The following is a 60,948-nucleotide window of genomic DNA, read 5'->3' on the forward strand; positions in this document are numbered from 1 at the left end:
GCTCTTTTCTCCTTCCACTCCTGTCAATTTTTAAACGATTGTTTTCTCCACGCTGTCTCGCTCTCCACCTCCTCCCTTGTTGCCTCCTAAGCACCCACAGAGCATGAAGGAAGAACAACACTGCACAGAAGCCCAATTTGAAGCACATGGTTTTTATTCACAGATCAGAGGAGCAGAAGACTTCCCCTGCTCCCCCCCAAGTAATGCGCAAAAGTAATGCTGGAAACATTACAATTACTCCTCAAAAGTAATGAAGTTACTATTCATTCTATAACCAGCAAAATGTAATGAAGTTACCCACTTGTTACTCAAAAAAGTAATAAATTACAAGTAATTCGTTACTTGTAACTAGTTACTTCCAAGCTCTGATCTACTCAGAGGTAAGTCCTGTTGAGTTCTATGGGGGCTTAGTACGTGTGTTTAGAATTGCAGCCTTCAGGGGCATCCATCTTTACTCCCAAATGCTCCCATCTAACATCTCCACAACACTAGGCTCCTTTCTTCCTTCTGGTGACTGGCCTGGCCTGAAGACATTTAAACCCTTCTTGCCGAAAGCAAGTAGGCTAGATTAAATGTTCCCTACCCTGGCTCCATCTTTTAGCTAAGATGTCTAGCTTAATTTCCAGTCAGATTTTTTTTTTAACTGTACGCTCCAAGCAACTGTGATTGATGCTTAATGTATCATGCTTAATGACATCACTCAGGCCCGCCCCATGGCATCACTTGGGCCTTCCCCATGACATCGCTTGGACCCGCCCCATGACATCACTTGGGCCTGCCCCTAAAATCTCAGGTTTTGGGATGCTTCTGACCTGGCAACCCTAGCAACCACGCAGAAAATCAGACAGGGGGCAAATACTTTTTCATGGCACTGTATGTAACCCTACAGTAGGGACCCGCTTATATGGTGGGTTAGGGACCAGGCCCCTCCCATAAAGCAGAAATCGCCGTAAAGCAGAACCCATTGACTATAATGGGCTGTGTCGCGCGAAAATGTCGCAAAATGCCGTAAAATCGCAAAATCGGCTTTAAAACGGGGAATATCCCTGAATTGAAAGCCGCCGCATCAGCAGAACACTGTAAAGCGGGGCCCTACTGTACTGTCATTTACCCACTTCCACCAGTCCAAACCAGTTAAAATTTTGCTATGTTTCAGCTGTACAGTCATTTATCCTAAATATTAAAAGAAAAGAAAGAATATGATAAACTGCTTTGGAAAACGTTTAGCCTGAAGACCAGACTAGAAATGCTTTAAATAAATAAACACTAGTACTGAGTTCTAGCACTGAGTATAGTCTTTTTTTGATCCCCACAGACAGCCCAACTGTTCTGCATTCTGATTTGTCCTTTTCTCTCGCCTCCGTTTTTCTTATTAAGTAATGATTCACTTCAGTATTGGTAAATGGCAGGTCACAGGACAAACACCTGCCGGAAGAGTTTTCCATCTTTTTAGGGGCTGGCATGATCCTAAGACTTGTCAGGTGTCAAAGAGACTCACAAAGGTCACCCAACACTGCTAGTTGCACGGAGTAACAGATCTTTGATTTTCACACCGGCATTTCCTACAGGCACCTCTTATGTCGGAGAGGTGTACTGAGAAGCGAAGCGCCAGTTTCCCACCAGTGTGAAGGTAACTATTATGCCTCTCTCTTGTGCAGAGGTTTTGATGAGTATCTAAGGTAGCATCTAGGCCTGAAGCTCTTTTTGCTCAGCATTTTATGATTTCTCCCCTTTAAGGATCCCTTGAGAGGAACGTAAGAGCCTGCTAGATTAGGTCAGTGGCCAGGATGAACCAATAATGGCAATCTGATTAAAGCTGTTTCCTCTTGTGAATTCTTGATGCAAAATACGGAAGGTACGCTAAATTAAACTTTTTCCACAATCTGCAATTATATACTTTCCCTCTAGCGTTTTCTTCCTTTTTTATGGTGGGTGCGACCTGGACTGAAGCTCTTTCCACAGTCTAGATATTTCTAAGGATTCTCCCCTGCAGGGCTGCAAAGAAACAGGTGCTGGGGAGGCAGAAGTGCGGAGCCCCAGACTGCTTTCATTTTTAAGAAAGAGTGGCTTTTAATAGCCACCACAGAAAGAACATGATGAAACAAAATGCGAGCTCCCCTCACCCCTGTGATTTCTGTGAGATGAGCCAGCCAGCCTGCTCCTGCCTCTCTGTCTTGTCACCCAATGAGTGAAGTCACAGCTGTGATTGATGAGTGAATTGTTCAAACACCAGGAATCTTGGAGGCCCTGAAGAGCTTCAGTTTTCTTCTACCCAGAATGCTTCTTTCTGGCTTATATCACCTTGTCATCTGTTTGAGCTCAGGTACTCAATATACATTATTTTCTGAAGATTCACAGTAAGTGTGGTTGGATGTTAAAGAATCCCACAGTACACTCATCTACTCAGAAATAGGTCTCTTTCCATTTCACGGGGCTTAAGTGGGTACAGGCTAGGGCCAGTGTGTTGTAGTGGTTAGATTATTGGACTACAACCTAGGAGACCAGGGTTCAATTCCTCACACAGCCATGAAGTTCACTGGGTTACCTAATTGGGGGGGAGAGCACAACATGTCCCTTTGTCATGGTAACCTCTTTAGACTCTTGAACCCCCAAAGTGTGTTATAGTTCCTAAGAATCTAATGTTCTCTTTGTGAATTAACAAGGTCTGCTGAATCAGTCTCCAACACTCTCTTGTGTTATAGGAGAGACAATTATTATAAAGAAGAGCCAACTCAACAACAAATTAATACAACTCTATTTTATTCATCTATCCCTACATCTTTCCCTAAACTTGATCAGGTCTTAAAATGATAAAAATTATACGTTACCAAGCCTGGGTCTCGAACTCAAAGTTCTGAGAGTGAGCACCATCTCAACATAATAACTTGTCACTACATCAGGCAAAAGGATTCATGATGTTACTGAGATATTATATGAACTCAGTGGCTCTCAAGGATCCAACAGAGAAGGACTTGATTGAAAGAGTCGCTTTTCCTTAACCTCTCGGCCATTAAGCTCCTTCCCTGTTCTCCGGTAATTTTTCCCAAGCATAAGATACGTGACGAAAGTCAAGGTTATAAAAACAAGATAGCTGTCAGGGCAATATTTATATTAATAGCACTAATGATATTCTTATAAGAAGTGGTTAATAGAACGTTGGTTTCTTTACCAAGTAAGTTACAAAACCAGGAAGATTAAAAAACTTCAGCAGGCAATTGCTGTCATTTAAAGTTCATCTTGGGGTTCCTGCATGAAGCTGAAGCCAACTTTTTCCTGCTTTACTAAAAAGTTGCTACCTCAGGCCAGAGTACATTATTTCCTGTTAGATTTGGAATTTCTGACGCTGTTTTTTATATTTTTTAACACATCAACCCTTCGGGTGGGGGGAGGAACCTACTGATTTGGTTAGAGGTCATGCCAGGTGCTGATATCCTCCTGCTACATATCTTCTGAACATTCCAAACACAATAGTTCTGGGAGAGGGGTCTGATTAATCCATGTCTGCATCTCTGATCTTTTAACTGGCTTCCCTGTTACAGCAGGACAAGTTCGAGACAATCCATCAATTGATTGATTGATTGATTGATTGCATTTGTATACCGCCCCATAGCCAAAGCTCTCTGGTGGTTTACAACAATTAACATTAAAAAACAAATATACAAATTTAAAAACATTTTTAAAAAGCAATTTAAAAACACATACTAAAATGCCTGGGAGAAGAGGAAAGTCTTGACCTGGCACCAAAAAGATAACAGTGTTGGCACCAGGCGCACCTCGTCAGACAGATTATTCCACTGAGAAGGCCCTCTCCCTTGTTGCCAGACTCCCAACTTCCCTCGGAGGAGGCACCTGGAGGAAGGCCTTGGATGTTGAGCGTAGTGTATGGGTGGGTTCATCTCAGGAGAGGCGTCCCATCAGGTATTGTGGTCCCAAGTCGTGTAAGGCTTTATAGATTAAAACCAGCACCTTGAATCGAGCTTGGAAACATACAGGCAGCCAATGCAAGTGGGCCAGAATCGGTTTTATATGTTCGAACCATCTGGTCCCTGTTACCAATCTGGCTGCTGCATTTTACACAAGCTGCAGTTTCCAAACCGTCTTCGAAGGCAGCCCCATGTAGAGCGCATTGCAGTAATCTAACTTGGAGGTTACCAGAGCATGGACAACTGAAGCCAGGTTATTCCTGTCCAGATAGCTGGGCCACCAACCGAAGTTGGTAGAAGGCTCTCCATGCCACCGAGGCTACCTGAGCCTCAAGTGACAGAGATGGTTCAAGGAGAACCCCCAAGCTACGAACCTGCTCCTTCAGGGGGAATGCAACTCCATCCAGGACAGGTTGGACATCCACCATCCGGTCAGAAGAACCACCCACTAGCAGCATCTCGGTCTGGATTGAGCCCCAGTTTATTAGCCCTCATCCAGTCCATTGTCGCAGCCAAGCACTGGTTCAGCACATTGACAGCCTCACCTGAAGAAGATGAAAAGAATAAATCGAGCTGCATGTCATCAGCATACTGATGGCAACGCACTCCAAAACCATGGATGACAGCACCCAACGGTTTCATGTAGATGTTGAACAGCACAGGGGACAGAACTGACCCCTGTGGAACCCCATACTGTAGAGTCCAGGGTGCCGAGCAATGTCCTGCAAGCATCACCTTCTAGAGCCGACCCGCCAAGTAGGAGTGGAACCACCACCATGCAGTACCTCCCACTCCCAACTCAGCCAGTATTCCCAGAAAGATACCGAGGTCGATGGTATCGAAGGCCGCTGAGAGATCAAGGGGAATCAACAGAGTCACACTCCCCCTGTCTCTTGCCCGGCAGAGGTCATCATACAGGGCAACCAAGGCTGTTTCCATGCCAATACCAGGCCTGAAACGGATCCAGATAATCAGTCTCATCCAAGACTGTTTGGAGCTGACCCGCAACCACTTGTTCAAGGACCTTGCCCAGGAATGGAACATTTGCCACCGGCCTATAGTTATTAAGATTTTCTGGGTCCAGGGAGGGTCTCTTTAGGAGTAGTCTCACTGCAGCCTCTTTCAGGCAGCCAGGGACCACCCCCTCTCGCAGAGAGGCATTAATCACTTCCCTGGCCCAGCCGGTTGTTCCATCCCTGCTAGCTTTCATTAGCCAAGAAGGGCAAGGATCCAGCACAGAAGTGGTTGCACAAATCTGTCCCAGCACCTTGTCAACATCCTCAAGATGTACCAACTGCAACTCATCCAAGAAATCGGGACAAGGCTGTGCTCTGGATACCTCGCTTGTTTCACCTGCTATAACACTGGAGTCTAAGTCCTGGCGGATGCTAAATATTTTATCCTGGAAGTACCTAGCAAATTCATTACAGTGGGCCTCAGATGGTTCTACCATGTCCCTGGGGCCAGAGTGTAATAGCCCCCAGACAATTCTGAAGAGCTTCGCTGGGCAGCAGATTGATATTTGATAGTGGCAGCAAAATATTGGTTTTTTGCTGCCCTCACTGCCCCTAAATGCAGCTTACCATTGGCACTTACCAGTGTGTAATTGCATCTACCCAGAGTTCGTCTCCATCTGCATTCAAGCCGTCTCCTATATTGTTTCATCGCTGTCAGCTCTGGGGTATACCATGGAGCCGTACGAGCTCTACACAGGAGAGGGCGCTCAGGAGCAATCATGTCAATCGCCTGGGTCATTTCTGTATGCCACAATTCAACCAGGGTTTCGACAGGAGCGCCAGCCCTATCAGCCAGAAAACTCCCCAGAGCCCTTTGGAAACCATCCGGATCCATTACTCTCTGGGGGCAGACCAACTTAATAGGTCCCCCACCCTTGCAGAGGGGAAAAGCCACTGTAAGTCTAAACTTCAGCAAGCAGTGATGTGTCCATGACAGAGAGACTGATGTAAGCCCCCCCTTCAGATCACCATCTCCATGTCCAGTTACAAAAAACAAGTCTAGAGTATGCCCTGCTACATGTGTTGGGTCAATGGCATATTGGGACAGTCCCATGGTTGTCATGGAGACCATGAAATCCTGAGCCACCCTGGATAAGGTGGCCTTGGCATGGATGTTGACATCCCCCAGAACCAACAGTTTGGGGGATCTCAACAGTACCCCCGAGACCACCTCTGTCAGCTCAGCTAGGGAGTCTGTTGGGCAGTACACCAACAGAATCCCGCCTGTCCCACTGACCCGACACAAGGTGCAAACACTCCAGACCAGTAGTCACATGGACAGGGTGGTTGCAGAGGGAGATGGATGTCCTATAGACCACAGCAAACCCCCCTCCCCGACCCTCAGGTCTACCCTGATGCTGAACCAGGTACCCTGGTGGACATAGCTGGGAGAGACTGACTCCTCCCTGCTCATTCACCCAAGTCTCAGTTATACATGCCAGATCGGCTACTTCATCCACAATTAAATCATGAATGAGGGAGATCTTATTATGTACCGATATGGCACTTAGGAGCAGCATCCAGAGGTCTGAGAGTGTCGGGAGGATGAGCTGGGCTCCTGGGGGGTTGGAAGGAGAGGATTCAGATGGCTGGCAGAGGGAGGAGGGAGGAACTTACCCTCTGTGGAGTGAAGCCGAAATAGAGGACATGCCAGAGATAGGGTCGCCTAGCAACGGGGAGCCTGAGAGCCTTGAAGTTTTAGAATCCCCCCCAGACATTCCCAGGCCCTCCCTTCTCCGCAGCTCAGAGCAAGAGGGAAGGCTGATCACAGCAGAAAGGCGGAGAGATGGTTTACCCTCAGTCCCTTCTTTATCACCCATAGTGGAATCGGACACTTCAGAAGAGGAGGAGGTGATGCCTCCCCCCTCACCACGCACACGCAGACGGTTGAAAAGACAGGAGAGAAGGGGGGAAGGCGGGCAGTACCTGAGGGGGAGTTAAGGAGGAGCGAAAGGTTGCACGCCCGTTTAGCCCCTTCTTAAAGAACAGGCAGGAAGCAGCCCCTTGCTCTGTCAACTTTCTCCCAATGTCGCAGGACCTGTATCCCTGTATTGCTTCATGAGAAAGCGCAGTCTTTGTTTGGACATTACCCTAATAAAACACGAATTAACTACAACCTCTGGTCTGTTTCCTGAGCCGCATCCTGGGCCTGACAGCTTGACAGAGCCACCTAAATCACCCTCAACGCTCTCTTCACTTGACTGGGACAAGATGTCAAAGGGAGCAGCGGGGGGGACGAACCCCACTTCTGAGACGGAAGAAGTGAAACTCTTGAGGACTAAGGTAGCTGAATTGCAGATGGATGTCCAAGCCCTGCTAGCAGCAGTCAAGGCGCTGAAGACGGATAATCAAACCTTGAAGGCCACGATAGACCAGATGCAAACAGCCCCTCCAGCTGCCGCAGTAAAGGTTCCCATTGGATTGCCCCCAAAATACGCGGGACAAAGTGATCAGTTGGCAACTTTCGTGGCTCAATGTGAGTCATATCTGGATGTCAGGCACATGGAGTTTCCAGACAATGGGGCTAAAGTGGCCTTCGTGATTAGCCTCCTGGAGGGAGAAGCTGCAAAATGGGTGACTCCGTATCTCGTGAGAAAAGATACTGTCTTAAGAAGGTACAGAGGATTTATACAGGAGATGACCGAGATGTTCCAAGACCCACAAAGAGCTGAAACAGTAGCGCGGCAACTAGGCGCTCTGAAGCAAGCTAAAGGGACCGTTTCTGAGTACACTAACGCTTTTAAAATTCTGTCCCAGGAAACTGGTTACAATGACGCCACCCTGATGTTTATGTACCGGAGTGGATTAAATGCTGAAATCCTGGATGAGTTGGCCAGGACCTCCCCCCCCCGCTGACCTACCAGGGCTCATCCAGCTATGCCTACAGATAGATCACCGGATGGAAGGAAGGCGCCTGGAAAGGAAGCAGGAGGTCCCGAGATACTCAGCCTCGGCATCTCGCAGCAAGACCCTTCCCTCTGCAGGAATGGCAGGTAATGCAGCTGAGGGACAGGGAGGGGCTAGGCCAAGACTGTCGGAAGAAGAAAAGGAAAGACGCCGCCGAGAACGTTTATGCTTTTATTGTTCAAAGCCGGGCCACGTGGCCAGAGACTGTGGACTAAAAGGGGGGAAAGCTGAGCCGTCGGGAAACTAGAACACCCAGTCCACGTGCAGGCCGGTGGACTGGGGGCAGCGTTGTATAAAGGCCCCCCAACGATCCAACCTCCCTCAAAGGGGGTGTTGGTCTTGCCTATTCAGATTACAACTTCCAGAGGAGTGGTGTTTAATTCCACTGCCTTAATTGACAGTGGAGCCTCCACAAATTTTATTGATGCAAAGTTAGTCAAGCATCATGGAATTTCCCGGTGGAAACTGAACACTCCCCTAGCTGTGGAGACTATCGATGGGAGACCCCTGAAGTCAGAAGGGGTGACACAAGCCACGGAGGAAGTGAAACTTCAAATCCCTGGGCACGAAGAGTTCATTTCGCTATACGTGTCAGATCTCTCGAACTTTGAGGTGATTCTGGGAATGCCCTGGCTAGCAAAGCATGAACCCAAAATAAGTTGGAAGGAGGCGGTGGTGTGGTTCACCTCACAGTATTGCCAGGAGAACTGTCAACCTGAAGGAATCAAGAACACCTTAGCGGGGGCAGTGCAAGAGATTGAGCAAGTGACCCTGCCGCCAAAGTATGAAGAATTCAAAGATGTGTTTGATGAAAAGGAGGCAGAGACTTTACCCCCCCACCGCCCTTACGACTGTGCGATTGATCTAGTGCCAGGAGCCAGCATTCCATCAGGGAGAATCTACTCTCTCAAAGAGATTGAGAGGGAGGCCCTGAAGGAATTCCTGGATAAAAACCTGAGACGAGGATTCGTACGCCCCTCACAATCCCCTGCTGGAGCGCCACTATTGTTTGTGAAAAAGAAGGGGGGAACTCAGACCCTGTAACGACTATCGCGCATTGAACCAGATCACCATCCCCAACAGCTACCCGCTGCCCCTGATCTCAGAGTTGTTGGACCGACTGCGCTCTGCAAAAATCTTCACAAAGTTGGATTTGAGAGGAGCGTACAATCTGGTCAGGATGAAGCAGGGAGATGAATGGAAAACAGGGTTCTTGACCGCTTACGGACAGTATGAATACCTGGTCATGCCGTTCGGACTTTGTGGAAGTCCAGGAATTTTTCAAAAATTCATGAACGACGTGTTTAGAGACTTGTTGGACACATATGTAATCTGTTACTTAGATGATATCCTGGTGTTCTCAAAGAACCAGGAAGACCACGACCAGCATGTGAAGACGGTGTTGCAGAGACTGAGAGAAAATCACCTGTATGCTAAATTAGAGAAATGTGGATTTGACCTAAAGTCTCTAGACTTCCTTGGATATCGAATCTCAGCAGAAGGCGTGGAGATGGACCCAGGGAAAGTAAGCTGTATATTGGACTGGGGCCAACCTGTCACCAAAAAGGATGTACAACGGTTTTTGGGGTTTGCCAATTATTACAGAAAGTTCATTCCAGGGTTTTCCAAATTGACAGCTCCTCTGACTGACTGCTTAAGGGGAAAGAAGAAGTTTCAATGGACAGAGGATGCCACCCAGGCCTTTGAGGAGCTGAAGAGAAGGTTCGCTTCCGAGCCCATTCTGCACTTTGCTGACCCGACCCGCCCTTTCATCGTGGAAGCAGATGCTTCAGATTTTGCTATCGGGGGGGTCCTTCTGCAATTAGACCAAGAAGGAAAGGAGCTGCACCCCTGTGCGTACTTCTCTCGGAAGTTAAAGCCTGCAGAGAAGAATTACACAGTTTGGGAGAAGGAGCTGCTGGCCATCAAGGACTCTTTTGAAAACTGGAGACAATACCTAGAGGGGGCCCCTCATCAGATCGAAGTGCGCTCCGACCACAAGAACCTGGAAAGCCTCCAAACTGCCAGAAAGCTGAACCAGAGACAAATAAGATGGTCCCAGTTCTTCACCAGGTTTAACTTCAAGATCACTTACCAAGCCCAAGCCAAAAACCAGAGAGCTGATGCCTTATCCAGACAGCCACAGTACAAAGAAAGTGAATCCGAGGACCAGCCTCAGTACGTGATCCCGCCAGAGAAATTAATGTTGGGATCATGCCAGTCTTCGTGGGAAGAGGAACTCAAAAAGGCACAACAAGAAGATGCAGACGTACTAAAATATGGGCAGGAGACGGGACAAAGTCAAGACTCAGAAGTAACCTTTCACTGGAGGAATGGACTATTATGGTTCAAAACAGCCAGATATGTGCCAGAAGGAGAATTAAGGCTCAGAATCCTACGCCAGTGTCATGATTCCATCACAGCGGGACACTTTGGGATTTACAAGACCATTCAGAACGTGCCCAAGGACTTCTGGTGGCCTAAAATGCGTAGGGATATTGAAAGCTATGTAAAGTCCTGCTCTGTCTGTCTGCGGACAAAAACACAAACAGGAAAACCAGCAGGACTGTTACAACCGCTACCTGTCCCCCATGAACCCTGGAAGGATCTCTCCATGGATTTTATAACTGATCTACCCAAATCCCAAGGAATGACAGCCGTTTTAGTCGTGGTAGATCTACTCACCAAAATGGCGCATTTCCTCCCTTGTGCAGGGGCCTTAGAGGCTAAAGAAACGGCCAAGTTATTCATCAAAGAAGTCTACCGACTGCATGGGTTGCCAAACAGTGTAGTCTCAGACCGAGGAACTCAGTTCACAGCCAAATTTTGGAGAACAATGTGGAAACAGTTGCAGACGGAATTAAAACTCTCCTCCGCCCATCACCCCCAGACAGATGGGCAAACGGAACGCTTGAACGCCGTTTTGGAAAGATATTTAAGAAGTTATGTGTCCTATCAACAGACTGACTGGGTATCATATTTGCATTTTGCAGAGTTCGCCTACAACAATTCTCTACACTCCAGCACTCAACAAACCCCATTCTTCGCGAATTATGGATTCCATCCTAAAGTCTTTCCAAGCAGCTCAGAAGGAATGCTGGTACCGGCAGCTGAGGACTTCCTAAAAGAATTGCAAGCGGCGCAACAAACACTGAAACAGCAGTTAAACAAAGCCAAAACAGAGTACAAGCGAGTTGCTGACCTGCACAGGAAGGAGGGCCCCCCCCTTCAACCAGGAGACCAGGTATGGCTGTCCACCCGTTTCCTCCAGATGCCGGGCAAATGTAGAAAATTACAAGACAAAAGGGTGGGTCCTTTTGAAATAGAAACTCAAATTAATCCTGTGGCGTACCGGCTGAAGCTACCTGACACGTTTAAAATACATCCTGTGTTTCATCGATCACTCTTGACGAAAGCTGCCCCTCCCAGTGAGCTGCGGCCGGAGGAGCCTCCCGGAGCTCCACTCCTGATAAATGAGCAGCTTGAGTTTGAAGTTGAGGAGATCTTAGATTCCAGGATCAGACGCCACAAGCTGCAGTATTTGATTCACTGGAAGGGCTATGGAGTGGCTGACAGATCATGGGAAAATGCAGATGATGTGCATGCTCCAGAGTTAGTAAAACTTTTCCATCAATGTTTTCCTCACCACCCCAAGCCAGACAGGGGGAGGGGGGCACAGCTTGGGAGGGGGGATGGTGTCGGGAGGATGAGCTGGGCTCCTGGGGGGTTGGAAGGAGAGGATTCAGATGGCTGGTAGAGGGAGGAGGGAGGAACTTACCCTCTGTGGAGCGAAGCCAAAACAGAGGACATGCCAGAGATAGGGTCGCCTAGCAACGGGGAGCCTGAGAGCCTTGAAGTTTCAGAATCCCCCCCAGACATTCCCAGGCCCTCCCTTCTCCACAGCTCAGAGCAAGAGGGAGGGCTGATCACAGCAGAAAGGTGGAGAGATGGTTTACCCTCAGTTCCTTCTTTATCACCCATAGTGGAATCAGACACTTCAGAAGAGGAGGAGGTGATGCCTCCCCCCTCACCACGCACACGCAGATGGTTGAAAAGACAGGAGAGAAGGGGGGAAGGCGGGCAGTACCTGAGGGGGAGTTAAGGAGGAGCGAAAGGTTGCACGCCCGTTTAGCCCCTTCTTAAAGAACAGGCGGGAAGCAGCCCCTTGCTCTGTCAACTTTCTCCCAATGTCGCAGGACCTGTATCCCTGTATTGCTTCATGAGAAAGCGCAGTCTTTGTTCGGACATTACCCTAATAAAACACGAATTAACTACAACCTCTGGTCTGTTTCCTGAGTCGCATCCTGGGCCTGACAGAGAGCTGGCTGATAGGGCAATCAACAAACCTGCAGGTGTGGGGAGGACCGGAACAAGGCACAGTCGTTCAGTGTCTGTGTTGTGTTCCCCTTACCTGGCAAGTCCTCCTTACAACTCCATATCTACCCATCACTACACTGATTGGGGCCCCCTGAAGTCCCCCACTTAACTCTGAGTCCTCTTTCCCAGGTACATGACTCAAGACCCACAAGTCCCACAAAAAGCCAGGCAGTGTGCAGAACAGCAGCCATCTCAGCCAGTTGGCTTATGTATCCCCTCCAGGGAAGGGACAGGTGGATGTTATCAGCAACAGCTGGCTGAGTGCCTGGGGGCCTGGGCCTGCAAGGCATGACACCTGCAGAGCAGAAGTCCAACAGGGAGAGGGTGGTGGTAGTAGCCGAGCAACAGCAGCAAGCAAGCAAGCAAGCAAGCAAGCAGGCAAGCAGGCAGCAGCGGCGGCAGCAGCGGCGGCAGTGGAAGCGGCGGCAGTGGAAGCAGCAGCGGCGGCGGCGGCAGCGGCAGGCAGGCAGGAGCAGCAGCAAACGGCTCTCCTCCTTCCCTGGGCAGTGGTGGTCCCCTTCTTCCTGCAGGCACTAGGTCTCCCAAGCGACCTCAGCCAGCCAGCTTATGTATCCCTTCCAGGGAAGGGACAGGTAGATGAAATCAGCAACAGCTGCCTGAGTGCCTGGGGGCCTGGTCCTGCAAGGCGTGACCCCTGCAAAGCAGAAGTCCAACAGGGAGAGGGTGGTAGTAGTAGCAGAGCAGCAGCGAGCAAGCAGGCAAGCAGACAGCAGCAGCAAATGGCTCTCCTCCTTCCCTGGGTGATGGTGGTCCCCTTCCTCCTGCAGGTACTGGGTCTATTTTCACCATTGTCCCATGACACCTTTACGAAGAATCTTCACTTTAAAGAAAGCAAGATCTGATGCCTGTGATACAAGCACTAAATCCCCTTTTGCAATTGTTTTATACCTCCTTCTGTATCTTTCTTTACTAGAGGGCCAGCGTAGTGTAGTGGTTAAGGTGCTGGACTGTGACCTGGGAGACCAGGGTTCGAATCCGCACACAGCCATGAAGCTCACTGGGTGACCTTGGGCCAGTCACTGCCTCTCAACCTCAGAGGAAGACAATGGAAAACCTCCTCTGAATACCACTTATGAAAACCCTATTCATAGGGTCACCATAAGGCAGGGTTGACTTGAAGGCAGTCCATTTTTCCATATCTTCACAACAGCCATCTGAAGTAGGTTCAGATGATGGTTGGTAACTGGCTTAAGGCAGGAAGTGAGCAAAGCAATGATGAGTTAAGTGAGTTTAAAATGTGAAGATGTACATGTTCAGAGTACTGTTCTGTTTGCTGTAAAAAAATCAGGAGCAGAAATTAGCAGTCAAAGCATGGAGAGTGGGGGGTGATGGCTGTTTCCCAGCTTTGTGTATTTATTTCTAGTGTCTCCTCACCTTTTTTGGTCTGTGCCGTATTACAAATTATGAAGTTACACATGCTAATTTTTATATATATATACCAAGTTGCCCAAATGTTTTGTTGCTCTTGTTTTACAGCATGGACATTGCAGCGTTGGAGTGGATGGAAATATTTACTGTGTGCTTCGTAACTGGAGTGCTGTTATCAGATTTCTTGGTTTGCTTATGTTTTTTCAGGGAAAGGCAGCAGTGAGATGGGGGGGGTTGGTTCAGTTGACTGTAGCAGCAATATGTGGGGAGGGGGGAATATGGGAGTTCTTGGGTGGGTTGGTGTGCTGGTATAAACACTTAAATTTTTGTTGTTGTTATTCAAAGCTGTCAAGGTGATGTACAGAGCTCTGCCCATTTCCATTTTATCCTCACAACAAGCCTGCAAGGTAGGTAAGAGATAACGATTGGCCCAGGGGCACCTACTGAGCTTAAAGGCCAAGTGGACATTTCAGTTTTTTTCCCTCAGAAATGAAAAAGAAAAAAAAAGTTATATTTTTATGAAATATTCAAATATAGCACAACAAATGAATAAAGGGTTTGCTTTTTAACTATTTAAATCTTGACTGTATCCCAGGATGAGCATCTGGACAGAACTGCTGTAAATCTTAAATCAATTTTGTTGTATATAATTTTTTATTAACTTTTTGGATACAAAATTATACATCAATTACAGCCTCCAAACACGAGTACTGTTTGACATAAAAAGAAAATTATATAATGAGGACAAATGAAATCCCCCCTCCCACTCTGCTGCAGAATATTGCATATACCAATAATCTACTGTAGCTCCTTGTAATGTTTTCTAATGCGTAGCTATGGTGATTCTGGCAGCCATCAATAAGGGACCTAACAGAGTTTTGTAGATTATACCTTTGTTTGCTCCTTCAAATAGATTCAGCACCACCAATTATGGTGTTTTGTCTATTGTTTGGAGATGATTATTTCAATTTCATTAAATATTAATAAAATCCAACATTTTTGTACTGAAGCACACTCCCACCACATGTGGTGGTAAGTTCCGGCCATTGCACATCCTCTCCAACATCTGCGGGAGTGTATCCGATTAATTCGAGATAGATGTATTGGTGTTAAATACCATCTGTGAGCTTTTTTATCATGGTTTCTCTTATTTGGTCACCAGAGGTTTGTTCCGAAACTTTTCTCATTCTTCCTCGGCTTCTACTTCCCAATCACCTTCTCATACTCTCGTTAATCCAGATAAGATCTCTCCTTCTTTATCTAATAAAAGTTGATAAAATTTTGAAACAATACCCCTATCCCTGTCTCTTGCTGCCAATATATTTTCAAAGGGGGATAAACTTGCTCTTCCTCCTTCTTTAATGTTAGGATAGTGGATAAAGTCTGCTAACTGTCTCCAGTGTAACCACTGAAGTTTTTGTCCCTCCAGTGCTGTTGTAAAGGCCTGCTTTGTTATTGGAGAAGCATTCACATAAAAAGCACGAAGACGATAAAACCCCTTCTCTCTCCATTGCTGCCAAGGTAAGTACCTATTGTTATAAAATTCTGGGTGAAAAAAGAGTGGTGTCATAGATGATGTCTTAGATGAAAGATGTTTTCCCCATCTTTGTAGTAAAGTATTGGTGAAGGGATTTTCTTTTCGTTGTTGTGTGGGTTTTCTAAAGAGTATTACCCCTAATGGAATACCTTTCATTAAAATATTTTCTAGTTTAACCCATCTTTTTATTTTACTATGCAATATTATAAAAATAAGATGATATAACTGATTGGCATCAAAACAGTGTTTTCAATGTGGAATTCTCCATCCCCGCTTTTAGGACTGTCTGTATAATCATGTTTTTTAATTCTGGTTAATTTTTTATTAAAAATATTGTTCAATTTCTTTTTGCCAAATCTTTAATTGTTTTTCTGGGATGTGAACTAAAAATAAAATGAAATAAAAAGGTTAACTTAGGTAACAATGTAATTCTAATTGCGGAGATCCTTGCTGATAGTGAAAGTTGCAACTTAGCCCACTTATTCATATCACCTTTTAATGCATACCAAATTGGTCTGTAGTTAACCATAAATAGTTTATTAAGGTTTCTAAGTATTTGCACTCCCAGGTATCACAGCTGCTTTGGACATAAACGAATACCTAGAGCAGCTGAGAATTGGCATTGTGTCTCTGGAGGTAAGTGGAAGCACATTGCTTCCGATTTTGTTAGATTAACTTGTAGGCCGGAAACCCCTGCAAATTGCTCTAATTCTGTCTGTAATGGGAGTGCTGCTTCCAAAGAATTGGTCATTGTCAATGCCATGTCATCAGCATACATACAGAGATGTGTGTCCTGATTTATTCATATTCCTTTAATATTTTGGTTTTGTCTCAGACGTTGTGCTAAAGGTTCCATCACCATCAAGAACAGGAGAGGAGAGAGAGGTCATCCTTGTTTCGTTCCTCTATGGATTGTAAATAGTGGAGAATCTCTACCATTTATCTTAATCACTGCTGTAGAAGGTGAGTAAATTTGGTTTAAAATGGTTAAAAATTGCTTTCCAAAATTCACTCTTTTTGCTACCTCAGTTAAAAGGGGCCAGTGTACACAGTCAAATGCTTTGTATATATCTAGAGATAAAAAGTCCATGGGGATACTATTAGATATCTTAAATCAATTTTGATTCCCTCCAACAGAAATAGAACACCTGATCTTGCCTAAGATCAGCACATGAAAAACTTACAGTAATACAATTCACTTACAACTCATGAAACATGAGTTCTTTGCATGGTTTAGGGTTGGTATTGCAAGAAAGCAGGGCTGTCATGCCTTGAATAGCTATAATGTGGCAGAAAGATTAACGTCTGCCTTTTAATAGTATAGTATTATAGTGAAAGCTTCACCTCTTGATATTCTTTCTGTTGGATAGCTTATTATTTGAGTGTGACCCCTGGATTATTTTTGGTGCTCCACTCTCATCTGCAAAAGAGGCTACAAATTTGCATTTGACATAAAGTGTATGCACATTTTATGCAAATTTGTGTCTTTGGGGAGTGCAGTAGAGGTCCCAATATACATACAGTATACCGAGCCCAGAAAATCCTGTTGGTAGCCCTGCTTCCCTGTATGGATCCTTTGATGCACAGAAAAAGTGGAAAATTGCGTAAAGCTTCTTCCACATTCCAAGCATTTTATGGATCCTTTGATGTGCCTGAAGATGGCCATTCTGACAAAAGCTCTTTTGACCCTACAAGCATGTATAAGGTTTGTCCCGTGTGAGTTCTTTGATGCGAAGTCATGTGGCTACTGTGACTGAAGCTCTTTCCACAGTCCAAGCATTTATAAGGTTTGTCCCTGCGACGTCCTTCCCCAGCACCACCTGTGAAGCTCTCACTTGTGGCTACCAGCAGACAGGAACGTCAGGTTTTCTCCTTACCCTTTGCAGCTCTAGCACAGATCTCAACAGATCCCCATAGGCCACACTACCCGACACTCTGTAACCCAATACGCTGTGCCTAGTTTCTGCCTGGCTATTCCGATACCTTGTGTCACTGGGTATAGGTAATTTCTAACACCCCCTGCAGCCCCTTGACTTTGAAGCTTAAAGCCCTGGGTTTCCTCTGTGGTAATGGATACAATTTCCTCTGCTCCGCCACTGCCACCATTTGATACAACTGTTCAGCTTTGGTTACTTGCTATCCCCCCTGGTTTGTGTTTCCCAGCTGCAGGAATCAGGCTTTTGTTTAACCAAGAAATATTTATTTAGTATTAGAAATAACAAGATTACTTAAGACTTTGTTTACAAGCGTATGGTTTCATCTATATTCTGACATGTACTTTACTTCTCATTAATTGCCTCAGAACTCCGACTCACTCTCAACAACAACGACCTCCAAACACCACCAAAACCTCTTTCACCTCTCTAAACCTCTAACATCCACTTCCCAGATTCAACTGTCATTCTTCCATTTATACTGCCAGCCATTCAAATGCTCAGCCAATCATCCAGCATTCTACTGCTCATGTACTCCCCCTCCTCTTTCACTCCACTTACCCTATATCTTCTATATAAGCAGCACTTACCATATTTACAATATAAGCAGGAACATCACAGTCCCCTGTATGAGTTCTGTGATGCAAACTAAGGCTGCTACTCCGATTGAAGGTCTTTCCACACTCGAAGCATTTATAAGGTTTGTCCCCTGTATGAGTTCTGTGATGCAAAGTAAGGGTGTCACTCCGACTGAAGCTCTTTCCACACTCCAAGCACTTATAAGGTTTGTCCCCTGTATGAGTTCTTCTATGTTTACTAAGGGTGCTACTCGCACTGAAGCTCTTTCCACACTCCAAGCATTTATAAGGTTTGTCCCCTTGTATAAGTTTTTCGATGCCTAGTCATGTGGCTACTGTGACTGAAGCTCTTTCCACACTCCAAGCATTTATAAGGTTTGTCCCCTTGTATGAGTTTTTCGATGCCTAGTCATGTGGCTACTGTTACTGAAGCTCTTTCCACACTCCAAGCATTTATAAGGTTTGTCCCCGTATGAGTTCTGTGATGCACAGTAAGGCTGCTACTCTGACTGAAGCTCTTTCCACACTCAAAGCATTTATAAGGTTTGTCCCCTGTATGAGTTCTGTGATGCAAACTAAGGCTGCTACTCTGACTGAAGCTCTTTCCACACTCCAAGCATTTATAAGGTTTGTCCCCTTGTATGAGTTTTTCGATGCCTAGTCATGTGGCTACTGTTACTGAAGCTCTTTCCACACTCCAAGCATTTATAAGGTTTGTCCCCGTATGAGTTCTGTGATGCACAGTAAGGCTGCTACTCTGACTGAAGCTCTTTCCACACTCAAAGCATTTATAAGGTTTGTCCCCTGTATGAATTGTGTGATGCAAACTAAGGCTGCTACTCTGATTGAAGCCCTTTCCACGCTCCAAGCATTTATAAGGTTTGTCACCTATATGAGTTTTTTCATGTCTACTAAGGTTGCTACTCTGACTGTAGGTCTTTCCACACTCCAAGCATTTATAAGGTTTGTCCCCTGTATGAGTTCTGTGATGCACAGTAAGGTGGCCACTGCAACTGAAGCTCTTTCCACACTCGAAGCATTTATAAGGTTTGTCCCCTGTATGAGTTCTGTGATGCAAAGTAAGGGTGTCACTCCGACTGAAGCTCTTTCCACACTCCAAACATTTATAAGTTTTGTCCCCTGTATGAGTTCTTCTATGTTTACTAAGGGTGCTATTCTCACTGAAGCTCTTTCCACACTCCAAGCATTTATAAGGTTTGTCCCCTGTATGAGTTCTGTGATGTGCAGTAAGGTGGCCACTGCAACTGAAGCTCTTTCCACACTCCAGGCATTTATATGGTTTCCCTCCTGTATGCATTCTTTCATGTGAAGTAAGATCTGAGCTGTACTGAAAACTCTTTTCACATTCCAAGCATTCATACTTCAATTCAGTTTCCTGTTGAATTTTATATTCACCACCCTGAGAAGTTCCAAATTCATCTCCTGGCGTCTGCGTTGGTCTCCCCTCTTGTCTCTTTGCTCCATCTTGACTCCTCAGTTTCTGTTCCTGCACCTGCTCCTCAGCTTTGTCCAGTGATACTCCTGATGGTTCTCCCTCAGCCTTCACCCCCCAGATGTATCCTGATGGAATGAAAAGGAAAGGTGATAAAATGCTGTGGAGAAATTATTATTTATTATTATTTATTATTTATTGGATTTTTATACCGCCCAACTAGCAACAGCTCTCTGGGCGGTGAACAACAAATGCTGTGAATATATTATGATCTGTACTTTGAAAACATATTTCTGGGATCTCTGTTGATATCAGAGTTCCCAGAGTATCAGAGTATTTTAGCAGTAGGTTCTTGGTAACAGGTTGTGAAATGAGATGCAGAGAGAGATGAGTGTGACACATATTTGCTCTCTTGTTTCTCCATTTCAGGTGGGCTGCCCAGTGCTTATTCACAGCTGGAATTTACAAACCTAGGATGGATCCTGTCTGACAGGGAGATGGCCCTTTCCTCTGCCCAGAGGACATCTCACATCTCCTCCCAAAATGTTAGTTCCCTGTTACCTGCACTTAGTGAGTTGAGCTTTAATAGTCCAAGGGAGCCCAGTGCCCCTCAAAGCTATGTGGGAGGAAATATCCTTAAAAGGTGGGCTGTGATAACCAGCCTTTCTCCCTCATCTACCATCAGGAAAAAGCCTGCAGTTGAGTAGCCAAACAGCTTTACACCTGAGAGGACCAATATCCTGGAGGTAAATAGTGATATGGAAAGCAGGTGTGCCAGGAAGGGAGTAAGAAGGCTATCCTGAACTTCACCTTCTGTCAAAACCGTCACTTTTCATATTGGTAGACGGGGCCTGGATCATGGAAATTCATTTTGATTGGACTGGGATACAATAGGCTCCAATGGGCTGGTTGCTCTAGAAAGTGAAGGATGGGCAGTTAAATGGGAAAGGCAGTTTGGAAAGGCAATTGATGAGGGAGTTATGAGGTAGAGGTCAGAGAAAGCTGACACAAAAGTGGAGCAGAAGCCCGAACATTAAGCTATTTGCCCCAATGTGCTAACAATATTTGGTTGATGAAGATCAGAAGAAGGAATCCATGGCTGTGTGAGGCTGAGAGGCTTACCAGAGGAAGGCTACATGGGTGGGTTTTTAAGATCAGCTGAGGCATCCAAGCAACCAGAAGTTCTACTAGGGGAGATCTGGGGTTGGAGGAAGATTGTTCCCACTAGCTGGACCAGGTTGTGTGTGAATTTGGCTGGGGTGGAGATTGAGGGAATTCATCCCTAAGGGAAAAGCCGCTGAGAAGCAGGTGTCAGCCACAGTATCTCTTGAGTCTTTAGGAACTGCCGTCAAGCCCCTTTAAGGCCCCAATGAAAATATCACTATTCCCTTATTGCAGTGGCGTACCTAGCGTATTTGACACCCGGAGCAGATCATTTTTAACACCCCCCTCCTCTATACAACAAAATTATTTTCAGTAATTATCAGCAATAATAATAACCACAGATGGGGTGGACTCACATGATTGAGTGATCCTCCATACAAACAACAACAAAATTTAAAAATCCCTGTGCACATCAGGGAGAAAGTTAGGCTTCGAACCTGTAAGCACCCATCTGAAGTCAGAAGTAGTACTGCTCCCCATATAAAAATTTACCACAAGCTAGGGGGATCTGTGGTCCTCCAGAGGTTGTTTGACTCCAACTCCCATCAACCCAAGCTAGCATGGCCAATAGTCAAGGGTGATGAGAGTTGTAGTCCAGCCATATCTGGAGGGCCACAAATTAGCCATCCCTGGTTTACCACCTTAATTTGAGATTGGCCTATGTTGTCCTTGTTTCTTTCCAACTCATTCCCCACCTTAAACCACTTTATCTCCTGTCAGTCTTTGACATAAACCATAGTTCCAGTTGTCTTGTATTCTCTCTGTCACAAGTAAAGTTTCTCCCCTGGTAAAGAAGCCACCATTCCCCAGCAGCCAATGTGGGAGAGGGCATACCCACCCTCATGCTTAGTCCAGAAATTCTTACTGGTGGATGGATTGTCACTGGGTGAACTTGGACCAGTCGTTCACAGCCTGACCTACCTCACAGGGATATTGTGAGGATAAATTGTGGAGGAGGAAAAAACTATGTTCACCACCTTGAACATCTTGAAGAAAAGGCAGACTTAATGATGTGCAAGGTTACATCTTAGGGATACGAGGTGAAAGCTATATGGGTGTTAACCTCACAGCTTTTGTGAGGTACTATATTCACTCTGAGATTCTTTTGTTTGACCAGAAGTGATAGAAGAAAATACGCAATATATAGTGATCTTGCTGAACCTCAGAGACATACCCTCATCCTGCATCCATTGCTCAATAGAACTCCAAACAAAGTAAGAGAGTGAATGCTCATTTTATTATATGATCTTAGAAGGTTGTATAATCTTAGAAGAGGGAGTGGCACGATTGTCATGAAGGGACCCTGCACTTCTGAATTTGCCACTACACTGCTGCCCAATTCCCTTGAAACAAAGACTTTTGTGACACTTGAAAAGAAGGATTGCTAACCTTTGGCCCTCTAGAGCATTGGTTGGAGGCGCTAATGGGAGCTGGAGTTCCACAACATCTGGAAGGTACCAGGTTCACACAAACACACACACACACACACTGCCTTAAAGACAAACTCTCACTAGCCAGTCATCCCCCCTCCCATCCAGCTCAGTTGGCACTTTGTCTCTGACTGTGTGAAATGTGCACAGGATTGCACAGTTAGGCTATAATTTTGTGTCCAGCCTTACCAGGGAGTAAGTCCCATCAAACACAGCTGTACTTACTATTGGATTCAGTTTAGCAGAGTTACCACCCACACAGCTTGGAAGGGGGCTGCGTACTGGATGCTGTATGAGCAGACTTCCATTTTGGTTCCCGTCACACAGTGATGCCTCTCACGGAAAATAAGAAAGCTTAGTTTATTATAGAAACACATACTTGGATAGCAAAGAGTTCCTACTTCTAACTAAAATACAGAGCTTGGAAAAGTTACTTTTTTGAACTACAACTCCCATCAGCCCCAGCCAGCATGGCCACTGGATTGGGCTAATGGGAGTTGTAGTTCAAAAAAGTAACTTTTCCAAGCTCTGCTAAAATAGCTGGAGATGCAAGGAGCCATGCTTGTCCCTGTGATCTCTGCAGGAAAGACAGGGAGGAAGAAGGGAGGAGCAGGAAATGAGGTGAGCAACCCTGAAGAGCATCGGTTTACACACCTGAAGGAAGGTCAAAGGACAGCGAGACAGTTGAGGAAGCTTGGAGGTTCCTCTCTATCCCCACACAAACCCCCAGCAAGCTGAGTTGCATCTCAACACTTCCTTCCAAGTGGACATGCCTAGGATTGTGCTTGTGATTGTGGCATTTATGGCTCAAAAGGAACCGAGGAAGCTGCCTTATTCTAAATCAGACCATGGGTCCATCTAGCATAGTACTGTTGACACTGACTGGCATCGGCTCCTCGGGGTTTCAGATGGGGTTCTCTCCCAGTTCTGCCTAGAGATGCTGGGGTCTGAACCTGCAACCTTCTGCAAAACAGCTGCTGTACCCCTGAGCTGCAACCCTTCCCCTGAGTAGAATCAGTCTGCTACTCCTCAAACGTCCATAAAATATTTTCTCCAAAGGCTAAGGCTGCAGTCCTATATCCACAGATGTGGAAGAAAGCCACCACTGGGTCCAAGGATGAGAGATGATAAGGGGACAAACCAACAGTATTCCTTTAAAAAAAGTCCCATTGAATCTAACAGAGTTTACTTCTGAGTAGACATGTATTGGACTGCAGCCTTAATGAATTAAGTCCAGCTTCCAAATTAAGGGCAGCCTTAGTAATGCATTTACAGCTGGTACAGTGTCATCACTAGGGGGTTGCGGACCGCACCAGGTGACAACATCAGAGGGGGATGACTCTCAGCTTTAATTTTTAAAAAAATTAAGTTTCTAGGTGGTCCGGTTCTCGAGATATACATAAAAACATCAGCCGCCCCCCAGTGGCATTACTAGGGGGGGGGGGTTAAGCTACCCTTTCCTGTCATTTGCAAAGATCTTTGAAAAAAGCACTTCAAATGAAGATTTCAGTTCTCCAGCAGGATTTTCTACGCACATATCATCGGTACATCTACCCCAGTAATGTCTACACTGACTGGCAGCAGCTGCCCAGAGTTTCAGGCAGGAGTCTCTCCCAGAAGGTCTCTCAGGTTCAGATTCAGATGGCACCTCTCCTCCCTGGAGATGTCGTTGGGGACTGAACCTGAGGGACCTTCTGCGTGCAAGGCAGATGCTGCAGTCGCCCTTTCCCTGCACTCACAACTTACTCAACTGTGTGGAGATATTAGGAGGCATTCCAGAATTAACCTTGAAACTTCTTATTGCCACATAGCACTGTTATAGAAGAGCACCAGGGCAAGCCACGGACAGAACAGTAGATTAAAGACTGGGGAAAGGGTCTTTCTAGGGACAAACCATTAGTCTCTGAACATGCCGTGCTACCAAATTAAAGAGACACTTGATAAGTAGGACCTCCTGCCAGACCTGGTGTCAAATCTCTGCTCAGCCATGAAGCTTGCTGGGTCGCCTTGGGCAAGTAACTGTCTCTCAGTCTAGCCTACCTCACAGGGGTGTTGAGAGCATACAATGGGGAGGGGAAGAACCATCTTTGAGCTCCTTTTAGAAAAAGCAAGATATCAACTCGGTGGGGCAAAGGGAATGAGGGGTGGGGAGGCAATCCCATGAATTTACCGAGGAGTAAGTCCAATAGAACCCAATGGAACTTACTTCTGAGTATATGTTATTGGACTGCAGCCTAAACAAACCAGGACAGCGTTCTCACCTCTCTTCCTAGCCCCAGAGCCCATTAGGCTCCAATTCTAACTACATTTACCTGGGGGGCAGGAAGCCCTTCTGAATTCAACAGGGCTTACTTGTGAGCAGACATTTGAATAGACATAGCTAGCCTCTTTTTCATCGCCCTCCTCTTCTCAGGAAGACAGGTTAAAAACACTTCATAGCCGCTTAGGAGACATAATGGAGATACACTGTTCTGCAACATGACATTTTTTGGGGGTAAAATAAAACCCAGCCACCCAAATCGAGTGTTGTACATTGATGCCCTTATCCGTGTCCTGCGCCCAGCAGAAGCTCTGGGCCAGACGGGAAGCACTGGCATCTCATAGATGACACCCTCCCCTATCCTGGGTGTATCATTTGTCCTGGCACACAGCATAGTTTGGGGTGGGCATCCCCAGTTACTTATTTTTTTCCTGCTTCTTTTTGTTCATTTCGGTTGTGCGTAGATGCCCTTATCCGTGCCTTGTGCCCAGCAGATGCTCTGGGCCAGGCGGGACACACTGGCATCTCATAGAGGACACCGTCCCGTTTCCTGGGGTGTATGATTTCTCCTGGTCTAGAGCAGATCTTGGGGTGGACACCCCCAGTTACTTATTTTTTTCGGTGTGCTTTTTGTCCATTTTGGTTTTGCGTAATACCCTTATGCATGCCCTGCACCCAGCAGAAGCTCTGGGCCAGGTGGGATGCACTGGCATCTCACAGAGGACACACTCCTGTTTCCTGGGGTGTATGATTTGTCCTGGCCCAGAGCAGATTTTGGGGTGGGCACCCCCAGTTACTTATTGTTTCTTTTGTGTTTTTGTCTGTTTTGCTTTTGCTTAGATGCTCTCATCCATGCCCTGCACCCAGCAGAAGCTCTGAGTCAGGCGAGAAGCAGTGACATTTCATAAACGACACCCTCCCCTTTCCTGGGATGTATGATTTGACCTGGCCTAGAGCAGATTTTGGGATGGGCACCCTCAGCTACTCATTTTTTATGATTTTACGACATCATTATTCATTTATGACAATATCAGAAGCCTGATGGTTTTGATTGAATAGATTTATTGTTCTTCTTGATGGGGAGAGTCCCCTGATCACAGCGATATATCATACTGGGTACCCCAACATATATTTTGGGGTTCAGAGGGATGTTAACCAGTGGCATCACTAAGGGGGTGCAGGGGGTGCGGACCACACCAGGTGACACCATCAGAGGGGGTGACTCTCAGCTTTAATTTTTAAAAAAATTAAGTTTCTAGGTGGTCCGGTTCTCGAGATATACATAAAAACGTCAGCCGCCCCCCAGTGGCGTCACTAGGGGGTGCGGGAGGGTGCACACCACACCAGGTGATACCATCAGAGGGGGTGATTCTCAGCTTTAATTTTAAAAAAATTAAGTTTCTAGGTGGTCCGGTTCTCGAGATATACATAAAAACGTCAGCCGCCCCGTTAAATCTTTTTTTAAACTACTGTATAGCACTTCGTAGCTTTAACCCCGCCCGTTCAGGATTGCAGCCAATCAGTGAAGTGTTTGTTTGACCTGTGGCAGTGTCTAGTAAACCTCATTGCAAGGCCAGAAAATGGTGGTCCCCCCCCCCCGTTTATCTGAAAATCTCATAAATTGGGTAAGTATATATATTTCAGTTTTTTCCCCTCTTGTGTGTAGGAGTCAGATCCTGGGCAGTGTTTTCAAAACCTTCCCAATACTTGCTTTTGTGGGGGTAAAAGCATTGCTAATCCCATATCTCCAGAGTAAATCCCATTGAATTCAATAGGATTTACTTTTGAGTAGACAAGGTCATGAATGTGCTGAAAATCAATGGGACTTTGGAGTGAATGGAGCAATAAGAAATAAGGGCAGCCCAAGGTCACCCTGAGCTAGGAGCCAAATCCTGAAAGAACCTATATCTTAGGAGACAGATCCTAGGAGAAGGAAGCCTATAGAAAGCTAGTGTTCAACACCACCCTAGCAGGAAAGCTTCAGGGGACACTGTAAACAAGGCTAAATTCCAGTCGGAGAGAAGGGGGAAAAGGAAACTCCACCGATACATACAGGGAGAGAGTCAGCTCAGTCCTTGCTAAAAAGGGCAGCTTCAGCCTTCCTGAAACACAACCACAAGCTCTGTTTCCCTAGGTTAAAGAAAGGTCAGGCTGTTCTAGGTGGGAAAACAACAAACAAAAAAGACTTGCCTGGAAGGCGCAGCCCCTTGCTGAGATTAAAAGCAGCCAAAAGCTTAAACAGCCCCGCCCCTCGCTCAGGAAGGAAGCCTGCCTTCCTGCCTTCAAAGGAAGGAAGCCTGAGATAATACTAAAGAGTTAAGCCCCAGCTGATAGCCATCAGCCTCAAGTAACACATCATTGGCTGGCAGCAGTAGCTGGGAGGAACCAGCCACACATATAAAGTCAGAGCACCCTAGCGAGGGAGCCTGCTCCACGAGCTAGAGGGAGCCCCAGCTGACAAAGCGTCAAGGCGAGTTAAGCAGCAGAACGAGTTCGGCAGCAGGGCGAGGAGGCCAGGGCCCCCCACTCTGCCCGTCTGTTCCCTGACCTCAACTAAACCGCAGTCTCCAACCCATTGATGTAATAAACCTTAAACAAAACTATGCAGGTAAGAAGCCAGCAGGGGTGTGGGGGCTTTCCAGTGTTTTACACCGCCTGCAGCATGTACGACTATCTGCCTGTTGGACAGAAGTCGTGGGTGTGCTCTCGGTGCAATGAGCTCCTGGCTCTCCGGGAACGACTTCATTTCCTTGAGGCCAAGGTGGCGGACCTGGAAAAGCGGAGAGAGGCAGAGAGGTGTGTGGAGGAGGCCTTCAAGGACGTTATAGCTGTGTCCCACTCCAACAATGATAGCTCTCCTGCTATCATGGACAACGATGGTCTCGGGGAAGGAGAGCATCCAGTTGAGGAAGAGGGAAATGATCCCTTAGAAGGGACCCATTCCTTGGGGGATGAGCAGCTATCCTCTCGTGCCGAGGATATATCTCCAGGGGGTGGAGGGATCCTTGTAGTGGGTGATTCGATCATTAGGAACATAGACAGTGGGGTGTGTGATGGGTGTGTAGACCGCAAGGTGTTTTGCCTGCCTGGTGCAAAGGTTGCGGATATCACCCGTCGTTTAGATAGTTTGGTAGACAGTGCTGGGAAGGAGTCAGTGGTCGTGGTGCACGTTGGCACCAACGACATGGGGAAATGCAGCCGTGAGGTCCTGGAAGCAAAATTTAGGTTGCTAGGTAGGATGCTGAAAGCCAGGACCTCCAAGGTGGCTCTGGGCCAGGCGGGACGCAGTGGTATCTCATAGGGGACACCCTCCCCTTTCCTGGGGTGTATTATTTGTCCTGGCCCAGAGCAGATTTTGGGGTGGGCACCCCCAGCTACTTATTTTTTATGATTTTATGACATCATTATGTATATATGATAATATCAGAAGCCTGATGACTTTGATTGCATAAATTTATTATTATTATTATTGATGGGGAGAGTCCCCCGATCACAGTGATATATCATACAGGGTACCCCAACATATATTTTGGGGTTCAGAGACATGTTAAGTTTGGCTTGAAGTTGCTGTAGCTGTCAACTTTTCTTCTTTTTTAGCGTTTTGAACTTTCAAGCAAAAAGGAACTGGGAACTAGGAACCAACTTCAGCATCATAAGAATTCTATTGTTTTCTTACAGAATTTTCACTTTAACCACATGAAACTATGTAAGTGTAAATACATTTAGGCTGTACGTATGATATTGTAATTTAAAGGTGTAATTTTAATTTTGCTAGTTGTTTATGTCATTACTATTGCCATTACATTCAGTGATATACGGGAATTACGATTTACGAGTAACATTAGTACAAAAAACATTACTAAGGATTCTGTATGGTCTGGTACAGGAGGAGGTCCATGGGGGTGACACCATGAGTTACCACACTGGGTGACACCAACCCTAGTGATGCCACTGCTCTCTTCCCTTGATTTCCCCAGGAAAACGGCTCGCCTGCCATTTGCGCGTGCTGTCGGTCCCCACCACCGCCTCTTTTCTCCCCCCTCCCTTTCTTCCTGCAATCAGGGGAATAAATCAGGAAAGGAAAAGCACGCACGCAAAACACACACACACAGAGCTGGGATCTGTTACAAAAGTAGCCCTGATGGCCGCCGGAGTAACAGAGTCTTTCTGGCTCTCCTCTTGATGCCTCCTCTCTTCCCCCTCGGCAGCAGCGGCAGGGGGGGATCGAGGGCAGTGAGAACCAGACACACGGTGGGGACAGCAGGACATATGAGGGGAACGGCAGGAGGTGCGGGGGGCAGGGGATGACCAGAGGGGGGGGCAGCAGGACGCATGGAGGGCACGCACGCACACACAGACATCATCATCGTCACTCACCTCCACAGCTCTCTTCACCTCCATTCTGCTGCTGCCTTCATATATACACATACATTCAGCCTTACATAGATGTATACATATCCATACATATATGAGGGAGCGATACTAAAGGCGTCAAAAGATAAAAATTAAAAATAAAGAGCGTAAAAAATGTCAGGCTCCCAGGCAAGGCGTGGACATCATCTGCCCTCCACTCACACTCTGACTCTGAAGAGAGATGGGTCAAGCGGGGTATTTTCTTTCAGTGTTCACAAATCATCTCAGGTCCAGATGGCATCTGCCTGAGAGGTCTTAAGACAACCCAAATGTGACATTGCTGATCTTCTAACAAAAAGGTACCTTCTCCCAAAGACATGCTAACATATGTATGACTGGCAAATGTATTACAATTTAAAAGCAAAAGGACATAGAAGGTATCCTGGAAATCAGAGGCCTGTTAGCTTAAAATCTGTTTCGGGAAAGTAGTGGAAAATATGATTAAAGACAGAATTACCAAACATGGAGCCACCAAACTTAGCACTTAAGGGATAAGAGGATATATGCTCCTATGGATCAGTAAGTACTTAAAGATCAGGAAGGAGAGAACAGGAATAGATGAATAGTTCTCACAATGGAGGGATGTAAGGAGTGCCCCCCCCATCATCATTATTAGGACCTGAACTTTTAAAGTTGTTCCTAAATGAAATGGATTTTGGGTGAGAAGTAAGGTAACCAAGTTTACTGTTGATATCAAATTGTTCAGAGTTGTTAGAACAAATAGGGTTTGTGAGGAACTCCAAAAGCAACTCTCCAAGAAGGCTTGGGTATTAAAGAGCAAATGCAATTAAATGTAAGCAAGTGTAAAGTGATGCACAGTCAAACAATAAATCTTAACTGAACCGGTGGTGACTGACCAAGAAAGAGACCTTGAGGTCCTTGTGGATGCCTGAATTAAGGTACTGATGTTGAAACTATGAAACTGGTGAATTCCATGTGAGGGATCATTAAGACACAGATTGAAAGTAAAACTGCCAATATCATAACGTCACTGTACAAATCTAAGATGTGATCCTACTTGGAATACTGTCTACAGTTCTGGGTGACTGTAGTCAACAATAGTATTGTAGAGGTGAAAAAGATACAGAAAAGGGCAACCAAAATGATATGGAAAGGTCACAACATTTGGGGATTTTTGCTGTAGAAAAAAAAGCTTAAGAGGAGACATGATAGAAGTGTATGATCACACCATACATTTAAAGCACATTCAACACAAATTGAAAGAACGTGCCTTCCCCCAACGAATCCTGGATAATAGTTTTCCCTCACTGCGCTACATTCCCAGCACCCTTAATAAACTACAACTCCTGGGACTCTTTGGTGGAAGCCATATGTTTTCAATGTACAGTGTGGATGTGCCATAATGATGCATGGTGGGAAGTAGCTCCCACCAGTTTGCATCCATTTCAGGAAAAATGTCACTTGCTAAACAGTTTGTCTGCCAGGCTACCCTAAGAAAATGAGGGCAGGGCCATGTTTTTGCTTTTCTAAATTAAACGGTGACCTTAATTCTAAGAGAAAAGGAAACTGGGGAGGGCTGGCAGAATGGTATTGAAAGAATAGCCTCAAGACTAAACTATCAAAGCTGAAGCAAAGAACAAATCAAGAAACATGAAGAAGCCACCTAATAACGAATCACTCCGTTTAGCTCGCTATTCTCTGCTTAGTTCTGTTCTAACTATTAAGCCTCTACATCTCAAAAGCTTAAGATCATGAAATTCATCACCAGAAATCCACATGTTCCTGAGGGATACCTAGATCTGGCCCCAAACACAGCAAGCTCAGGGTAGGAGGCAGGTGGGACCCAGGGCCGAGGGCAGGACTGCATTCTCAGATCTTAAGTCTGCTGGGGAGTTGGCGCTTAAAGGGAGGGGGGATCCTCGCTTTCTTCCAACATTCCTCTCGGCCCCCAATTGCATACCTTTAGTTTGAGGCACCCTCCGTGCAATCCCCCTCTTTAACTTCGCTGCAAACAAACAGGCTTCCGCATAGCATTTCTTGCAGAAAGGCGGGACAGGAAAGGGAAGTCGCTCTTTTGCACTCTTTCTGAGCACTCCGTTGTCGTTTGTTAACCTTTAAAGAGCTGAAGCTCCTTGGCTGCTTCACACGGAGAGCAAGGGGTGATAAGATTTTTAGGGCTCACAAGCCTATTCCCCTAAAATTATGTCTCCTGAATCTCACTCAGGAAAGCTTGTCCTGAGTTACTTTTGCTCTAAATAAATCCTCAGCTAGAACACAGTGACATCTCAGTGAAGGCCACTTCTTGCAGAGAGAACACCGTTGACGCGCGAAGCATGATCACACTTGTTCAGCAAAATGCAAGGCTAAAGTGGAAAGGGTTTTCAAACCTATCGTGGGGAATACACAGAGGGAAATTTGCAACTGTTAATTTGCAACTGAATAAACAACTGGAAACTAGCCAGCAAGTGTGAATAACGGGGTCTGCCATATATGGTGTGTTTCCTGAAACCCCAGCGCCTGAGGGTATGATACCCACGTAGACTGCCTATTGGGGTCGACCCACCCATCTAGCATACCGCTGATGTGTGAGTGCACTGTATTTTTCTCAATAAAACCTATTTTTGTAGTTTTACTCCTGAACTGCTGTCCAGTGTTTTCTTACTTTGGACCAGAGCGAGAATCGAACAGGTGTTTCCCACAACAATGGTAAGCATTTTTCTGGTCTGTGTCCCCTCTCCATATTAAAAATTAAAATGCCATGCACATTTTTAGAAAAAGGCTTGGAGGAAAAAGTTTAATTGGCCTAGACCCCATTTTATTTACCTTACAGTTCTGTGTGCAGGGACTTTTTGTGTTGACTTTCTCGCTCTGCTACAAACCTCCTGCGGTCGGAAGTGACTGAGTCCAGCCAGAAACAGATTGCCTGCCTAATGCGTTCCTTCTGTGATTCTCCTGTTACTGTGGGGAACCCCGACAGTGCACTCCGAAGAACTGTGAACATCCTGCAAGCAAATCAGGAAGAATGCTTGTGGTCCCATCAGAAAATGAAATGGACTGCCTTCAAGTCAATTCCGACTTATGGGCAACCCTATGAATAGGGTTTTCATGGTAGGCGGTATTCAGAGGGGGTTTCCCATTGCCTCCCTCTGAGGCTGAGAGGCAGTGACTGGCTCAAGGTCACCCAGTGAGCTTCATGGCTGTGTGGGGATTTGAAGCCTGGTCTCCCAGGTAGTAGTCCAACACCTTAACCACTACACCACACTGGCTCTCTGTGGTCGCATTACCCACCCATAAACAAATCAGAACAAATGCTCAAGAAAGATACGAGTCTAATTCGACTGCTTCCTAAGTGTGCTTTAAGATGGTAGCCTAAAAGCAGAATTCTTATGAGTATTTCTTATCTGCACTTCACCAGAAGGTCCCAGGATTACCATTTAAACAGTATAAAACAATCCCCCAGCTAATAAACAAACCAATACATAACTCATTCATAACTAATGAAACTGGAATTCTTTGCATGGATTCTGGTTGGCACTGAAGGAGAGCAGGGCTCTGATGCCTTTAAAAGCTATGGGGCAGGCAGATATTAAACAGGAAAAATGGAAATGGACTGCCTTCAAGTCGATCCTGACTTATGGCGACCCTATGAATATGGTTTTCATGGTAAGTGGTATTCAGAGGGGGTTTACCATTGCCTCCCTCTGAGGCTAGTCTTTCCCAGTTGGCTAGGGCCTGCTTAGCTTGCCACAGCTGCACAAGTCAGCCCCTTCCTTCTCCGCAACTGCCAGCTGGGGGGCAACTGGGCTCCCTGGGAATATGCAGCTTGCCCATGGCTGCATAGGGGGCAGGGCACGTAACCCCTGAGCCAGAGCTTGGAAAAGTTACTTTTTTGAACTACAACTCCCATCAGCCCCAGCCAGCATGGCCACTGGATTGGGCTGATGGGAGTTGTAGTTCAAAAAAAGTAACTTTTCCAAACTCTGCCCTGAGCCACTCACTGTGGGGGTGATCTTTAGCTGGCCCTTGATCCCCAGGAGACATGAGCAGGGATTTTAACTCACAGACTCTGGATTCCCAGCCAGACTCTCTTCCCCACTGTGCTATACCAGCTGTTCGATATTAAACAGAGTAACCCTTTTCTAATCTGGAACTAAAATTATGGGGAAAGCTTCACCTGTTTGATATTCTGTGTATTAGGAGTCCTGTTACTTGTGTGTGACCCCTGATTTATTGTTTGGGCACCCCTCCCTCCCCCACCTGCAAAAGAGGGTGCGCATTTGCTCATGACATGAAATATGAACTTGCTTTATAAAATCCTTTTAACAACAAAAACTCAGATTTACATTATAAAAAGTTATTAGGATTTATGCTGATAGCTGCCCGTCATTCAATTGCTTGGTGCTGGAAAAACTTAAGATGGACTATCACTGGACTGATGGTATAGAAAATTATGGACATTTGCTTTGCTGGAAAAACTGGCGCAAAACTTGAAACTAGCAGCAGGCACTAAGAAGAAAGACACTTTCACAGACCAATGGATGCCCTTTATTGAATTGACATCTAAGGAGGAAAATTGTTGCCAAGCACCCAAACTGTGGTTGGCTTGATGAACTCTTCTAGTTGATTTAAACTCTGTAATAGCTTCCTTATAGAACGAAATGGGGTCATCAGAGAAGGGGCAGGGGAAATACGTTATAGTTCCTTTTCTGTACTACAGTATTTGAAAATGAAAAATAAAATTTAAAAAGGAATAGGAAGATCTTCAATAGGCGCAAGAAAGACAACAGAGACAGTTCGCGCCTAATTATTAAGAGGAGGGTATTCCAAAGCGTAGGTGCCACCACACTAGAAGTGCAATGCCTATACTGTGCGGAAGACACCTCCTGATGAGATTGTACCTGCAGGAGGCTCTCCCTTGCACAGGACAGTAACTGATTGGGTATATAAGGACTAAGATGATCTTTCAGGTACCCTGGTCCCAAGCTGTATAGGGCTTCATACACCTAAACCAACACTTGAAACTCAGCCCAGTAGCTCTTGGACAGTCAGTGCTATTCTTTCAACAGTGGAGTAACATGTTTGCAATAATCTGTTCCAGGGAGCAGTCAAATCACCACATTTGCACCAGCTGCAGCTTCTAGACCAACCTCAAGGGCAGCCCACTCAGAGCACATTGCAGTAATCCAATCTGCAGGTTACCAGACGGTGGTCAGGCTATCCTGGTCCAGAAACAGCCTGTAGCTAACTCACCCATCAAAGCTAGTACAAGGCACTCCTAGAGGACACCTGGGCCTCTAACAACAAAGATGGATCAGGAGCACCCCCAGACTACAAACCTGCTCTTTCAGGAGTTGTGACCCCATCCAGTATTTCTCAGAATATAGTGTTGGTTGTTCCTGAATCTTATCAATAGCAGAGGTCTTATGTTGTAGTCATGCACAGCCTGCTCTACAGGGACCGCAGTGCTGCGACATCTGTGCTGTTGAAGGGCATCACAAACCACACAGAAGAAGAGTCCATGATCCTTGCAACAGTAATTCATGGCTCCCGGGTGTGTGATGCATTTTAGCCCCTCTGCTCCTGAGGAATTCAGCTGTTCAGGTATTTCGACAACATTTGCTAGAGACCTGTTTGATCTGAAATTCCGCCCAACAGCCATTCGGCAATGAGGTCACCTGGCCCCCGTGCCAGGCTCCTCCCAGCATGTAGACACACATGTTTGGCAGAAGTTGTGTCCACAGTCTAGAGTCACAGGATCCACAAAGTAGCCCAGGCAGACAGGTCAAGTTGCTTCACAATGAAGCCTCTTCCGGGGGCTCTCAGTAGCCATAACTTCGCTCCCACAGTGCAACACAAAGGGAACAATTGCTTTTCTCCTGCACTCAGAAGAAGCCCCACTGGGAGGAGAGTTCAAAAGGACTGTATCTTCATCCTGGGGGAAAATAGTAGCAAGAGACTCAAGTTAGCATTGTATTTATTATTATTATTATTATTATTATTATTATTATTTTAGTATTAAATAAAATTAAATATTATTTTATTATACATTTATTATCTCACCTTTCCTCCAAGGAGCTCAAGATGGTGTACAAACATAGTTCTCCCCCTCATGATTATCCTCACAAAGGTCCCGAGAGGTAGATTAGGCTGAGAGACAGTGACTGACCCAAAGCCACTCAGTGTGTTTCATAGCCAAGCGGGGATTTGAACTCTAGTCTCCCAGGTCCTAGTCCAACACTCTAACCTCTACACCATACCAGCTGTCTGTACCCTATAAAATAGGAAAGCCTCAATCAATTGCTTATTCATAGCCAGCTGCACAGAGGCTGATCCCTTCCCACCACCGCTGCAGCCATGGAAGATGAAGTGCCCTAGAGAGGCATCTGGGAAAGGAGATGCATGTGGGCACCTGCTATTACACTGCACTGCAGGGACAGCGACTCCTGAAATGGGGTTTGTCTTAATCTCTGAGGCCAAGGATAAAGGTCCTCAGGAGGGAACGACTAAAGGTCTTTTTCTCGAGGGCCTAACAACCCTCCTGATTTCCAATTGTGTGAAGTATGAGATGTTCCTTGGGATTGGGAAAGTATCAAGATTATATATATATTGTGTTATATTGGACTTTATGAATAGCATTGTAATCAGCCTAGGGTTAAAGAAGCGCAGTCTGTTCCCACTGATGTTCCTTGTTATGAGCAAGCTGGGGGAAATTATATGTGAGAAGTAGTAATTTCTTGAGTTCAACCTTTTCCAGTTCTTGTATTCACTAATATAGCAGTTAAAGCAAAGAAAAAGGAGGCCTGGATACATGCAGCACGTGTGAAAAGGACATTACATCCAACAGATGCTCTCCCAACCGTGGGACCCTGATGCTTTGTTTCCCTTAGAAGAATTGCCTGTAGAGGATCTAGCAAGGCTGGCTGGAAAAAAATCCTGAGAAAGAGCGGAAAGAGGCATTGGAAATATATGAGGAACTCACTAACTTTAAATTAAAAGCCTTTGATTCCTTCCCAGGTTCTGCAAAGTGTCTTCCTGATGGAGCAGATGCAGATATTGCCAAAATGTTAAGAGAGGAAGGCTTTTCGATAAAGGACAGCATTGATTCAAGTCTGATTGTAAGGGCTACAGGAGAATTTCCAGACCGTGTGGACAAGGCTTGGAGGATCTGGCGAATTCCTGCCCCGACATGTTAGAATCAGGCTTGGTGGCTTTCCAAGAGCAGCTTAATCAAGAGTGTTTGTTGGAAGAACTCCTCACATGTATCAATGAAGAATTCCAAGGCCGTTATAATTTCCACCCAAGCCAGTTGAAGAAAAGACATTACAAAAGTCACTCGGTGGGAGGTGGGTTTTGAAAAACAAAAGTTTCCGTGCTCCTTTTTCCAGATTTCCAGAGAAGATGCTACAGATGTAATAAGATTCTTTTGTTTGTAGTTCTTACTGCTGTATTTTATTATTTTGATGTACTGTGATTGTCTATGTTTCTGATCATATTTTACCCTGTTTACTGTTTAATGTTCCTGCTATTGTACAAATATTGTGATAGTTAGGCTGTACTATGGGTGTAGAAATGAATCCAGCTGGGAAGTTCGGTTGGTTTGTGTTTCTATCATTATTATCACACCAAGCACGTATGTGTCCACAATGGCCTCCCAATCAGGATTACATCAGTAAGGTATTTACTATGATGGATATAACAATGATTCAGCGTTATGATCCAAGTATTGAGTATAAATAAAAAGAAGCCATAATGTGGGTAGAGAAATAAAGATAATTCATCCACTAGAAAATGTCATTACTGCTATAGCATATCATGAAATAGGGCTTATAATTGTTTTTTTTGCATTAATATATATATTGTTAGATGATCAAGTTCACTGAAGGTTATGCAATACATACATTTGGTTGAAAGGAGGATGGAAGGAATTAAAGAAAGAAATGTGATGTTACATAAATAAAGGTATTGGCCAGATTAGTGAGTCACTTTGAAGATTGATGCCAAATATGGTTGAAAGTGAGACTCTCGTATGCTGGCATTCAGAGACTCAAACGAGGGAGTGTTAAGGGTTAATTCCTTTAACACACTAAAGCGCCTCCTTGAGGGCCATCCTTGAGGGTTATCTAATCCACCATCATAGAAATGTAAGCTGATGACGCACCCAGAAAGCGTTCAGGACATGTTCAAAGGCATGACTGGAAGTATGGCTCAGGGATGGATCTGGGAAAGACCAGATGTCCCCCATGTTATTTAACATCTATATGAAACCACTGGGAGAGGTTGTCCAGGGGTTTGGGGTTCGGTGTCATCAGTATGACACCCAACTCTATTTTTCCTTTCCACCTAAAGCCAAGGAAGCTGTCCTGGTCCTGAACCGGTGCCTGGCATCAGTGATGGACTGGATGAGGGTGAACAAATTGAAATTAAATCCAGACAAGACAGAGGTGCTCCTGGTTAGTCGAAAGGCAAATCAGGGAATAGGGATTCAGCCTGTGCTGGATGGGGTTACACTCCCCCTGAAGACACAGGTTCGCAGTTTGGGTGTGCTCCTGGACTCAGCTTTGAACATGGAGGCCGAGGTCTCTGCAGTGGCCAGGAGTGCTTTTGCCCAGCTAAGACTGGTGCGCCAGCTGCGCCCGTTCCTGGAGACGCTTGATTTGATTACAGTGATGTATGCCTTAGTTACATCCCGTTTAGATTACTGTAACGCGCTCTACGTGGGGCTGCCTTTGAAGACTGTTCGGTCTGTGAGTGACACTATAGCGGCCCAATGAAGCTGTCCCCCACCAAGAAGGGGCAACCTTACTCAGCAAGGGGTCAAATTGCAAAAGGGGTCACCGTGTTGGCTAAAGCAGCGATGGGGAACTTGTGGCTCTCTGGGGAGCGTTGGACTCTGACTCCCTCATCCCTGACTGTTGGCCATGCTGTGTCAAATGCAAAAACTACAGCAGTTGTGTCCAGATGCTCATCCTGAGATATATTCAAGATTTAAATAGTTAAAAAGCAAAGCCTTTATTTGTTTGTTGTGGTATTTATGAATACTTCATAATAAATTTTTCTTTTTCACTTTTCAGCAAAAAGAATCTGAAATGTCCACTTAGCCTTTAAGCTCAATAGGTACCCCTGGGCCAGTCATTATGTCTTAACCTACCTACATCACAGGCTTGTTGTGAGGATAAAATGGAAATGGGGGGAGCTATGTACACCACCTTGACCTCTTTGAGTAACAAAACATGTTTATACCAGCAGCACCAACCCACTCCCAAGAACTCCCATATTCCCCCTCCCCCCATATTGCTGCTACAGTCAACCTAAACCCCCCATCTCACTGCTGCCTTTCCCTAGAAAAAAACAAGCCAAGAAATTAGATAACACTCTAATTATGAAGCAAACAGTTAACATTTCCATCCACTTCAACACTGCAATGTCCATGCTGTAAAACAAGAGCAACAGAACATTTGGACAACTTGATATATATAAAAAAATTAGCATTTGTAACTTCATAGTTTGTAATACAGCACAGACCAAAAATGGTGAGAAAAAACTAGAAATAAATGCACACAAAGCCAGGAAACAGCCATCCCCCACACTCTCCATGCTGTGATTGCTAATTTCTACTCCTGATTTTTATAGCAAATAAAAACAGTACTCTGAGCATGTGTAGTTTCACATTTTAAATTCACTTAACTCATCATTGCTTTGCTCACTTCCTGCGTTAGACCAGTTACCAACCATCTGAACCTACCTCACATGGCTGTTGTGAAGATACAGAAGGAGGTATAAAACAACTGCAAAAGGGGATTTAGTGCTTATATCACAGGCATCACATTTTGCTTTCTTTAACCACAGTGATGATTCTTTGTAAAGAGACAGTTTTGTACTCTCCGCCCCCCCCATTAGCGCACCTCCAGGCTTCAACCAATTTAGCATGACCATTGTGTTTTTAGACTGTATTCGAGTGAGCTTCCTCCCACCATGGGCCCTTCCCTGCTGCTTCCTTACAAGAAATCCCAGGCAACAATCCTGTACCTACTTAAGCCCTGTGAAACAGAAAGAGACTTACTTCTGACTAGATCTGTATACCCTGGAATTCTTTAACATCCACCCACACTTACTGTGTAGGAGAATCTTCAGAAAATAATCTATATTGAGTAGCTGATCTCAAGCAGATGACAAGGTGCCATAAGCCAGAAAGAAGCATTCTGGGTAGAGGAAAACGAGCTCTTCGGGGCCTCAAGGATTCCTGGTGTTTGAACAATTCACTCATCAATCACAGCCGTGACTCTACTCATTGGGTGAAAAGACAGAGGGGCAGCAGCAGGCTGGCTGGCTCATCCCACAAACATCGCAGGGGTGGGAGGAGCTCGCATTTTGCTTCATAATGTTCCTTCTGTGGGGGCTATTAAGAGTCACTCTTTCTTAAAAATGAGAGGAGGCTGGGGCCCCACACTTCTGCCTCCACAGCGTCTTATTCTTGGGAGCCCTTCAGGGGAGAAAAAGTTTCATTTAGTGTACCTTCCTTATTTTGCATCAAGAATTCACAGGTGGAATCAGCTTGAATCAGATTCCCATTCTTGGTTCACCCTGGCCACTGGCCTGATCCAGCAGGCTCTTCTTATGTTTTTATCAAGGGATCCTTAAAGGGGAGCAATCATAAAAAACTGAGTGAAAAGAGCTTCAGTCCTAGATACTACCGTAGATACTCATCAAAACCTCCGCACAAGAGAGGGGCATAGTAGTTATGTTCACACTGGTGGGAAACTTTGGCCCTCCGCTTCTCAGTACACCTCTCCAGCATAATAGCTGCCTGTAGGAAATACCGGTGTGAAGACTGAAGATTGGTTACTTCGTGTGACTAGCAGTGCTGGGTGACCTTTGTGAGTCTCTTCGACACCTGACAAGTCTTAGGATCATGCCAGTCCCTAAAAAGATGGAAAACGGTTCCTGCAGGTGTTTGTCCTGTGACCTGCGCGGCCTATAAGGCCATCGAGTCCAACCCCTTGCTCAATGCAGGAATCCAAATCAAAGCATTCCTGACAGATGGCTGTCCAGCTGCCTCTTGAAGGCCTCCAGTGTCAGAGAGCCCACTGCCTCTCTAGGTAATTGGTTCCATTGTCGTATGGCTCTAACAGGAATTTTTTCCTGATGTCGAGTCGAAATCTGGCTTCCTGCAACTTGAGCCCATTATTCCATGTCCTGCACTCTGGGATGATCGAGACGAGATCCCGGCCCTCTATGTGACAACCTTTCATGTACTTGAAGAATGCTATCATATCTCTCCCCAGTCTTTTCTTCTCCAGGCTAAACATGCCCAGTTCTTTCAGTCTCTCCTCGTAGGGCTTTGTTTCCAGTCCCCTGATCATCCTTGTTGCCCTCCTCTGAAACTGTTCCAGTTTGTCTGCATCCTTCTTGAAGTGTGGAGACCAGAACTGGACGCAGTATTCAAGATGAGGCCTAACCAGTGCTGAATAGAGGGGAACTAGTACTTCACGCAATTTGGAAACTATACTTCTGTTAATGCAGCCTAATATAGCATTTGCCTTTTTTGCAGCCACATCACACTGTTGGCTCATATTCAGCTTGTGATCAATGACAATTCCAAGATCCTTCTCGCATGTCGTATTGCTGAGCCAAGTACAGTATCCCCCATCTTATAACTGTGCATTTGGTTTCTTTTTCCTAAGTGTAGAACTTTGCATTTATCCCTGTTGAATTTCATTCTGTTGTTCTCAGCCCAATGCTCCAGTCTATCAAGGTCCCTTTGAATTTTGTTTCTGTCTTCCACAGTATTAGCTATGCCCCCCAACTTTGTATCATCTGCAAATTTGACAAGCATGCTCTGTACCTCCTCATCCAAGTCGTTAATAAAAACGTTGAAGAGCACTGGGCCCATGTCCGAGCCCAGTTTGAGAAGGAACCATTGATAAGCACGCTTTGAGTATGATTCTGCAGCCAACTGTGGATCCACCTGATAGTTGTTCCATCCAGCCCACTTTTAGCTAGCTTGTTAATCAGAATATCAAAAACTCAAAAAGTCCCTGCGCATAGAACTGTAACAGGTAAAGAAAACGGGGTTTAGGCTAACCTAAACTTTTCCCTCAAAGCCTTTTTTTAAAAATGTGCATGGCATTTTTATTTTTAAAATGAAGAAGTGACACAGGCCACACACGTGCTTATCACCTCCCCTTGTTCTCCCTGTGAACCAGCCAAGGACCTTCGGCCACTGTGCTCTTTAAGGGTTAACAAACAAAAACAGGCCAGAAGGAAAGAGTGCAAGAGGGACTTCCCTTTCCTGTCCCGCCTTTTTGCAAGAAATGCAGTGTGAAAGGGCGAGAACCCCTCTTTCTTTGCAGTGATGTTAGCTGGGAGTTGCACGGAGGGAGCCTCAGTCTAAAGGTATGCAATTGGGGGCGGAGAGGGAGGTTGGAAGAAAGCGAGGACCCCCTTTAAGCACCCATCCCCAACAGTCTCGTAAGATCTGAGAATGCAATCCTGCCCTGGGTCCCACCTGCCTCATCCCCTGAGCTGGCTGTGTTTGGGGCCAGATCCAAGTATTCCTTGAGAACATCTGGATTTCTCGGGATAAATTTCATGATCTTAAGCTTTTGAGAAGTAGGCACTTAATACTGTAGTTAGAATGGAGCTAAGTAGTGAGCTAAATGGACTAATTCGTTATGGGGCAGCTTCATGTTTTTTCATTTGTTCTTTGGTTGAGCTTTGATAGTTTAATATTGAAGTTGTTCTTTCAATACCATTCTGACAGCCCTCCCCAGTTTCCTGTTCTCTTAGAATTAAGGTCTCGTTTAATTTAGAAAAGCAAAACCATGGCCCTGCCCTCATTTTTTAAAGGTACCCTGCCAGACAAACCGTTTAGCAAGTGATGTTTCTCCTGAAAATGATGCAAAGTGGTGGGAGCTACTTCCAGCTTTCTCTTCCTACATGCCAGGTGTAAGTTCCCTACTAAATCGGAGGGTATTATCCAGTTTCTCCCCACCATGCACCATTATAGCACATCCACACTGTACATTGAAAGCATATGGCTTGCTCCAAAGAATCCCAGGAGTTGTAGTTTATGAAGGGTGCTGAGAATGTAGCGCAGTGAGGAAAAACTATCATCCAGGATTGGTTGGGGGAAGCCATGTGCTTTAAATTTGGCTTGAATGTGCTTTCAGTGTTGTGGTCATACACTTCTATCATGTCTCCACTTAGTTTTTTTTCCTACAGCAAAAATGCCCAAATGTTGTGACTTTTCCGTAGCCTTGGTCATTTTCGTTGCCCTTTTCTGTATCTTTTCAACCTCTACAATACTATTTTTGCGGTCAGGCAACTAGAACTGTAGACAGTATTCGAAGTAGGATCACATCTTAGATTTGTGCAATGGCGTTATGATATTGGCAATTTTAGATCCACTAGGTGGCGATCATTGGAGCGAGCTCTGCTAACCCTGCAGCCTCTTCTATGAAAAAAGCCTTGACACGAACTCCAAAATCCTATCAAAAATATCTAACGGAATCAGGAATACCTCCTGCAGAGTTAGATCAACAGCAACACTTCTTATTTTGACAAAATTACCTTTTGCTGGACACATCACACATCGTGAATCAAATCAACTCGAAGATCTTAAAATGACGGCGAAAACATCAACATCATCAAAAAGTGAGTCAATACAATTATTAACCCCTGAATCAGAACAAGACCCAGTTACAAATCTCCTCTCCACACAAATTGCCTCCCTACAAAGCTCCCTGTTTCAAAAATGGGATGACAGCTTTAAGATCTTAGATGAAAAAATCTCATCCCTGGCAACCAAAATGGCCGACGTTACTAAAACTGCAGATGAGGCCTTAGAACTGGGCATTCAACACACAGAAGTGATCAAACACATTATTCTTAATCAAAAAGAAATATTAACTCGCGTCGATGACCAGGAAAATTGGGGCCATCACCGAAATTTAAGAGTGCGTGGGATCAAAGAATGGACTGATAATAAAAATATTATTCAGGTTTTAACAGCTTGGTGGTCATCAATCATGCCGGAAGCAGGCATTATTGCATCAGATATAGAACGCGCACACAGAAGTCTGGGTCCTCGCCCAAAAAATAATGCCCCTCCTAGAGATATTATAATTGCATTTTATAATTTTGCAAAAAAAGAAGAACTGCTTAAAATCGCACGTACAAAAAACCAAATCGAATTTGAAGGCAGCCCTGTCTTACTTCTACAAGACCTGAGCACTGCAACATTACAAAAACGAAAAGGATTTCGCCCTGCTACAGAACTTCTGAGACAAGAAGGCATTAAGTATCGTTGGGGCTTCCCATTTGCTCTAATAACAGAAATTGATGGCATACAACACAAAGCATCAACTAAGAAAGACATGCTAAATATATTAGCACTATTCAACATAAACTCTCCGTGGGACGAAGAAGAAATAGAATCAGATGATTTATTCAATATGTTACTTGACTGTGAAAACTGGAAATCCTTCCCTCACACTACAAGACGCAGAAGACGCCCAAGAATGGATATAGTCAGCAATCCAACTACTACTCAAAGAGCACTGAGATCCACATCCACCAGGAAAAAATGAACATTAACGAATAGAACAACATATGAATCATCGCACAAACAAATCTCTCAAGGACTAAACCGCAAATCTCTAATACAAGCAAAGGCTAAGTTGGTGCAATTTACTACAGGCTGGGGTTAGCAGAAATATAATGAGTTATTTAGTTAAAAATTTTCTCTATTTGCTACTATTCAAGCTTATACTATTTTTCTTCTTCTCCGAGGTAATAAACCTCGGAAATTCGACCGACTGATACAGGGCTGTCGTAGACAACACCTGTAAGCAGAGTTAGTTTACTCTGTCTTTCATTAGGTACGGGGGTTACATGTTGGGGGGGAAGTTATGTTTTACTTGGGGTTTTCAGAGCTATATCTTCAATACAAGTCATTATAAACGGTTAAACGCAGTAAAATTAAGATGGAAATGGAATGGAACTAAAGGATATTGGTATATTCAAGTGATCGAAACACTCAATTTAAATGTTTCTAATGGTTGAACTTAAACTGTTAACACTAAATGTGAGGGGACTGGGAGATGCTATCAAAAGACGGAGAGTTTCAGATTATATTAAAAATCAACAACCCTCAATTATATTCCTGCAAGAAATATATAAACCAAAATCTAATTATCACCTTCTTCCACATAAATATTTTGGTAAACAATTTTTAGCTATGGGAGGAAATCATTCAAGATGAGTAGGAATTGTCTTTGCTAATACACTTAACGTCCAAGTTCAAAAACAACAAATAGACCCAGAGGGCAGATATATATTCCTTTCTGGATTATTACAAAATCGTAACTTCACCCTAGCATCAATTTATTCTCCTAATACTAATCAGCTACATTTTCTATCCAAAACACTTTAAAAACTTCAGAAATTTGCTTCAGGAGAAATTCTTATAGGCGGGGATTTAAATATGAGCAGTGACCCTATACTAGACAAAAGCACAAGACCACCAATATCAATTACAAAAACATCATCTCCCATGCAGTCTTTATTACAAAAACACGGATTAATAGATGCATGGCGCCACATGAACACTAACATTAAAGATTACACATATCAATCTCCCAGATTTAAAACTTTCTCGAGACTAGATTATATCCTAGTATCTTTAAAACTCCTCACTAATATTACTAAAGCGGAAATATATCCCAGAATAGTATCAGATCATGCTGCAGTAGGAATAAATTTAAACGCCCTACAATACACTACATACAATTCAATATGGAGATTTGACTCTCTCCTTATCACTGACCGATCAGCCACTAACACACTACAGGAAAAGTTAAAAGAATATTTTGAATTTAACAATACCCCTGACATCACAATGAATATATTGTGGGATGCTATGAAAGCAACAATGAGAGGTCACTGCATAAATGAAATGGCTAAGAAGAAACGTCGCACTGACCCGATTAAAACTCAATTATTAACAGAGATAGATAGACTAGAATCTCAACATAAACAAAATAACTCAGACATTACATTTGAGGAACTACAACAGAAGAAGAAAGCACTGGAAGCTATAGATGCTACGAAAATAGCTAAATCTCTCTGGTACACTAAACAAAAATACTATGAATGGGGAAATAAACACTGTAGATTACTACCTCATACTCTAAAATCACGACATACCGCCACTACAATTACAGCAATCACACATCAAGAGAACTTCTGATATTAAAGAAATCAATAAACGTTTTATGGATTTCTACAATAAACTATATAGCACTACACCTATCAATGGAGGAGCTTCATAAATACCTCCTTGATTTTTCCCCACCCACCCCTTCAGATGCTCAAAAAACATTTTTAAACCAAGACATAACAACAGAAGAAGTATCTGCTGCAATCAAGAATCTCAAACACAATAAGGCACCTGGACCAGATGGCTTCAATAGCACATTTTATAAAGTCTTTAAAGACGTGATAACCCCACACCTAACACAACTATTTAATTATATTTGGTCAGGTGGAATTATTCCAGAAACCTGGAAAACATCCCGCATAATAGTTATACCCAAACCAAATAAAGACAAATCAAAAGTGGAATCCTACCGCCCAATAAATCTTCTTAACCAGGATCAAAAATTATTTACTTCTATATTAGCATGTAGAATCAATTCAATGATAACTGATCTTGTTCATGTAGACCAAACAGGGCTCATTAAAGGAAGACATATATCTGATCCCATCCGAAGATTGCTTAACATATTTCACGCCAAAACAAACAAAAAACCACTAGGTATCTTATCTTTAGACATATACAAATCCTTTGACTGCTTAAACTGGAATTATTTAATCAAAGTACTAGATAAATATAAATTAGGTAAAAGGATACTAAATATGGTAAATCGATTATATGACATCACTTCTGCAGTAATTCGCACTAATAATCTAGATTCTGATCCCATAACAATACACAGAGGCACGAAACAAGGTTGTCCTCTCTCTCCATTGCTATTTGCTCTTGCCCTAGAACCTCTAGCTATGAAATTACGCTCACATACCCAAATACAGGGCTACAAAATTAATATGACTGACAAAGAACACCTATTGAATTTATACGCAGATGATATGACTTTAATGTTAGGAAATCCATCACAATCAGCCTCACTACTTAAACTGACGCTTGAAACTTTCTCAGACATATCTGGACTTAAAATAAATTTCAATAAATCCTCTATAATGTTTTTTCATGTTGGTCCTCAAGACCAATTGACCACCCGCAAAATACTGGGAATTAATATATGTAACTCTGCCTTCAGATACCTGGGAATTTTGATTCCAAAAAAGACATCAAAACTGTTTTATATTAATTATCACCCCCTAATACGAAAAATGAAATCAGACTTAAATAAATGGAAAAAACTCCATATTAGGACGAATAGCGACCATTCACATGAAAATAATCCCCAGATTTCTCTATCTATTTCAAGTTCTCCCTCTTCTTATTACACACAATATTATTCGTAAATGGCAAAATATGATAAATAACTTCATTTTTCAAAATAAAAGACCAAGATTAGCAATGACATCATTTTACACACACACAAACTCCGGAGGTTGGGGACTTCCGAATTTATATTTCTATTACATAGCACTTCAACTTCGCCAACTTAGTTTCATCATAATGAAATCAAAAAAATCCTGGATTGGACTAGAGGAAACTATGTTATCAAAAGGCAAGATATGGAATTTACCTTTTTTACCAATTACTCACACCTGGATTAAAACTATTATTAATCCATTTACAAGATCCACATTCTCCATTTGGAAACAATGGCAATTAAAACTATCCTCAATATACTCCCCTCTAACTCCCCTACCTGCTTATCCGAAAGCAGGAGATGACTTTTTGAAAAAATATATAGGAATTGGGGAGGAGAAAAACTATTTTAGATTGAGAGATTTTTTCCCACAGGGTAACCCAATCACTATTCAACATCTAAAAATTGATATCCCATCCTGGAATTTAGATTGGTTTCACACATATCAACTACAAACTATACTAAAGGATCCTCACATCAAAACATACGCCACTAAAGACTTTACACCATTTGAAAAAATATTATTGGATAACGGTCACTCTGGTAAAGGAATAGTTTCTAACCTGTATAAAATATTATTAGAAAATGATATGGGGAAACTAACAGGTCTGAAAAACCAATGGGAAAAAGATCTGGGTTATCAACTGGAAACATCTGAATGGTCTTCTATTTTTCACTAAACACAATAAAACAATATCTGCAATACATAAAGAAACTATGTTGAAAACAATTCATAAATGGTACTATACACCAATACAACTCTCTCATATATCTTCATCAACATCTCCCTTGTGTTGGAGAGGATGCAATCAGAAAGGAACATATTTTCATCTATGGTGGAGTTGCCTGCAGGTCACCACATTCTGGACTTTAATACAGACTGAACTCAACAACATTACGAAAGAAAAGATACACTTAACACCGGAATTATTTCTATTATCTTTATTCAAAAATGAAAACAAATCATTAAAATCAAAACATCTGATATGTAAACTACTTATGGCAGCAAGACTAACAATATTACAGCACTGGAAAAATCAAGATGGACCAAACTTGCAAATCTGGTTTAATAAAATCTGGACGATAGCTTTACTGGACAAAATCACACTACACCTTCGATTTCTAAGAGGTGCTGCAAAACCAGAAATGTTCACGTCAATATGGTGGAACTATATGGAATACACCTCACAACGAGACTTACACATCCAACTTTCTCCATCTGCAAAAACTATCTGGTTTTCATAAACAAATAATAATATCCTTTAAATTACTTCATGTTTATATTGTACTCAATTGTTACTCACTAAAACAATCACTTCTATACCAATACTTACCTGTACATCTTCCATAACATAGCACATATACTGAATCCCAAAAAGAAAGGGCTCTATAGAAGAGGGAGGGGGGAAGGAGGAGGGATTTAAAGTTAAACTGTTGTATTTTTGTATTATACATTACCTATGTTAAATTACTGTAAAATCAATAAAAACAATTAAAAAAAACTATTGGCAATTTTATTTCCAATCTGTGACTTAATGATCCCTCACATGGAATTCACCAACTTCGTAGCTACAACATTTGTATCTTAATTCGGGCATCCGCTATGACCTCAAGGTCTCTTTCCTGGTCACCACCAGTCCAATTACGAATTTTTACTTGACTGTGCATCACTTTACACTTCCTTACATTTAATTGCATTTGCTCTTTAATGCCCAAGCCTTTTGGAGTTCCTCCCAATCCCCATTTGTTTTAACCACCCTGAACAATTTGATATCTACAGTAAACTTGGTTACCTCACTTCCCACTCCAAATCTGTGTCCTTTAGGAACAAGTTTAAAAGTTCAGGTCCTAATAATGATGATGGGGGGGGCACTCCTTACATCCCTCCATTGGGAGAACTATTCATCTATTCCTGCTCTCTCCTTCCTGATCTTTAAACACTTACTGATCCATAAGAGCATATTTCCTCTTATCCCACGATTTCTAAGTTTGGCTCCATGTTTGGTAATTCTGCCTTTAAGAATATTTACCATTACTTTTCCCAAAACAAATATTAAACTAACAGGCCTCTGATTTCCAGGATACCTGCTGTGTCCTTTTGCTTTTAAATTGTAATACATTTGCCAGTCCATATGGTAGCATGTCTTTGGGAGAAGGTACATATTTTTGTTAGAAGATCGGCAATGTCACATTTGGGCTGTTTTAAGACCTCTCGGATAGATGCCATCTATCTGTGATTATCTGTGAACGCTGAAGGAAAACGTCCCGCTTGCCCCGTCTCTCTTCAGAGTGTAAGTGGAGGGCAGATGATGTCCACACCTTACCTGGGAGCGTTAATGAAGAAAGCAATTATTTTCTTCTTCCAGGGACTGGTGACCTTTGAGGAGCTGTCCTTGCATTTCACGGAGAAGGAATGGGCTCAGCTGAATCCAGGACACAGAGCTCTATGCAAGGAGGTCATGCGGGAGATTGATGAGAAGGATCATTTCACCCTTAATCAATAGCTATGAAAGGTATGAATTCCTCTTGGTGGTGTTGCTGTATGTCCCAGCTGTGGGCTTCCAGGTTTTAGGAATACCAAGGAAACGATATGCCAGTTCCAGGTTTGCTTACAAGGAGAGTTTTACCGAGTAACTTCCAGTGCACAGGCGTACCCAATAGGTGGATCAGACTGCAAGATCCTGCACAAACGTTGACCAGTCTGAACACACAAACTGGGCAACTAGAGTGATATATATAATATACTTGTTTACAGGCACAGTGGTGATCTTATGTAAGTAATTAATTGCGACAAAGTGTTGGGTCATTGCTTTCTCAGCATAACACTTGATTATCTTATTAATAAGGCACGTTCTCAGGATGATACAGCAATAACTGATACTGCTAATAGGGGAAGCATCCAGGCATCCCAGAGCTAGTTTCCTAGCAGAGCATCAGACTGCTCCTTGGAATGTAAGCTCTTTAGCCCCTCAGATAAGGTACCAGGTGTGCTAGGCTCTGGAGAAGAGAGTACAGGCCTCCATGCCTAAAAGCGGCTATACATTTGCCTACAGGCCTAATACAGTTGCCAATGAGATCATTAGAAGGGTGCTGATGAACTTACCCTGGGCATAAATAGATTACAAGAGACCTGCTGGATGAAACCAAAGGCTTGCGTAGTCCGGGATTCTGTTTTCACAGTGGTCAACCAGGTGCCCATGGGGAGCTGATAATGGTAGCCATCTTAGCAAACAAATGCATCTGTCATGAGTTATTTATCTGGATTCTCTTTGTTGTGGCCAGGCGGGTCTCTAAGGTGAATACACCCAGGAGTAGCTGGCAGAGAGAGGGAGGGGCAAGGCAGCAGGTAGTTTGGGGCTGTGTGGGCACAGTGTGCCCATAGACCCTGACTTCCCCATTGCCTTGCCCCTCTCTCTTGCACCAAGAGACAGTGATGTCACTGCCAGGAGGCCTGATGGCTGGCACCCCTCCCAGTTGGCCACTCCTGGGTAGGCCAATAGATTTTCACTGTATAAGGCAGATTCACGTTTATATGTATTTTGCTTGGAAAAGGACATGTGAATTTGAAACCTAACCTCATTTTCTGACTGGAAGGAGATTGAGAAGACCTCTTTGTCCAGGGTTTTGCAGAGGGGGAGAAATATACTCAGGTGTGTGACTGGACTCCTCTGCGTTCAGGAATTAAGAATTAATTGTAGAACATGAATTGTTCCTCCTTCAGCATCGCCTAGCACAGAGTTCTCAATTTTTCTGTCCCTAGGGCCCACCTCGGAACCCTGAAAATTACTGAAGCCCATTGGTCACAAAGTGGTGGTGCAGCGGTTAAGCCAGTCACAAAATGGTGGCAGAAAGAAGAAAAATATGGCATACTCAGCTGGCAATTACTGACATTTTCTACCAATCCATTTTTGAAAATTGCTATTTTCTTTGCAATAGCGTTTACCTTGGGCAAGGAGTTCCATAGCTTAGCTTTCATCAAGGTGACGTTTGTTATGGAGATGCTGCAATAGCCTCCACATTTTCAACTCCTGGGAGGAAGGGAGGGGTGTAAATGCAATTATAAATGATAACATGATAGATTGACAGATACTAGATATTGGGCTTTTTCTGTGGAGGCCCCTCACTTGTGGAATACTTGGGTATCCTTCCCAAGCGATAGGTACGGCTGTGTTTGATTCAGTTATTTAACAGGCACTGAAGATCAGGTTGTTTCAAATTGCTCTTATTTGAGATGCTGGATTATTGATGATTGTCTTCTGCTGGTTTGAACTGTGTTAGTAATGCCTTGGTTAATCTGAGAGACTTCTTAAACGAGATTTTAAATATTTGCTCCAGTACTGTTTAAAATAATGGTATGTTATTGAAAGTATGTTTAATACCGATTATTTTTATGTGAGACTTCTTGGGAGGGTGCTTTACCTTAAAAGGCAGCCTAAATTGTTACTTCCGTAACTAACTGATGAAAGGAGAGGTTCAGGATAGGGTTCTTACTCCCTTCCTGGCACACCTGCTTCGCAGATCTGACCCACTGCGCATTTCAAGCAGAGCTTGGAAGTAACTAGTTACAAGTAACGAATTACTTGTAATTCATTACTTTTTTGAGTAACGAGTGGGTAATTCCTTTACATTTTGATTGTAATAGAACTAGGAGTAATTTTACTACTTTTGTGGAGTAATTGTAATGTTTCCAGAATTACTTTTGGGCATTACTTGGGGGAGAGCAGGGGAAGTCTTCTGCTCCTCTGATTTGTAGATGAAAATCATGTGCCTCAAACTGGGTTTCTGTGCAGTGTTGCTCTTTCCTCATGCTCTGTGGATGGGTAGGAGGCAACAAGGGAGGAGGCGGAGAGTGAGATGGGGTGGAGTGGAGAAAACAATTATTTTAAAAAACAGATAGTGGTGGTGAAGAATGGAGTGGAGGGGGAAATGATCCGGAGGTCAAGAACATGGATAAAGGAGGAGAAGGAGGCAGCAGCAGAATTGAGATAAAGAACTGTGGAGGTGAAAGATGACTGTGTGTGGGGGGGGGGGTTGCACTTGGCACACAAAGTGGCCTCCACCACCCTGTCTGGCTACTGTGCTGCATTTGCAGTATTTTAACTTTTTTGCATCTGAGGGGAAAATGTTTGCTTGAGTGTCCCTTAGTTGGTGGCAGGGTAGGGTCAGGGAGGTGGTTAAGTGAGAGAGATTATGCTGGCTGGCTGAGGGGGGGTTGCACTTGGTTTGGCGTGCAAAGATCTGAGTAGTGGCCTCAGCCTCCCTCCCCACCACCCTTACCAGTGGACAGACCACCATTTGCTATCTTATGAATAAAAATAATTATTCTACTACCTCTGTATGTGTTTGTTTATTTTTAATGTTGTTTTAGGCTACTTAGATGTGTAGCAGCCAAGGCCAGCACCTTGTAAGTAACTGAAATGTAATTGTAGTGATTACTTTGGAGGAAAAGTAAAGTAATCAGTTACTTTCAGAGCAATTGTAATTGTAACGGTAATTACTACTTTTTGGGGCCATGTAACGGTAACTGTAATTTATTACTTTTTAAAAGTAATCTTCCAAGCTCTGATTTCAAGTTATCCAGCAGAGCTGTCACCATTTCCTGCACCCCTTTTTCCCAGACAGGAAGACTCTCGGGGGCCCAATTCAGTACTCACAATTCTGGGATCCTACAGCACGCCCTGTGCGTCCCAGCTAGAGGCCTCTTTCACTTACTGTAAGGCCTAAAGCCAATACTCTCGTTCTGTCTCTGCCAGCAATCTGAAGAGTCAGCTTTTCTTTAGCACCTTTTACTCAGCAGCGGGGAACCCAACTGTCCAAGGCACATGGGATGTCGGATTTCCAATTATAAAATGATCATTAAGAACAACAGAGAAAGGGAAAGGAACAAATTGCTCAAAGCAGAATCTTGAAATAAAAGAAGCTCTTTAGGTGAAGTATCTGCCTGATCCTAAGTCACTACTTACCTCCAGGATGTCGGTCCTCTCAGGTGTAAAGCTGTTTGGCTGGTCAACTGCAGGCTTTTTTCTGATGGTGGATGAGGGACAAAGGCTGCATATCACAGCCCACCTTTTAAGGATATTTCCTCTCAGATAGGTTTAAGGCGCAATGGGCTTCCTTGGATCAATTAAACCTCAACTCATGTAGTGCAGGTGTGTGTGTGTTATGTGCCTTCAAGTTGATTACAACTTGATTATGGCGACCCTAAGAATCAGCGACCTCCAATAGCATTTGTTGTAACCACCCTGTTCAAATGTTGTAAGTTCAGGTCTGTGGCTTCCTTTATGGAATCAATCCATCTTTTGTTTGATCTTCCTCTTTTTCTACTCCCTTCTGTTTTTCCCAGCATTATTGTCTTCTCTAGTGAATCCTGTCATTATGCGTTCAAAGTTTCATCATTTTAGCTTCTAGCGATTTTTCTGGTTTAATTTGTTCTAACACCCAATTATTTGTCTTTTTCACAGTCCATCATATGCACAAAGCTCACCTCCAACACCACATTTCAAATGAGTTTATTTTTCTCTTACCCACCTTTTTCACTGTCTAACTTTCACATCCATACATAGAGGTCAGGAATACCATGGTCTGAATGATCATGACTTTAGTGTCCAGGGATACATCTTTGCATTTGAGGACCTTTCTCTAGCCTTCTTCTAATTTCTTGACTATTGTCTCCATTTTGGTTAATGATTGTGCCAAGGTATTGATAATCCTTGTCAAGTTCAATGTCCTCAATGTCAGCTTTAAAGGTTCATAAATCTTCTGTTGTCATTACTTTAGTCTTCTTGACGTTCAGCTGTAGTCCTGCTTTTGTGCTTTCCTCTTTAACTTTCATCAGCATTTGTTTCCTATCATTATTGGTTTCTGCTAGTAGTATGGTATCATTTGCATATCTTAAATTATTGATATATCTTCCTCCACGTTTCACATCTCCTTCATCTTCATCCAGTCCAGCTTTCCGTATGATATGTTCTGCGTATAGATTAAACTAATAGGGTGATAAAGTAAACCCGTCTCACATCCTTTCTGATAGGGAACCAATCGGTTTCTCCATATTCTGTCCTTACAGTAGCCTCTTGTGCAGAGTAAAGGTCGTGCATCAGAACAATGAGATGCTGTAGCACCCCCATTTCTTTTCAAGCATTCCGTAGTTTTTCATGATCTACACAAAGGCTTTGCTGCAATCTATAAAGCAGAAGGTGATTGTCTTCTGCAGTACCTTGGTCCGTTCCATTATCCAATGTACGTTTGCAATATTATCTCTGGTCACCTTTGTGGATGTATTCCATTTCTTGTTTGACAATTTCTAACTTTCCCTGGTTCATGCTTCTCATGTTCCATGTTCCTATTATATGTGTCGTATAACTCTGGACTCTCCTTTCGCATCTCTGCACATCAGCCTCTGGGCTTCCGTTCAGCTTTGACCCAGTGGCGTCATTAGTCACAGTGCTACTCATGCTCGTCTGTTGTTCTTCCCCAGTAGCTGGCTTAGAGCCATCTGACCTGGGAGTCTCATCTTCCAGCACTATCGCATACTGCAGGTAACAGAGAGCTAATATTTTGGGAGGGAGGGAGAGAGGGAAGGGGAGCTGCCCTCTGGGCAGAGGAAAGGACTATGTTTCTGTCAGACAGGATCCATCCTACCTTTGTGAATTCCAGCTGTACATAAGCATTGAGCTGCCCAGCTGAAATGGAGGAACAAGAGACCAGATTTTTGTCACAACCATCTCTCTCTGAGTGTCTTTTCACAACCTGTTACCAAGCACCTACAGCTAAAATAACTCTGTACAAGGCTTCAAGCTTTGACAGTTAATCAGAGAGCTTCGACTATTTGGCAGTATACAAATGTAATAAATAAATAAATAAATCTCTGATATCAGAGGTCCCAGAAATATGTTTTCAAAGTACAAATCATAACATATTCACAACATTTCTCCACAGCATTTTATCTCCTTTCCTTTTCATTCCACCAGGAGATGTCTGGGAGATCAAGGCTGAGGGAGAACCATCAGAAGTATCACTGGACAAAACTGAGGAGCAGGTGCAGGAACAGAAACTGAGGAGTCAAGATGGAGCAAAGAGACAAGAGGGGAAACCAACGCAGATGCCAGGAGATGAATTTGGAACTTCTCAGCGTGGTGAATATAAAATTCAACAGGAAACTGAATTGAAGTATGAATGCTTGGAATGTGAAAAGAGATTTCAGTACAGCTCAGATCTTACTTCCCATCAAAGATTGCATACAGGAGGGAAACCATATAAATGCTTAGAGTGTGGAAAGAACTTCAGTGACAGAAGCACCCTTAGTATGCATGAAAGAACGCATACAGGGGACAAACCTTATACATGCTTGGAGTGTGGAAAGACCTTTAGTCGGAGTGGCAACCTTAGAAAACATGAAAAAACTCATACAGGGGACAAACCTTATACATGCTTGGAGTGTGGAAAGGCCTACAGTCAGAGTAGCAACCTTAGTAGACATGAAAGAACTCATATAGGTGACAAACCTTATAAATGCTTCGAGTGTGGAAAGAGCTTCCGCGACAGTGGCAACCTTAATTCGCATCACAGAACTCATACAGGGGACAAACCTCATAAGTGCTTGGTGTGTGGAAAGACCTTTAGTCTGAGTAGCAGCCTTAGTAAACATGAAAGAACTCATACAGGGGACAAACCTTATAAATGCTTGGAGTGTGGAAAGACCTTCAGTGTGAGTAGCACCCTTAGAAACCATGAAAAAACTCACATAGGTGACAAACCTTATAAATGCTCCAAGTGTGGAAAGAGCTTCAGTCAGCGTTCCCGCCTTATTTCACATCAAAGGACTCATACAGGGGACAAACCTTATAAATGCTTGGAGTGTGGTAAGAGTTTCCATGACAGTAGCAACCTTACTTTGCATCACAGAACTCATACAGGGGAGAAAACTCATATTTGCTTGGAGTGTGGAAAGAGCTTTCGTCAGCATTCCCATCTTACTTCACATCAAAGAACTCATACAGGGGACAAACCTTACACATGCTTGGAGTGTGGAAAGAGCTTCCGTCGGAGTGACACCCTTACTTTGCATCAAAGAAGTCACACAGGGGAAAAACCTTATAAGTGCTTAGAGTGTGGAAAGAGCTTCAGTGACAGTGGCAACCTTACTTCGCATCACAGAACTCATACAGGGGAGAAACCTTACAAATGCTTGGAGTGTGGAAAGGCCTTCAGTTGGAGTAGCAACCTTACGTTGCATCAAAGAAGTCACACGGGGGATAAACCTTATAGATGCTTGGAGTGTGGAAAGACCTTCAGTCAGAATAGCAGCTTTAGTTTGCATCACAGAACTCATACAGGGGAGAAAACTCATATTTGCTTGGAGTGTGGAAAGAGCTTTCGTCAGCGTTCCCACCTTACTTCACATCAAAGAACTCATACAGGGGACAAACATTATAAATGCTTGGAGTGTGGAAAGAGCTTCAGTCAGCATTGCAACCTTACTTCACATCATAGAACTCATACAGGGGACAAACCTTATAAATGCTTGGAGTGTGGAAAGAACTTCAGACAAAGTAGCCACCTTACCTCACACCAAAGAACTCATACAGGAGACAAACCTTATAAATGCATGGAGTGTGGAAAGAGCTTTAGTCAGGGTAGTTTCCTTACTGTACATCAGAGAATCCATAGAGGGAACAAACCTTATAAATGCTTGGAGTGCGGAAAGACCTTCAGTAGGGGTAGCAGTCTTACTTCACATCACAGAACTCATACAGGGGACAAACCTTACACATGCTTGGAGTGTGGGAAGAGCTTCCGTCGGAGTGACACCCTTACTTTGCATCAAAGAAGTCACACGGGAAAAACCTTATAAGTGCTTGGAGTGTGGTAAGAGCTTCAGTGGGGGTAGCAGTCTTACTTCACATCACAGAACTCATACAGGGGACAAACCTTACACATGCTTGGAGTGTGGAAAGGGCTTCAGTTGGAGTAGCAACCTTACATTGCATCAAAAAAGGCACATGGGATAAACCTTATAGATGCTGGAGTGTGGAAAGACCTTCAGTCAGAATAACACCCTTACTTTGCATCAAAGAAGTCACACGGGACAAACCGTACAAATGTTTGGAATGTGGAAAGAGCTTCAGTCAGAATAGCACCCTTACTTCACATCAAAGAAGTCACACGGGACAAACCTCATATATGCTTGGAGTGTGGAAAGAGCTTCAGTCAGCATTGCAACCTTACTTCACATCATAGAACTCATACAGGGGACAAACCTTATAAATGCTTGGAGTGTGGAAAGAACTTCAGACAAAGTAACCACCTTACCTCACACCAAAGAACTCATACAGGAGACAAACCTTATAAATGCATGGAGTGTGGAAAGAGCTTTAGTCAGGGTAGTTTTCTTACTGTACATCAGAGAATCCATAGAGGGAACAAACCTTATAAATGTGTGGAGTGTGAAAAGTGCTTCAGTCACAATAGTTACCTTACTGTACATCACAGAGCTCATACAGGGGACAAACCTTATAAATGCTTGGAGTGTGGAAAGAGCTATCGTCAGCGTTCCCACCTTACTTCACATCAAAGAACTCATACAGGGGACAAACCTTACACATGCTTGGAGTGTGGAAAGAGCTTCCGTCGGAGTGACACCCTTACTTTGCATCAAAGAAGTCACACAGGGTACAAACCTTATAAATGCTTGGAGTGTGGAAAGACCTTCAGTAGGGGTAGCAGTCTTACTTCACATCACAGAACTCATACAGGGGACAAACCTTATACATGCTTGGAGTGGAAAGAGCTTCAGTAACAGTAGCAACCTTAGTAAACATGAAAGAAGTCATACAGGGTACAAACCTTATAAATGCTTGGAGTGTGGAAAGAGCTTCAGTCAGAGTGGCACCCTTACTTTGCATCAAAGAAGTCACACGGGACAAACCTTATACGTGCTTTTAGTATTGAAAGAGCTTTTATCAGAATGGCTACCGTGAGGCACATCAAAGCTTCCGTGCAAGGGAAGAGACATATAAATGCTTGCAGTGTGGAAATACTTTTCCAATGGCATTGGACGCCTTTAAAATTATACCACATAGATAAATCTCTATCCTCTATGTTGGAGAGGGTGTGAAGTCGTGGACTCTTTTTGCCACATGTGGTGGAACTGTAAACCAGTAATGAAGTTCTAGAATGTGATTTTTGGGGAAATCTGGGATATTACAGTGCAGTTGTTAGCTCTGAACGCGGCCTTGGCCTTGGTGTCCTACACTGGAGATTTGAACGCACCCATTGCGCACAAAGACCTGGTCATTCTGTTGCTAGCAGCAGCCCGCATGGAAATATAATTTCAATAGAAATTAGACAACCTTTCAGCTGAACGATGGATGGGCAGAGTGTGGAAAATAGAACTTTCTCAAAAAATTAATGCGACACGATAGAAAAGTTCACGGCATAGCAAAAACAGACAAATTTGACCATGTGTGGTACCTGTTCATAGATTATATTAACAAAACTCTACTGGTTTTCTCTCTCCCGTTATCCCATGTCTCGTTATGGAGAGGGTCTACCTTTCACACTAACCCAAAGAAACTTACAGAAGGGCAAAGAGAATAAAGACAATGGGTGAAAAGTAATTATAAAATGCTGTTTTGTTTTTAGTAAGGTTTGTATACAAGATTGGATTGTCAACATCATTTGTATATACAATGTACTCCATGTTTGTTGATTCGCTGTTCATTTTTCTGTATATCCTGAAAAATAAAAAAGATAATTAAAAAAAATGTGGAAAAACTTTAAGCAGAGTTCAGCTCTTTTTGTGCATCAAAGGATCCATACAGGGAAGCCGGGCTACCAACAGGATTTTCTGGGCTCGTAGATTGGGGCCTCCACTGCACTCCCTAAAGACACACATTTGCATAAAATGTACATACACTTTATGTCAAATGCAAATTTGTAGCCTCTTTTGCAGATGGGAGCGGAGCACCAAAAATAATCCAGGGGTCATACTCAAATAAGATATCCAACAGAAAGAATATCAACTGGTGAAGCTTTCCCCATAATTCCATACTATTAAAAGGCAGATTTTATTTATTTATTGCATTTATATCCCACCTTTCCTCCAAGGAGCTTAAGGTGGTGTACATGATTCTCTCGCCTCCGCATTTAATTCCCACAACAACCCTGCAAGGTAGGTTAGGCTGAGGTAGTGACTGGCCCAAAGTCACCCAGTGAGCTTCATGACTAAGTGGGGATTTGAACCCTGGTCTCCCAGGTCCTAGGCCAGCACTCTAACCACTACACAACACTGTCTGCCACATCATTATTATTAAGCAGACAGACCTCCAGTGGCTAGAGTGATTTAACAGTCAGATCCAACCTTCCATCCCTCTCTCATCTCCTCCTCCCCCATGGTCAGTTTTACCTATCCTAAGCATGATTACATGGGAGTAAATCCCACTGAACTCAATAAGCATGCAAATGATCAAACCTCCCCTCCTGCTCCCCTCCCCCTCCTCTTCCCCTATCCCTGCCCTTTCTCTCCTCCCATCCCCTGTAGTCGGTATCACCTATACTAAGCATGATTGCAGGGGAGGAAATCCCATTGAACTCAGTAAGCATTCTGAGCAAACTTGCACACGATTTCTTACCTCCTGGACTAAAAAACAGAGAAATTTGTTAATAGGCAAAGAAAACCCTTGCAGTTTAAGAACCTACCTATAGCCAATAGATATTTCTATCAAACTTCAAAAAGCAAGGAAATTGGGCAGCTATAGTGAATGCACCAGGGGAGCAGGAGACCTGAACTCCTCTCTGAGATATTGGACTGCCCTACAAATTTGTCAAAATGCAAACACAGTTTGGGTTGGTCTTTCACAGTGGAATCCACTTCCTGCATAGCTTGGAAGAGTTTGGTAAAATGCCTCTGAGCATATGGTGAGTGGTGGCAACACCTGCAATCAGCCAAAATAACAGAAACAAGATGTGTTGTGCTGATCTTGTTTTAGCAGGGAGGAAGCAACAATATTAAGACAGTTGATGTAGTTCAGATAGCCACTTTAAGTATGTTTTATTTACTTTGCAATTTTAGTGAAGTTTCCTATAATAAAGAATTTTATTTGGCTTCTATTTCTGTGAATGTGTAGAGTGGTTTAAGCATAGTAACCTGAAAACATGCATCTTAGGCAAGCCAAGTTTGTTTTCTCCATCAGCTAGAGTGATTGCTTAAGTAGGAACATATTATCAGTTTGATTTTACATCAAATTGCATTTTCAGATTCAACTGTTAATGCCTGCAGGATAGAAATAGAACATAACCTCTAGTTTGAAACACAAAAGGCTGCGTTCACCATCATATGACATTAAAAAGGCTTTGATATTAATAAAAATAAATTTGACAGATTTCTAGGATGAATAATGAGATAAATATAATTTTCTAGGTTAGATTCTCTGTAGAAACAGTAGTAACACAGGAAAGAAACAGTATGAACACCAACAAAAATACAAAAATAATTCTCCATCTTTGGAGATGGCAGGTGTTGCCACCACTCACCATATGCTCAGAGACACGTTTCCAAATTCTTCCAAGCTACACAGGAAGTGGATTGGAGTATGAAAGATGAACCCAAATTGTGTTTGCATTTTTATAAATTTGTAGGACAGTACAGTATCTCAGAGAGGAGGTCAAGTCTCTCACATTCACTATAAAATAATAATAATAATAATAAAATTTTATTTCTAAGTCGCCTCTCTGGCCGAATCAACAGCCACTCTAGGCGACGTACAGAAAATTAAAATACAACAGATAAATAAAAATACAACTTCAGAGTCTACTTAATCTAAACCCATCCACATCTTACCAAATAAAACTAAATTACCCAAAAGTCCCGTAGGCCCGCCTAAACAGCCAGGTCTTCAGTACTTGGCGGAAACCTACCAGGGAGGGGGCATGGCGAAGGTCACATGGCAGAGAATTCCAGAGGGTGGGGGCCACAATCGAAAATGCCCTCTCTCTGGCCCGCACCAGTCTAGCTGTTTTAACTGGCGGGACCGAGAGAAGGTCTTGTGAGGCTGATCTCGTCAGGCGGCATATTTGATGATGCTGGAAGCGCTCCTTTAGATAAACTGGACCGAAACCATGTAGGGCTTTAAAGGTTAACACCAACACCTTGAATTGGGCCCGGTAAACAACTGGTAACCAGTGCAGGTCTTCTAGCACTGGAGTGATATGATCACGGCGGCGGCTGTTCTTAATCAACCGTGCCACCGCATTCTGTACCAGCTGTAGTTTCCGGACCATCCTCAAGGGTAACCCAACGTACAGCACATTACAGTAGTCTAAGCGAGAGGAGACCAGGGCATGTACCACCCGTGGGAGCAGATGGACAGGAAGGTAGGGTCGCAGCCTCTGTATTAGATGTAATTGATACCAAGCTGCCTGGCTCACTGCCAAAACCTGAGCCTCCATGGACAGCTGGGAGTCAAGAATGACCCCGAGGCTGCAAACCTGGTCCTTCAGGGGCAATCTTACCACGTTTAGGACCAGGTCAATATCACCTAACCTCCTCTTGTCTCCCACAAGCAGTACCTCGGTCTTGTCGGGGTTCAGTTTCAGCCTATTACCTCCCATCCATTCACTTACGGACTCCAGGCACTTGGAAATGGTATCCACAGCCAACTCTGGTGAGGACTTAAATGAGAGATAGAGCTGAGTGTCATCCACATATTGGTGGCACTGCAACCCAAATCTCCTGATGATGGCCCCCAGTGGCTTTACATAGATGTTAAATAGCATGGGAAAGAGGATAGAACCCTGTGGCACACCACAATTGAGAGGCCAAGGGTCTGAAACCTCATCTCCCAGTGCCACCCGTTGGTGCCTGTCTGAGAGATAGGAACGGAACCACCGTAAAACAGTGCCCCCATTCCCATTCCCTCCAGGTGATCCAAGAGGATACTGTGGTCAACGGTATCGAAAGCCGCTGAAAGATCCAGAAGGACGAGG

General features: G+C 44.0%; 2 protein-coding genes across 2 annotated transcripts; one reads left to right on the top strand and one right to left on the bottom strand.

Annotated features, from left to right (window-relative positions):
* Positions 1–17,365: 17,365 nt before the first annotated feature.
* On the bottom strand, positions 17,366–47,305 carry LOC133378869 (zinc finger protein 572-like). Its single transcript, XM_061613483.1, has 4 exons — positions 47,298–47,305; positions 30,303–30,427; positions 18,325–19,242; positions 17,366–17,981 (listed from the first exon to the last, which is right to left on the bottom strand). Exons 1-4 carry the CDS (start codon positions 47,303–47,305, stop codon positions 17,641–17,643), a joined length of 1,392 nt encoding a protein of 463 aa, XP_061469467.1. The 3' UTR covers positions 17,366–17,640.
* On the top strand, positions 40,632–55,816 carry LOC133381063 (zinc finger protein 883-like). Its single transcript, XM_061619516.1, has 3 exons — positions 40,632–40,735; positions 48,330–48,476; positions 53,934–55,816. Exons 2-3 carry the CDS (start codon positions 48,470–48,472, stop codon positions 55,814–55,816), a joined length of 1,890 nt encoding a protein of 629 aa, XP_061475500.1. The 5' UTR covers positions 40,632–40,735; positions 48,330–48,469.
* The last annotated feature ends 5,132 nt before the right edge of the window (positions 55,817–60,948 follow it).

The sequence above is a fragment of the Rhineura floridana genome, chromosome 3 (genome assembly GCF_030035675.1).
Source record: "Rhineura floridana isolate rRhiFlo1 chromosome 3, rRhiFlo1.hap2, whole genome shotgun sequence".
Taxonomy (NCBI): Eukaryota; Metazoa; Chordata; class Lepidosauria; order Squamata; family Rhineuridae; genus Rhineura; species Rhineura floridana.

Bases quoted from the DNA above. Each gene is read 5' to 3' on its own strand.
- LOC133378869 (XM_061613483.1), bottom strand. The intron at 19,243-30,302 runs GTATGCAATTGG...TCATTCCATCAG, and splicing joins GAGGGTGCCTCAAACTAAAG to GATACATCTGGGGGGTGAAG. The intron at 17,982-18,324 runs GACTAGGCATCG...CCACATGACTAG, and splicing joins TTCAGTAACAGTAGCCACAT to GCATCGAAAAACTTATACAA.